The sequence below is a fragment of the Nilaparvata lugens genome, chromosome 7 (genome assembly GCF_014356525.2).
Source record: "Nilaparvata lugens isolate BPH chromosome 7, ASM1435652v1, whole genome shotgun sequence".
NCBI lineage: Eukaryota > Metazoa > Arthropoda > Insecta > Hemiptera > Delphacidae > Nilaparvata > Nilaparvata lugens.
The window spans coordinates 3,989,542-4,056,677 of NC_052510.1; the positions used below are offsets into that span (position 1 = coordinate 3,989,542).

The 67,136-nt window shown below is 33.2% G+C and overlaps 1 protein-coding gene across 2 annotated transcripts; it reads right to left on the reverse strand.

Annotated features, from left to right (window-relative positions):
* Positions 1-14,636: 14,636 nt before the first annotated feature.
* LOC111060423 (stomatin) lies at positions 14,637-48,857 on the reverse strand. 2 transcript variants are annotated; one of them, XM_039433465.1, is made up of 7 exons: positions 48,732-48,857; positions 40,740-40,834; positions 37,782-37,937; positions 34,838-34,935; positions 23,737-23,898; positions 21,514-21,679; positions 14,637-16,718 (listed from the first exon to the last, which is right to left on the reverse strand). In XM_039433465.1, exons 1-7 carry the CDS (start codon positions 48,772-48,774, stop codon positions 16,605-16,607), a joined length of 834 nt encoding a protein of 277 aa, XP_039289399.1. In that variant the 5' UTR covers positions 48,775-48,857; the 3' UTR covers positions 14,637-16,604. The 2 variants fall into 2 exon arrangements, with proteins under 2 accessions (XP_039289399.1, XP_039289398.1); XM_039433464.1 differs by lacking the exon at positions 34,838-34,935 and adding an exon at positions 32,817-32,914 and having other exon boundaries at positions 48,732-48,761.
* Positions 48,858-67,136: the final 18,279 nt, after the last annotated feature.

Sequence of the window (67,136 nt, forward strand, 5' to 3'; positions counted from 1 at the left end):
CCACATGAGCATTCTGCTTGTGCGTGGATAATGGTAGATGCGATGATGAATTATGAGATTATCAAAATGTCCATGCCTATTCGATGGGAATCGGTAGGATTCGAACCAGTGAACAGGTAGCACAAGCAGACTGAAGGGTGCAACGCCTTCTGAAGGGTGCAATTTACTTACGGTATCAGTTTTTGATAATAGTGATTTAATTTCATGACGTCATCGTCAGGAATGTTACCTAGCATTTTTAAAATTTTTTGTATTCAAAATGTCATCTATAATACAACATCCAGAGAAATTATTAAAAAAAAAAGAATTTTTTGTCCTGCGATTATCATTGTATCAACTTTTCAATTCTACACAAAGAAGATTTAAGTATAAGTATATCAACCTCAATACCATGCCATAGTGTATAGTAGTCATATTTCATCATCTAGGTCTCTTGAAAAGCTAGAAAAAGTGGATAAGGTTGAATGCAGAGCTTTGGCTCAAGTCCAGCTAGGTCCCAGGCTTGAAATAGATCTCTCATTCTAACTCAACGTAAACATCCCTACTTCACTACCCTATTACAAGCTGAGTACATCAGTACTCAGTATTCTAGTGTTAACCAGCCTATAGTGAGGTCCACGTTATAAAGACAGCGTTTGATTAGCAATTGTATTGCTATCCTTGTCTATCATTCAACAAAGCGGATAGCGCTATCTCTTTCTCGCTTTGCTCTGTTGCAAGCTCGTCTTTCAACAATGTAGAATTAATAATTGGTTAACAGAATGAAAAAATAATACAAATAAATTTAATAAATTGGTCTTTATTCAATTTCACAATAATTGCATTACAAAATAAATCAATTATAACATTTTATCGTCGGCGTTTTTCTCCATGGCAAAGTGCCGTCTGGAGGAGGTTAACAGAATATATCATCTCAATTATGAAAATTAATTATGATATTAATGAAAAATATTATTTCTTGCTTAATAAAATATAATTGATTATTTTAAACGAGAATGAACAGTTAATATTACATCAATAAACCTGTATCAGCTACCGTCTTTAGAAGGCATTGACAAGACAGAGGTTCGGCAACATTGTTCTCCTATCTTTCTCCACTGCCATCATAACGTGAACCCCACTATAGACACCAAACCCAACGAGACTTTGATGGACTGCTCAGTGGATTAGACTATGTGTATTATCAGAGACAAGAATAATATAGTATACCTACTTACCATATACTTACTTATCCTTCATCTATGGTATTATCAACCAATGAGAATGTGCTAAAAGTGGGAGGGACTTTGAACGAAATGAAGTCTTGCTCGTGGTTGGTCAAAGATTTATTATATAGTGAGGTCCATGTTAACCTCACTATATAATATTTAACTGTTGGGAGTACAAGATTTGAGATTAATATTCCAATATCGAGGACCGAGCTTCGCTCTGGAGTACAAAAGCATAAAACATTTATTACGAAAGAAAAAATTATAATAACATTCATACAGAAATGTTCCATCTAATAACAGTAAATTGAGATTAATTCCCAGAGGGATACGAAAATTCCCCTCACAAAGGCCCAGTTGCACAAAAGCCGGTTGAATTTTAATCCTGATTAACTTCACGTGAACCAAATCAGAGAAGACCATTTCAAAAAGATGGATGTACTGGAATCAATCAGGATTGAAAATAACCCGGCTTTTTTGCAACAGCCACTAAGTACCTGATTGAATGATTACAAGAGTTCAACAGCTGAGTCATAATTTTGACACAGTCCCACACACATGAACTCGCTCACTTACTTCCATCACCAACAGACGAGGAAATAATTATTATCAGATGTTTTTCCAAGGATGAATAATAATCATCCTTTTAATGACCTTCAGCGAGTTTTCTCAGGGATGAGACCTAGTGCAATCGAATCTCTTTATATCTCTTTATTATAAACCTACTTATAATAAACCTACTTATTATAAACCTACTTATAAACCTTATAATCTCTTTATTATAAAACTACTATGTTCTGAATTTAGTGAGAATCGTTAGAGCCGTTTTCGAGATCCGGTGAATACAAACATATAAACATCCAAACATCTAAACAGAAGTTGCTCGTTTAATAGTATAGGACTCGTCATTACCGATTTCATTTGTTTGTGCATTTTCTTAATAATTATTTCTTATCGACCGAGCGAATCTTATCAAATTTCCATCGGACTATTTTCGTGCGGTTGACCTCAGTAATATACTCTCAAAAACATAAAATAACAAATTTTCTCAACTCACCATAATAATTAAGCCAGCCTTCCACCCGGCAAGGGTAGACAATCTGATTTCTTCGTCCCATGGTCTCCAATCAGCTGATTTCCAAATCCTCAGGAAAACTCCAAACTTGCCGGCAGTATACAACACTTTTCACTGCATCATCACTAATTTATATTTTATGGATATCCACCACAATATCACTGTCACGAATACACTGAGAGATCACCCCAGATATATAATATTTTTTTGACAATAATTCCACCGTTAAACAGAACAAACCATCTGTTTTAGCACCACAAAACACAGGATACGGGTTTTGAATAATATGACGAAAACCCTGGGAATTCACCTGCAAGTTGGCTGACGTATGAGGTATGAAGTGATCGAAACTTGCTAATACGGTACTTCACAAAATGTGGAAAAAATTGTTAAACCACCCGAAAATAATGTGGGATTCAAATTGAACTTGTAAGTCACACGTGGATAGATGATATTTGAAGGAATTTCTAAACACACCGATTTAGATGATTTAAAATTTGAAGAAAACCTCTAGACAAATTCACGTAGAGACGTGAATGATATAAGATGTGTAAGGATTTCTAAACACACCGATTTAGATTATTTAGAATCTAAAGAAAACTTGTAGACAAGCACACGTAGAGAGACGTGAATGATGTAAAATTTGTTAGAATTTCTAAACAAACCGACGTAGATAATGTGAAATTTGTTGACACACGTACGTAGATGATGTAAAATTTGAAGGAGATTCTAAACACACCGACGTAGATAATGTGAAATTTGTTGACACACGTACGTGGATGATGTAAAATTTGAAGGAGATTCTAAACACACCGATGTAGATAATTTAAAATTTGAATGAAATTTGTGGATACACACACGTAGATGATACTGAAAAATTTGAAAGAAATTTGTTGAGACACGTACTTAGATGATGTATTATTTGAAGGAGATTCTAAACACACCGATGTAGATAATTTAGAATTTGAATGAAACTTGTGGATACTCGCACGTAGATGATACTGCAAAATTTGTAAGAAATTTGTTGAGACACGTACTTAGATGATGTAAAATTTGAAGGAGATTCTAAACACACCGATGTAGATAATTTAGAATTTGAATGAAACTTGTGGATACACGCACGTAGATGATACTGCAAAATTTGTAAGAAATTTGTTGAGACACGTACTTAGATGATGTAAAATTTGATGGGAATTCTAAACACACGGATAATTTAGAATTCTAATGAAACTTGTTGACACAGGAAAGTGTACGTAGATGATACTGCAAACTTTGTAGGAGATTCTAAACACACCGGTGTAGATAACGTGAAATTTGTAGGGAACTTGTATAGACACACGCACTCAGTTTATGTGAATGAAACTGTAAACACACCAATGCAGATAATGTAGAATGTAAACACTGTCGTCACACGTAAACAATGTCAACACTAGACCACGTGAGACGTGAATTGGAAGACCGACGATATCCCGATGCTTTCGCTAGCGGGTATCAGCACCGACTGAAGAGAGAGCAGAAGAGCGCAGTTGCTCAGTTCAGAATCGGAGAATAGAGGTTGTGAGAGGGTGGTGGGGGAAGTATATAGCGTAAGAGAGGACGCGTGGAGGGGAAATTTAGGGTGACTGGGAGTTGATGATGATGTTGGTGGTGGAGGAGTAGAAATACGAGGAGGTGGTGGTGTAGGAAGAGGAGGAAGAGAAGGAAGAGGAGGAAGAGAAGGATGATGAGGAAGAAGAGGAGGAGGAGTAAGAGGAATAGGAGGAGGAGGAGGAGGACTAGGAGGAGTTAGTGAAGAGAGAGAATGTCAAGGCACTGATTGAGGGACATACACAACTTGCGCCCAGCGGTCAAATGGGAGTGATACATGGCTCCGATACACACGTACACTGTTTACGTCGTGACGTCATCACTGCCAGTCACATTATTTGTCTCTCTCTATCACTTTCTCTGGAAGTGATAACGGTATATAAACTCTCCGATAACCTTCTGCTTTATAACGACCATTCCTTCCTATTCGACTCCAAAAGTGTTCCATTGATTTATCTCGATTTATGACGAATTTTGAAATCATGAATACATCGAATTTCCAGCTCTGACAGTATGTTGAAAAGGTTGACGACCGGGAATCCCCCGGTTTGTGAAAACCACACCAGCCCATCAACTTTTCGATAATTAGCACTTATTGATTCTTTTAGGCTGTCACCATGAGTGAGAAAATGAACAGTGTTGATATGTTTGCTACGCTGAGTAACGGAGGTTCAAAGTTATTAGTGTTTGAAGGTTTTAAGTATTCAAAAAAAAATATATCTTTATCTATCACCAACATTGTCTTTGTCATTGAAACAAAATTCAGAGATGTAAAGTCTAAACATTAGAATGAATGATTGAGACGATGTGTTTGCTAGAACCAATTAGACAGAGATTATTCTGATTCATTCAAGATGACTGTATCTTAATTAATGACATTGTTCGTACAATCATGGTTCTAGCCCAATCTTTCAATATCAATTAGAATGGAATTATAGGATAGAAATATGTATCTCATTAACTCGGCTAATATGTTGTCATAATACAGTAGTGTTTTGCTTGAAGCATCCTTAGGATACTGTAGTGAATTTGAATTTCGCTCCTTCAGTCGGGGAACGTAATGTCGGCTGCTAGTGAGAACGAATCACTTGTGATGACGTCACGGACGTTCACTTTGCTACGTTCAATCTGTGAGTGCCCAAACACATTCTGACCGCTGGGCGCAAGTTGTACATTCCCTGATTGAGAGACAGAGAAAGCTGTATGAAAGAGTACAGATACTTACTGAATTCACTGCTAGATGGCGTTAGTGCACTTCTCTTATCACCAAGGTCTATAGGAAGAAATTTGTCTATAGTGAGGTCCCCGTTATAATGGCAGTAGAGAAAGATGGGAGAACAATGTTGCCGATCCTCTGTCTTGTCAATGCCTTCTATGGAGGGTAACTGAATGAATGAATGAATTTTATTTGCCAAAAACAAAATACAAAAAAGCTTTACAGAAAATAAATATATACTACTGCACTTAACTAAAATACATACATTAACTAAAATTAGGGAACTATTGATAATAACTGGTAGTTCTGTGAACAGTAGACCTCACACAGTATTCTCATCCACAAGTACCTGATTGAAACTGTAGACTTTATGGAAATACAGCAATAGACTGGCTTCTCCACACATCTGTGTAATCACTCTTGTCAGCTGATTTATGACGAATAATTCTATAGTCTGATTTTTACTCTAATATTGACGTATGAAGGAGGCTCCATTTTCCTTTTATATCATCCTTGGAATGCAAAAACCTTGTATATACGTCGACACGCAATTAACAAAGAAACATACCTGTCAAATTTCATGAAAATCTATTACCGCGTTTCGCCGTAAATGCGCAACATATAAACATATAAACATTTAAACATCAAGAGAAATGCCAAACCGTCGACTTGAATCTTAGACCTCACTTCGCTCGGTCAAATCAAATTTTGGCTCTACTGGCAAAATATACTGATAAAAAAATGATACTGGTTTATTGATGTAATATTAACTGTTCATTCTTGTTTAAAATAATCAATTATATTTCATTGAGTAAGAAATTATATTTTTCAATGATTTCATAATTAATTTTGTTAATTAATTATTAACTCTACATTGTTAAAAGCTGATCTGGCAACAGAGCAAGGAGAGAGAGAGCTATGCGCTTTGTTGAATGATAGACAAGGATAGCAATATCATTGCTAATCAAAAACTGCCATTATAACGTGGACATCACTATAGGAAGAAATTTATCTATAGTGAGGTCCACGTCCTAATGGCAGTGGAGAAAGATAGGAGAACAATGTTGCCGAACCTCTGTCTTGTCTAGACGGAAGCTGATACAGGTTTATTGATGCGATTAACTGTTCATTCTTGTTAAAAATAATCAATTACATTTTATTAAGCGAGAAATTATATTTTTCAATGACTCCATAATGAATTTTCATAAATAAGATTAAATATTTTGCCAATTAATTATTAATTCTATATTGTTAAAAGATGATCTGGCAACAGAGCAAAGCGAGAAAGAAATAGTGCTATCCGCTTTGTTGAATGATAGACAAGGATAACAATATCATTGCTACTCAAGCACTGCCATTATAACGTGGACCTCACAATATAGACCTTGCTTATCACAATCCTGGTACAGTAGCTCTTAACAGGTCTCTAAACCTTGTTTAGTTCAAGTTGAACGCGGAATGTAAACAATTTTCTTGTTTATTGGCGATATCATTCAATTGCAAGTCATATTTTGTAGGGAATTTGGCGTTTCTATTTTGAAAGTGTTATCAGCTCTTGTAATTTCCCTACTATATTCTCGGGTAATGACGTTTTGTCTATTGTTCATACTAGTAGTTCTGTGAACAGTAGACCTCACACAGTATTCTCATCCACAAGTACCTGATTGAAACTGTAGACTTTATGCAAATACAGCAATAGACTGGCTTCTCCACACATCTGTGTAATCACTGGTCAGCTGATTTATGATGAATAATAATTCTATAGTCTGATTTTTACTCTAATATTGGCGTATGAAGGAGGCTCATTTTACTTTTCTATTATCCTTGAAATGCAAAATTTCCAAAAACCTTGTATATACGTCGACGCGCAATTAAAAAAGGAACATACCTGTCAAATTTCATGAAAATCTATTACCGCGTTTCGCCGTTAATGCGCAACATATTAACATTTAAACATTAAGAAGTGCCAAACCGTCGACTTGAATCTTAGACCTCACTTCGCTCGGTCAATTATTAGGATGGTTTCTAACAGATTTGGCAACAAAGTTTGATGTAGTTTTATCTCTTATCCACTGATTATCAGTTGAAAAATTAATACTTTCAACTGAGGAGTATAGTATGTTCCAAGGCCTATTTCTATACTTTATTTCACCATATTCCGAGTTTATCCATGACAATTTTCATTTCATTTTCAACAGTCGGCATAGGAATCACCATATAGTATATTTGTATGATTTTGATTAAATGTTCTTCCTGGAGACTCTTTAAAGAGTATAGGAAATCGTCAAGGACTATTTGTAAAAAAAATAAAAGAACACCTATAAACATATATTATATACATCACATTCCACAATGTGACATTACAATTTAACCCTCCCAATAGCCTCATTCTCCATAGAACTGTTTAAATATCACAAGTAAAATTACATATTACAATGGAAAGTATCAAGTTGAAATTCGTAAAATCTTTGTGAATTTCTGACATGGAAACAGTGGAATTTGAAGGATAATAAATAAACTATTCAGGCCAAATTCTATGAATATCAAATTCAAATTTGTAAAATATATTTGTTTGTGAATTTCTGGCATTGGAACAGTGAAATTTGAAGGATAATAAATAAACTATTCAGGCCAAATTCTATGAATATCAAATTCAAATTCGTAAAATATATTTGTTTGTGAATTTCTGGCATTGAAACAGTGAAATTTGAAGGATAATAAATATATTTGTTTGTAAATTTCTGGCATTGAAACAGTGAAATTTGAAGGATAATATATAAAATTATACAGGTCAAATTCAATGAGTATCAAATTCAAATTCGTAAAATATATTTGTTTGTGAATTTCTGGCATTGAAACAGTGAAATTTGAAGGATAATAAATAAATTATACAGGTCAAATTCAATGAGTATCAAATTCAAATTTGTGAAATATATTTGTTTGTGAATTTCTGACATTGAAACAGTGAAATTTGAAGGATAATAAATAAACTATTCAGGCCAAATTCTATGAATATCAAATTCAAATTCGTAAAATATATTTGATTTGTACTTTTCCTATCTTAATATTAGAAAGAACAATGTTTAAGATTGGAAGAACATGATGATGAATCAATAGAATGTAATTGAAAGTAAAATAGAAAGAGTGTCTTCAAAGAATAATGTACATAGTACTATTAGAACAAATAATGTAGAACGAATTTCAAAACAAAATAAGTATGATAAAGCTGCGTTTACACCAAAGTTATTAACAAAATGTTTATTTCTCCGTCCTTATAGATTCTATTAGATTGAACCAATGTACCTAGAATACATTCAGAATGTTTCTAGATACCTTGGATTCAACATAGCTTATCATACACATGATGAACATATGTGTTTGTCAAGTTCCGTTCAAATATCGTATAATACAAAGACCTTAAAGAGATATAGGCCCACAATGCCTATGCCTTCCAAATGATAGCTCTTACTTGAAATTGAAGGCCGCCATTGGGGTATTTTAGCACGAGATATTATATCTATATATATTTGTAATACAATAGATCACAAAGGCATTGGTGGCATTGGTATGTAATAATCTTATAGGTTGCCCCCTCAATGGCGGATTTCAATTCCAAGTACGACACCAGCGCTGCATGTGAGTCTATGCATCATTAAGGTCTTTGGTATAATAGAATCTAGAAGGAAGGAAAAATGAACATTTTTTTAATAACTTTGGTGTAAACGCAGCTTAAACTATATATAACTTATGTCTAGTAATGCCCAAAAAATATGAATTATATTATCTCTTTTCTGTATAGGGCTACTTGTAATATAAATAGAGAAAAATAAAAATCTCAGTACCCTTCAAAAAGGGTTCTCAGATTTTTATATTTTTCCATTTATAAATTATATTGGTGATCAAGATCAACTTTGGTGAAAAGCAAATTACATCTCAAAAATCTAAAGTTATACTATAAAAAGAACTAGAACTAGAAAGAACCATAAATTATAATAAAACTATCAAAATATTGATTGTGCAAGTTGAATAACATAAATACAATGTTATAACAGGAAAAACAATATATCTGAATCATATAATAAACCACGGTATTTAGATGAAAACGGTAGGGGTCATGAAATGAATGCGCAGTGGCCAGCCAGCTAGATTGCGTCATCGCCACCAACCGAGGTTTTCAACACCTATTGCCAATTTATGAAACTTTTTTGTTAAAAACAGATGATTGTATATAAAATGACGTCAGCTACACCGGAAATTTAGCACTAACATGCGCGTGACACCTACCGTCTTCTTCTATAAGTTATACCGTGTAATAAACTATTAAAAATTCCAAATTTGAACAAATTAACGTAAAAACTATGTTATAACAGGAAAAACAATATATCTGAATAATATAATAAACTATTAAAGATTCCAAATTTGAACAAATAATATTATGGATAGACTTTTCAACTATATATAGATATATTTCATCAACATTAGCAAGGAAAAACGACATGAAGCATCAATCCAAAATACATTATAGTAAAATTCACTCTAAACTGTCAGTATTGTTTGAATGGGAAGCAAGGATGTTATTCCTAAGGAATACTGACAGTTTGAATTGTATTTCACTACAGCCACAACAATGTTATATATATTATAACAGTTACAAAAATATTTTTTTCACAGCATTATTCACACAAAACAGTACAGTATTATAGTATTATAGTGAGGTCCATTTTATAATGGCAGTGTTTGATTAGCAATGGTGTTGCTATCCTTGTCTATCATTCAACAAAGCGGATAGCACTATCTCTTTCTCGCTTTGCTCTGTTGCCAGATCGTCTTTTAACAATGTAGAATTAATAATTAATTAACGAAATATTTCATCTTAATCATAAAATTATTGAAAAATATAATGTATTGCTTAATAAAATGTAATAGATTATTTTTAAAACAAGAATGGACCGTCAATATTACATCGATAAACCTGTATCAGCTACCGTCTTATAGAAGGCATTGACAAGACAGAGGATCGGCAACGTTGTTCTCCTATCTTTCTCCACTGCCATTATAACGTGGACCTCACTATAGATAAATTTCTTCCTATAGTGATGTTCACCTTATAATGGCAGTTTTTGATTAGCAATGATATTGCTATCCTTGTCTGTCATTCAACAAAGCGCATAGCTCTCTCTCTCTCCTTGCTCTGTTGCCAGATCGGCTTTTAACAATGTAGAATTAATAATTAATTAACGAAATATTTCATCTTAATCATGAAATTATTGAAAAATATAATGTATTGCTTAATAAAATGTAATAGATTATTTAAAACAAGAATGATCAGTTGATATTACATCAATAAACCTGTATCAGCTACCGTCTATAGAAGGCATTGAAAGACAGAGGATCGGCAACGGTTTTCTCCTATCTTTCTCCACTGCCATTATAACGTGGACCTCACTATAGATAAATTTCTTCCTATATAGTGATGTTCACCTTATAATGGCAGTTTTTGATTAGCAATGATATTGCTATCCTTGTCTGTCATTCAACAAAGCGCATAGCTCTCTCTCTCCTTGCTCTGTTGCCAGATCGGCTTTTAACAATGTAGAGTTAATAATTAATTGACAAAATATTTCATCTTAATTATGAAATTATTGAAAAATATAATTTCTTGATCGATAAAATATAATTGATTCTTATTTTAAACGAGAATGAACAGTTAATATTACATCAATAAACCAGTATCAGTTTTTTTATCAGTATTTTGCCAGTACAGCCAAAATTTTATTATTATTATTATTATTATCAATAGTTCCCTAATTTCTTATGTATGTATTTTAGTTAAGTGCAGTAGCATATATTTAGTTTTTGTAAAGCTTTGTTGTATTTTGTTTTTGGCAAATAAAATTCATTCATTCAGTTACCCTCCATAGAAGGCATTGACAAGACAAAGGATCGGTTTTCTCCTATCTTTCTCCACTGCCATTATAACGTGGACCTCACTATAGAGTAATATTTTTTCACGAAGGCTACTTTTATTTATACTTTATGTTTGTTAGTATTATTTGCATAACTTTATGATTGCCAAATCAATGAGACAAAACAACTAATTTTGCTCCCAATATTAATGTGTGCAGTATATCTATGTAAACGTGACTTAACATTACTATAATATTCTAAACTATACCTATAGTATAAAATCTATTAAATTGGTGGTCAGGAAATTTATATGATAGAATATCAACAACTGCGAAATGATTATAGACAATCGAAAATTAACAATTGTCTCTCAATTGAAAGATTTTTTTCTCAGATTGATATGAATAATGATAAAAGGTCAGTTGTATAAAAGCTAACAATTCATTGCTAGTTCTAAGTAATTTTCAAGCAAATGCTAGGATTCGAGTCAGCTTTATAATCTTATTTGTATAGCTAGAACCATAGAATAAAAAATCTTAGAAGTTTTCTTCGTATAGAAGCTTTCTCTGGTAGGTAGAACTAATGGCTAGATGCAACCACTATCATAGAAGAGACATAGCATGAGAAGATATCTCATGGTATAGGTAGTTTATGTTCCAAATTTCAAGCCGATTCCTTGTTAACTCAAACGGATTACTGTCGACTACTGTTGATTATTACTGTGTTGATCAGGTGAGAGTGAAAGAATATCACAGTATGAGATACTACCAGCGTCACATAGCTTCACCAAAACAACTACAGTACTAGGACTATCGGCTTGGGTTAACAGTAATTGTCATACATGACATCCAAACCCATTCAATTTTATTCAAATATTATTTTGTGAATTGGAAATCTGGTCGCCGATTCAATTATTAAATATAATTGATAAAGCGAGAAGATCTCCAATGTACAAAGATGAAACGTGTGTTTTATCACGTTTCGTGAAGGCAATATTATGGTTTTAGCTCCATGCTATACAAACAAGAGTGAGTTGACTTTTGGTCTGTGAATCAAGGCTGCATGTTTTTTCACATAAATAGATTTTTAATTTTTCTTTCGAGGCCCGTTAGAAAAATCTGGTGTGGCGCACTCACACAACTTTCCTTGCCGTTATGCAAATTGATCACTGACGCTAGTGTTCCCGCGCATCTCAAGTCTACTATTCAAATATTTGAGCCAGCTGGTGACAGGGCAATAACGCTGGAGACACACATGAGGTCTGCTATCTCTTCATAGTGAATGATTTAATAGAATCAACAATAATTTGCAATTGAATAATCACATTTTCTCGAATTTAAAGTTTATTTTCAATTTTAGGTGAAAATGTTACTGAACATTAATTGTAGAGATTTTCATGCTCAATCTACTCCACTTGATTTTTTTGTTTCAATTGTATCTGAAGCCTGATAATTGGGAATCTATCTGCATTGATGGGGCGGAGCTCCTGAAATTTTTACAGATATGGGACTTGTGGCAGTTGATAGAGCTTATCGATGACTATTTTAGGTATGAATTTGATCAAAATCGTTGGAGCCGTTTCCGAGAAAATCACGAAAAACCCTGTTTTTGACAACATTTTCGCCATTTTAGCCGCCATCTTGAATTGCATTTGATCGAAATTGTTCGTGTCGGATCCTTATAGTGAAAGGACCTTAAGTTCCAAATTTCAAGACATTCCGTTAAATGGGAGATGAGATATCGTGTGCACAGACGCACATACACTCATACACACACACACACACACACACACACACACACACACACACTCACACACATACAGACCAATACCCAAAAACCAGTTTTTTGGACTCAGGGGACCTTGAAACGTATAGAAATTGGGGTACCTTAATTTTTTTCGGAAAGCAATACTTTCCTTACCTATGGTAATAGGGCAAGGAAAGTAAAAATTAAAAATCTATTTATGTGAAAAACATGCAGCCTTGATTCATACACCATGGAATATCTTCTTGTGCTATCTTCTCTCTATGCCATTAGATTCTAGATTTTATTCAATCGACCCAGTGATATCATAACATGAATAATGAGATTGATATGAATATGAAAAATTGTTGACAATTTATTGTTAGAGATCCTCTAGTCACCCAAACAAATTTCATGACCACTAATTTGAATTTCTATCAATATTCACACGATTGTTTTTGAAAAACTCACAATACACTGCAGAATCAACTCTATTATAATATTTATCACTATAATGAGTACCGAAATAGAAAAATCTATCACTTATAGATAGTTTTATATCTCACTCAACTCCATGTTTGATTACCGTAATTTTTTTATTCATTAATGATTTATGAATGGATTTGATATTGAATAATGGATTATTACGTTTACTTGCAAAAGATTCAATGTATTTTTTTATTATTATTTTTTTTTTATTTATTTACAGTGCAAATGACACTAATGTAATAACATTGAAGATAAAATAATAAGATAGTCCTTGTGCTATTTTTCTTCCAAATTTATATGTTACAAAGTCCAAGATAATGTTAAATTTTCACATGTACAATTTTTATAAAATTTTAGTCCAAAATAAACATGAAAACTATAAATTTTGAATTTAGATGACTTGAATTATAAATTGATTATAAATATTCCTCTCTATTACCACTTGTAACAAATAATATTGAGTTATTCAAGAAAATTTGGAACCATTCAATATATTTACATAGTGTCATGTATTTTACCTTGAAAGCTTTTGAGAAATGCTTAAAAACTTTGGAAAAATAGTACAGGGTAGATGGGAGGTGTGCAGTAGACAATTTTTTATTTATTTATTTATTACATTCAACAGTCACAATATCAAATAAATAATTGGGAGAGAAACAACAGGATAAACCAAAAACTGTCTCTCTCCCTAATTGCGATAATATTCTTGATTTGATATTAACAATGGTAACCTACTACAATGTGAATGATATCAATGAGATTAAGCATATTACCTTCAATTTTTTAATGGTTAATTAAGTTAACTATTATCTAAGATTTCGCAGTATATAGTTGAGCGGCAGTTCATCAATAATTTAAAATAAAAGAAAGTAGACAAATTTATTTAAAAAAAAACTTTATTTATTAAGAAACCTTTTCCACACAAAAGGAAAATACTTTAAAATACCACAACATAAATTGAATGAGGAATAGAAATCATGTTTCTGAGACTATTCTAAAACTTTGCTGATTTTCACAAAAATAATTTATTCCTCAAACTTGTGAAAACATTTAAACAAAAATAATAATTTATTTTCACAATAATTGATGATTTCTCAAATTGATCAAACATTTAAACAAAAATAATAATTTATTTTCACAATAATTAGCGATTTCTCAAATTTGATAAAAACATTTAAACGAAAAAATATATATCATAAAAATTTCAATAATATAACTTATTAACATAGAAAACTAAATATGCTATCCTCGTTGATTGGGATAATACTCCCTACAAGGAACTATCCTTATTACAACTATAATGAAAATAAAAACGAAAAATGAATAATATAATCACAAAAAATTGAATCTTTGGTAAAACCAATAACAAAATAGAGTGAACCATAAAAATCAGACAATAAAAATAGATGAGTGGAATACAAAAATTTACTGCATGTTAAAACAAACTCTTTACTATTGAAACGTACAAATTGAATCTTTGGTAAAACCTCAACAAGATAGAGTGACACATAAAAATTGAACAATAAGAATAAACCATAAAAATAGATGAGTGAAATACAAAAATTTACTGCATGTTAGAACAAACTGTTCACTATTGAAACATCTAACTTCAACTGGTCTTACAAGATACAAAACAGTAAGTTTTAGAGATATTATTCTAATACAGTAAAAATATTTTCTAATAAAGAACCGCATTTCAAAAGGGCAACTTGATATGATAATCAATAAAAAATGATTAACAGTTAAAATAATAAATTCACTGTTTACTATTGAAACATAGAAATTGAATCTTTGGCAAAATAAACAATAAGATAGAGTGAACTATAACAATTGGACAATAAGAATAGACCATAAAAATAGATGAGTGAATTACAAATATTTACTGCATGCTAAAACAAACTGTTTACTGTTGAAACGTACAACTGGTCTTACAAGATACAAAACAGTTTGAGGGAGGTTATTCTAATACAGTAAAAATTTTCTTTAATAAAGTACCGTATTTCAAAAGGGCAACTTGATATGATAATTAATAAAAAATTATTAACAGTTAAAATAATACATTCACTGTTTACTATTGAAACGTACAAATTGATTCTTTGGCAAAGCAAACAATATTAGATAAAGTGAACCATAAAAATTGAACAATAAGAATAGACCATAAAAATAGACGAGTGAAATACAAATTTACTGTTGGAGCAAACTGTTTACTATTGAAAAGTACAACTGGTAAAACAGTTTGATGAAGGTTAGCCTATTCTAATACAGTAAAAATATTTTCTAATAAAGTACCGTATTTCAAAAGGGCAACTTGATATGTTAATTAATAAGAAATAATAAATTTGCTGTTTAACAGAATTCTGTAAGAACTGGGTTTCATAGCTTGTAGCAGAGGTAAATATAGTTAGGTATTAATTGTAGATATAATATTGTGGAGAATATATAAACTCTTTGAACACAAGCATTACTGAACAACAGTTTCAGATTTTCACCTAGGCTAAGGGCCTTATGCACCACTTACATTAAACTCTAACCAATTATTACAAAAAGGACATGATCGCATTTAAGAATTTCTCATCAAGTAAGATCTCACTGAAATGACGACTTGCAAACTATATATATTATACTATATGATTAAAAGTAGTCATTTCAGTCAGTAATAAAGCTTAATGAAATACAATAACTATATCAGTTTGTAATCAAGAAATTCAAAACTGGTTTCATTCCGTTGTTGTTTTGGAAACAACATGTTCCGTTCCGGGTTTAAACCAACAGCTGTTCCACCTCCGTTTAAACAGAAATGGTGCATAAGGGTTATGAGGCAACGCACACAGAAACATACATACGCACGCAGACTGACAGAGGATAAATCAAAAGTTTGTACGCAAACTGAGTAGACATAAGCCAGTTACACAAACATCAATTTTTGGACGTTCGATTATTGGCCGACCTTACCGTATATAATTTCTACTAGTAGTTTCAACATTACTTGGCAAACGAAGCTCTATTCAATGTAATGGAATTTATAAGGGCGGCAAAAAATCGTACGTCCAAAACCTATGTGTGTGTAACTGATGTAATTTCGACCTCCTCCAGGTCGAAACGATCGTCACTTTCGATCGTTGGCTAACTATGTTACATGATTTGACGTAATGATGACGTGACTGACGATGTCACTGCTAATAGTAAGTGCATTTTCCAATTCATAACTGTTTTAAAACTCAAGTTTGAAACTATTAGTAGAAAATAAAGGATATGCAACAACACAGCAACAATTATTATTGCGTTATTAGATTAGGTTAGTTTGAACATTCGGTAGAAGCGTGTAGACTGATTGTGCATTGTCAGCACTTTGGAAGCGTGTAGGCAGTTGAAGCGCTGATTATTCTTTGGTCATTCCCATGAGGAAGGGTTTGACAATGTCCAGCGGAAGTGGGAAGATTATCGTTGAGTTCTTCTCGGCTGAGATTGTGGTCAGAGTTTGCAGGTAACGCAGCTAGAATCAAACAAAAATACAGTTTAGTATTAGGAAATGAGTTGAAAAGACAGGAATGGGTAGAGTATATAAATACTAGAATACTAGAAATACTAGAAGAAGGGAAGAAGTGGGAATCAGAGACGACAATTAGGATGGTATGGAAATGTACTGAGAATGAAGGATCATTTCAAGACAAAACAATAGGCCTATGTGAATGTGAGAGTGTAAGGAAGGAGACCAGTGGGACGTCTGTTGGGAGAAGAAAGGATAGAACATGGAAATACTATGGTGAAGTCCACGTTATAATGGCAGTGTTTGATTAGCAATTGTATTGCTATCCTTGTCCATCATTCAACAAAGCTGATATAGCGCTATCTCTTTCTTGCTTTGCTCTGTTGCCAGATCGCTTTTTAACAATGTAGAAATATAATCATTTAACAAGATATATTATCTTGATTATGAAATCATTGAAAAATATAATTTCTTGCTTGATAAATTATAATCGAATATTTTAAACGAGAATAACTGTTAATATTTGGCGTGCTACCAATTTTATCCAAATAGGTTTGATAGTATTTCACCTATCACCCAAGGAAAGTCATCGGCTCCAATTTTGCTAACATCTTGATAAATCATGAACGGATTTAATGCCTATGAATAAGAAGTCCAGTTCAGAGCAAATCAAATTATAATTTTCATAAAACCTGGCCAATTTACAACAAAATTTTACTGAACAAAACCATTTGATACTTAAACAGAAGATTCTTACAAGCTAAAATACTTATCCATTCATATTGAGCTCATTTATTTGGCTACAGGCTTTCAAAATTACACAAAACATTCAACACAAATTTGGAAAATAATAAAATTATTCAGATCTCAATTAAAACATTTTAAACTTCACTTATGTAGAAAAATTTCAAGAGGACTAAAATAATTCAACTCTTGCCAGCAGCCATCTTATCTTGAGAGAAACGCCTGAAGCTTTTGGGAGAATGCCAAAACACATCATCAACTGCCAACCTCACTAATGAGGAATACAAGTTTACAAATTATATTTATTATTCTCAATAAAACTTTATTTTTAAACTGTTATGAATTTATTTAACCTTTATGTTGTTTAGAATTACTTGTTAATTTGGAAATAGAACTTTATTATTACTGTAGGTTATTCAACATTAGTGTATCTGATAAATTCCCGGTGAAATTCCGCATATTGATTACACCGATACTTACTATCAAGTTTTATTGATATTTTGAATATTGAATTGAAGATTCGATTTTTATTGAGAAAAAAATGTAATATTACATATTACATCAATGAACCGGTATCAGTTACCCTCCATAGAAGGAGATGACAAGATCCTCCTGAAGGATCATAGAAGGAGATGACAAGATGACATGATCCTCTGTCATTGACAAGACAGAGGATCGGCGACGTTGTTCTCCTATCTTTCTCCACTGCCATTATAACGTGGACCTCAATGATGGCAGAAGTAAGCATGAGAGATGTCAGTGAGATGATAGAAATGAGGCATTTACAGCGAATGAGGGATGATTGCAAAACAAAGGAGTATGTTAATGTGAGAGTGCAAGGAAGGAGAGCAGTCGGACGCCCAAGGTGGACGTTTCCTCATATGAGGATCGGATTGAGGAGATAAAACGGAGAAGAGGTAAGACTGTTCCAGAGATGAAGAGAATGGCGATAGATGAGGAAACATTTAAGAAATTGACTGAGTCTACCCCAACGCTGTTATGTAACACTGGGGGAGACAAAGTTGAAGAATTCGGAAATTTGAAAATTCTCATTTTCATACATGATTGGGGAATGGATGAACAACTAACCAAAGAATTATGAGAATCATTCAATTATTAGTAACGTAATATTATAATACCAGACGGTCAATGATTTTGATAAAACGCTTCATTCAGTCGATTATTATAGACTGACCTTGTTGAAACCCGTTTGAGGCTTGATGCTTTATGATGATTGAGGGAAACTTTGAATGATTCATGCGGTTGAAGGAGGTGATGGATCCGATTGATTGTCTAGCACTTCTTCAGTTAATATGTAAAATCAAGGCGTTCACCACCAGAATTAATACAGCTTCTCAAAACACCAACGAATCATTCTGATGAGAAGGTTTTTATCACAAGATTGAAGGACTGAAGCGACCGTCAATCGATTGACTCAATAGTTTGATCAAGCCGATTAATCGTTTAGGGCCTCCTTTGAGGCTTCCAGGGCCCTTCAATTAATTCTTTCTTTTCATTTTTAATGCAATCATGTTGGATGCAATAACTCTGTATTATTTTTGTCTCTCCTTTCAGAGAACATACTTATTTTGAATGATTCCTTGTTGGAATGAATAAGTAACTATATTATTGTATCTCTCCTTTTGGAGAACACACTTATTTTGAATGATTCCTGTTGGAATGAATAAGTAACTATATTAATGTACTAGCCGTCAGTCTCGCTTCGCTTGCCATATCCGTCTAGCTAGGCCTGGACCCCCGACTGGATCGTCCGAAAATGAGATCAGCGGGCTCGCTTCGCTAGCAAAAAACGCTGGTAAAAACACCTTTCACTATATCGGCGTATCTTTGGCGAACAAGATTCTTCCACCTCAGCTAAACCTGTGTACTGAATTTTTTTTTAATACTTCCATCAATTATTGAAGAAGGTGAGAAAACGCAGAAAAGCTAAGGAAAACCTTGAAAAACCGCTGATTTTGGGCGTATCTTTGATAAAGTCACCTTATCACAAAATTTTTACACCATAGCTAAACCTCTGTACCAAATTTGAACATTTTCTGTCTATTACTTGATAAAAGAACTGAGAAAACGCAAAAAACCGCTAATTTCGGCGTATCTCTGACGTTATTGCAAATTCCTTCTAACACAACATTATTAGACCCTAGCTGAGCTTCTGTTCTCAATTTGAACATTTTCTGTTCATTTGTTCTCAATAAGCTGAGAAAACGCTAAAAAACGCTGGAAAACGCAGATTATTGGCGTATCTTTGAAAATTTTTCCAAATCCGTTCTTAGTGCGCCAACTTAAAAGGCCAACTAAACATACCTACCAATTTGAACGTTTTTGGTCCGGTAGATTTTTAATTCTGCGAGTGAGTGAGTGAGTCAGTCAGTCAGTGAGTGAGTGCCATTTCGATTTTATATATATATATAGATCTCTCCTTTTGGAGAACACACTTATTTTGTATGAAATCAAGGCTGTTACACACCTGCAGTCGGACGCCCAAGGTGGACGTTTCCTCATATGAGGATCGGATTGAGGAGATAAAACGGAGAAGAGGTAAGACTGTTCCAGAGATGAAGAGAATGGCGATAGATGAGGAAACATTTAAGAAATTGACTGAGTCTACCCCAACGCTGTTATGTAACACTGGGGGAGACAAAGTTGAAGAATTCGGAAATTTGAAAATTCTCATTTTCATACATGATTGGGGAATGGATGAACAACTAACCAAAGAATTATGAGAATCATTCAATTATTAGTAACGTAATATTATAATACCAGACGGTCAATGATTTTGATAAAACGCTTCATTCAGTCGATTATTATAGACTGACCTTGTTGAAACCCGTTTGAGGCTTGATGCTTTATGATGATTGAGGGAAACTTTGAATGATTCATGCGGTTGAAGGAGGTGATGGATCCGATTGATTGTCTAGCATTTCTTCAGTTAATATGTAAAATCAAGGCGTTCACCACCAGAATTAATACAGCTTCTCAAAACACCAACGAATCATTCTGATGAGAAGGTTTTTATCACAAGATTGAATGACTGAAGCGACCGTCAATCGATTGACTCAATAGTTTGATCAAGCCGATTAATCGTTTAGGGCCTCCTTTGAGGCTTCCAGGGCCCTTCAATTAATTCTTTCTTTTCATTTTTAATGCTATCATGTTGGATGCAATAACTCTGTATTATTTTTGTCTCTCCTTTCAGAGAACATACTTATTTTGAATGATTCCTTGTTGGAATGAATAAGTAAATATACTAATGTACTAGTCGTCAGGCTCGCTTCGCTTGCCATATCCATCTAGCTAGGGGGCTCCGCCCCCTGGACCCCCGACTGGATCGTCCGAAAATGAGATCAGCGGGCTCGCTTCGCTAGCCAAAAACGCTGGTAAAAACACCTTTCACTATATCGGCGTATCTTTGGCGAACAAGATTCTTCCACCTCAGCTAAACCTGTGTACTGAATTTTTTTTTAATACTTCCATCAATTATTGAAGAAGGTGAGAAAACGCAGAAAAGCTAAGGAAAACCTTGAAAAACCGCTGATTTTGGGCGTATCTTTGATAAAGTCACCTTATCACAAAATTTTTACACCATAGCTAAACCTCTGTACCAAATTTGAACATTTTCTGTCTATTACTTGATAAGAGAACTGAGAAAACGCAAAAAACCGCTAATTTCGGCGTATCTCTGACGTTATTGCAAATTCCTTCTAACACAACATTATTATTCCCTTGCTGAGCTTCAGTACTAAATTTGAACATTTTCTGTTCATTTGTTCTCGATAAAGCTGAGAAAACGCTAAAAAACGCTGGAAAACGCAGATTATTGGCGTATCTTTGAAAATTTTTCCAAATCCGTTCTTAGTGCGCCAACTTAAAAGGCCAACTAAACATACCTACCAAATTTGAACGTTTTTGGTCCGGTAGGTTTTTAATTCTGCGAGTGAGTGAGTGAGTCAGTGAGTGAGTGAGTGCCATTTCGATTTTATATATTCTCCTTTTGGAGAACAAACTTATTTTGGATGAAATTAAGGCTGTTACACACCTGCAGTGCGGCGGGACTCTCGGTGATGACGTCACTGGCCTCCTTGAGCGCTCGGGATGCCTTCATCTCTCCCTCGGCCGCGATCACCTTGGCTCGAGCCTCTCGCGATGCCTCCGCCTCAGCAGCCATTGCTCGCTGCATCTGATGAGGCAGACTCACGTCCTTGCTGCAAAGCGAATTGAAAATAAATAATAAATTTACCTTCATTTGCACAGACAAGTTGGAGCACATCTAGATACACTTATAGGAACAAATATAAGGAATTTCCGATTTAAAAGATAAAAATTTAAATTTCTGTAGTAGTAGAAATTTGATTCATAAACCCTGAAGGTCCAATTCCTAAGCGACGACTCCAGCCGCGCGGATATAGCCGTGCGGAAATATATTTATTTATTTATCAGGTTAGCACAAACAATAAAATGATCGGAAAAGAAAAAACAGGCTATTGCCCAAAACTTCTTTAATTTCATAATTTAGTTTCAAATTGTCAAAATATTATACATGGGTTATGTCATAGCCACCTCTAATACAAGTCCCTGGCCTACGATATTGCAACGTCACAGCCTAGGCCTAGAATCTAATACATGATTGGTAAAAAAGATGAGTTGGTATTTTTCAAAATCTTTTTCACCAATCATGTATTAGATTCTAGGCCTACCTGTGACGTTGCAATATCGTAGACCAGGACCTTGTATTAGAGGTGGCTATGGTTATGTCCATTTCAATTTCTACACCAAATCACAATCTGAAAATATAAATTAGAATAAAATAAACAATTTTAGATTTGGATAGATTGATAATAAAACGTTCGTAAAATCATGAAACAAACTTTGAATATTCACAAAATAAAGAATAAAGACACTGAAATTTTGAGCTCGAAAATATCACGTTCTCAGCTAATATTATAGTCTATATCTCTATATGATTGGGAGTTGGACCTTGAGAAGTGTAAGATTATTTTTATATACTTGCTCTAGTTCTAATTATTTTCTTCACGACTAGGAAGTAAATTAGATTATGAAATCAATTTATAGTAATATAAATTATTAGTGATAATACAATGTGTAATAATTCAAGGTTCAATTTGTAAATATGGTGATTTTGAAAAATCCAAAGGTTTTCAATATTTAGACTGTCTTCTCAACACTGACTGAATAAAATTATCTGGAATTTTTCAGATATTCAGAAATAACCATGTTTTTAGTGTTTGTCTGGAGAGTATACTACAGTTGTAAAGGAATCTGTTTAACATAACAAAACTGAATTAGATTTTGAGATTCTACTAAATATAATTCAGTTGTGTATTGTCTTCAGATTTTCAACTGTAGTATAAGCCTAGACCTACTTTTTAAACACTCTAAGACACGATAGTTCTCTTTGTAGTTCTCAAAAGTTGCAGATGAATTGACATAGTTCAATCAAAGCTGAAAAGAATCATAATCTCAACTTTAAGCATCTTTGGTTTTGCGATGAATAAAAATTAATTGAATAATGTATAGTTTATGTTATGTCTTAAATCTATATATAAAAAATTAATGTCTGTTTGTGTGTTTGTTTGTTAGCTTGTTTGTTAACAAACAAATGGACACGAAAACTACTCGACAGAACGGCATGAAAATTTGGGAATATGTTGTGTGAATATTGGGGATGGTTTCTGACCAGAAATTCTAATAGGGGGGCTAATAATAATTATATATTAATCCATTTACAGATCTATGTTTTCGAAATTGTCGGCCGAGCGGCTAACGTAGAACGGGAAGATCATCATGATTCAAGATCATGTTGTGATAATATGATTTAGCATCTAAACTTACCAGCTGTAATAAACACGTCACTCTGTGATAAAATTGTTTACTGGTATTAAAACGGTAGTTTTAAGCACATAGGAAGTCCGTATTGAGATGTAGATGAAAATACTGATTGTCAGATAAATTTCATGATTCACCAAATAAAGTTAAGTGTGACATGAGATACATTGACTTTTTGGCGGTACGAAGTTCGCCGGGTAAGCTAGTATGAAATAAAATACGTTCTCTATAGCAAGCATCTTGTATTAAACTCAATTATAAACTAAACTGTTGAAAACAAAAATTGTATGAACATGAATGATCATAATTATGTGAATAATCATCATAATTCATCATCTGGTAAATGGCATACAATAAACATCTTAGGATTTCTCAAAAAAGTAAAATAAATTGAATGATTCGCAATTTAGCTTACATTTCAACCCTCTCCACCTTGACACCCCATGGATCCGTAGCCTCGTCCAGGGAAGTCTGCATATTGTGTGAGATGGCTTCTCTCTCTGACAGAATCTCAGACAGGTTGCGTGTTCCCAGCACATTACGGAGGGTCGTCGCCGCCAGTAATCTCGTAGAATGACTGCAATTGCATCAATAATTATCATCAATCAATCATCAATAATTATTATTAATGACTGTAATTATAACAACTAAATAGAATCTTGTTTATTAATGAGTTATTTATTTATTAGAATTTAAATCATTGTGGTTACATTCAACTGTCTTGAATGTGATTATTTAATAGAATAGAGTATATGGTAATAGAATATAATACAGAGTGATCAAGAAGTCCCTCCGCAGCCGCAGTGAACTATAGCCTATACTAAAAAAACACTCCATCACTCAAAAACAAGTATTTATAACAATAGCAAGGTGTTAATCTACTAAACTTACGTGTACATTCATTACAGTAGAGGGGGAAAGAAGTGGGAGTATCTTTTCGAACGGGTTTCTAAACAGAACACAATCTTCAGCTAAAACAGAACGCTGGTACTGCGGAGACACTTTTTGATTGCCCGGTATAATAGAATAGAATTGAATATATAAAAACACTTCACTTGAATGGGCTACTTTTATAAATTAATAAAACAATATTGAAACTTGAAGTACCCTTTATTATTTAAAATATTACAACGTCTAGTTTCGATTATAGGTCATTTTCAACTTGAAATGACCTATGGTCGAAACTAGTCAAGTTGTAATATTTTAAATAATAAAGGGTACTTCAAGTTTCAATATTGTTTTATTGATTTAATATATTTACATAAAAAGAAAATACAATCATAAAAAATGTCATAGTAAATTAATTCTTATTTCAGTCACAAACACGATATTTGGAAAGAGAAACAGGCAATTGCCCAAAACTTCTTCAATTCCTTGATTTTGGCACATAAATAGTCCAAAGTGAGGTTAAGTTTAAAATTTCTGTTTTCACCAAAGATTAACACTCAGAGAATACGTATTCGAGATATGACTGATGAATTTTGAATTTCAAAGGGTTGATAAGAGCCGGAAATAACACTAAACAATCCGAAAGTTTCAATAATATTGAAATAAACTTGAAAATTTTGAGCAGAAAAATTAAAACTACTAGGCCTATCACTACAATCAGATGAAGATCATTATTTTTAATATATTATCTTAGAATTAACTTTCTCGTTTAATATTTATTTTCTTCGAAATAAAAGTTCTCTATGCTCGGCTGAAGCAGGGTTGATAGCTTTCACATAATATTTTTTAGTCTATATTATAATTATATGATAATTTCAACACAATGTAGCAATGTGAATAAATACATAACATTCATTGGGTTGATTGTTCAACTTTCAGGGAACTCTTGTTTCTTCTTTATTTATGGAAATAGATGAGGGATCACATTTATTCAAATTCCAACTAATAGATAGCATTGAATTTGAATTTAGAATCGTGATTTATTCTTTATTAAGTATTTATCAAAATTATAAGAATAAGTTATAATTTAATCACTGTGATTCAATCATATTTTTTTATCAATATGATATCTATTAGAACTGAAATTACTGTGATTGCATTTGACTATCTTCTTTAGAACAGAATGTTTTATAATTTCAACACAGAATGGCAATAAATTGCGATGGGTTAAAATTACTACCTATATTTATTGGTATTAATGGGTCCGTCAAACCGGCTAACTTGAGACAGTTTTACCCCTTCCCTCCAATTCCAACATACCAGCTGTCTGTGCAATTCATTCCGAGTTCTGGCATTGTGGATTTGTTGGGAACACATCATTGAAAATATTTAATAACGTTTTGAACATCTAATTAACAGCTAAGATACTTTTTTAACAGTCATAACAATCTACTATTACTAACCTAGAAATTGAGCCTTTAATAACTTCTATTGTGAACACTCAATCATTTTATCAATTATTCAATTATTTTACAGTTAAAGTATTTTTATTATGAATATGGAAAATATTATCCAAAATCTAATGTCACAAGTTAGCCTTCACTTTCGACTCAATTGTCTTATTTCAGGCAAATTGTATTGGTGTCCCCAATACCATATTTTGTATTTTTTCAGAACTGGTTAGAATAATAATGAAATTGAATGTATATATTTGAAGTATTATTAAAGACCTAAGTTTTGAGCACAAGAGAAATAAACTATTAAAATAATAATAGAACTGAATTTCAAGTCAAAGTTGAAAACTGTCCCAAGTTAGCCGGTTTGACGGTTCTTCTTGTCTGTAAAGTTAGCTTGGGTTGAGTATAGAAAAATGTGACACTATATTGTATATACTTTAGATCTTCACATTGAATCAAATAAATATGTTTCATTTAATATTTTATTTATGGTATTGTTCAGTAACATAGAGAAGAATAGTTAGTTTTAACTATGTTATTATTCATTGAATAGCCTAATAACCTTCATAATTCGTATATGGTAGTATTTTTTGTAGATTCTCTTATAGTACTACATATTATTTTACAGTATTATACGAGTATAACAAATTAAGGAATGTATTGAATGATTGCTTTGCTCATCTATATAAAACTACAAGATTTAACCTGACTATGTGTAACCTTATCTAAATGTGGGAGAGGAATAGCACATGGTTACCTTATTTTTTCTCTCTCCCTATTATTCCGATGATGTACTTATTGTATGAATAAATAAATATGGAACATAATGAAATATAATATCTTCAACCAAATAAAATTTAACTAACTTAACTTGACTTATATAAAAATCATGCATTATTTTCAAACTCATGTAAGTACTAAATAATTTTCATGCACAAATAGGATACTAATCAGTAAAAAAGCAATATTTATAAAATATTAATTTATGTAAATCTTCAAGCAAAAAGGGTAACAAGCTCCAAGCTATCTACTAATGTTTCAAGAAAAATATTTGGACAATTGGGGACTTGGAAATGTATCAAGGCTAACAAAGGATTCAGATTTTTATGCATTTTCAAAAGAATTTCAAATAATCGGCAACCCTAACAGACTAACTGAATTTTCGTTAAGTTTTACAGTTCTTAACTCCAGTTGTTGTTCAGTTTTCCTGGGCTTTGTTTTGTTTTACCGGTATTCAGTTCAGTTTTACTCAAATTTGATTCTTAGTTTGTTAAATAATTAAATGAAAAGTCAATTGGAAAATGGAGGATACAAGAACGGAGATTGTAATTTTTTTCTATTAAATTAGTAAGTTAATACATTATTCTCATCTTATTTTTCTTGTGATAGTTTGTCGATTGAGAAAATCTAATCGAATTAATCTCCGTTCTTGTATCATTCATTTTTTTTCAATTGACTTTTCGTTTAATTATTTAACGAATTATGTATCAAATTCCAGTATTATTATTATGTTTCTTAATAATACTAAAATTTGATTCTCATTATTATGTTCTTAAATAATACTGAAATTTGATTCTCATTATTATGTTTTTCAATAATACTGAAATTTGATTCTTAATTCTTTAAATAATTAAATTAAAAGTCAATTGAAAAATGGAGGATACAAGAACGGAGATTAACTTCATTGGATTTCTTCAATTGACAAACTATCACAAGAAAAATAAGATGAGAATAATGTATTACCATAGAGAAACAATAGCTCAAGTAGATATCCCATGGTATAGGGCGTTTATGTCGCAACTTTTACTGTTATCTCAAGCCGATAGTCCACGTATTTGTTTCCCAAAAAGCTGTGTGACGCTGGTAGTCTCTCATATTGTGGCGCTCATACACTCTCACCCGGCCAAAACAGTAAAAATCCACAATAACCGATAGTAATTGACTTTAATGAGATAACAGTGAAAGTTGGGACATAAACACCCTATACCATGGGATATCTACTTACGCTATTGTTTCTCTATAGTAATACTAATTGAATAAATAATGAAGAATTTGACGAATTAGTTCTATGAGGCGTGTATGAAGACGCAAAAAGATAAAGAAGATGAAGGGAGAGAGAGCAGAGTGAAAAGAGAAAGCAAAAAGAGAAAAATAGAAGATGAAAGGTGTATAAGACAAAGACTTGAGAAAATGTGAATTGAGAAAAGAATGAGTAAACGCTGTGCAAATATAAGTATAGAGAAATGGAATTGAGCATCAAATTAAAGACAAAATTTAAAAAGGAGCCTTCAATTACAACAAATTTTAGTAATCAGGAAATAGTGGAGTTTCATCAAATTCAAAAGAAATCAAGTAGCCTAAATTAGATAGGAGTACAGTATGACAAGATTAGATTAGAAAATAATACTTGGAAAAGAAGAGCAGTGTAAGAAAAAGTAGAAGAATTTTGGAAAGTTTACAATTATTGAAATTGAAAAGTTAAAAAATTGAAATCGAAAAGTTTACAATTAAAATTGAAAAGTTAAAAAATTGAAATTGAAATTCAAAAGAAACCAAGCAGCCTAAAGTAGATACGAGTACAGTCTGACAAGATAAGATTAGAAAATAATCCCTACTTGGAGAAGGAGAGCAGTATAGAAAAAAGTAGAAGAAATTGAAAAGTTTACAATTGAAATTGAAAAAATAAAAAATTGAAATTGAAATATTGATAATTGAAATTGAAAATTTTTTGAAGAAATTAAAAAGTAGAAGAAATTGAAAGTGATCTTTGTTTGGTTATCAGCAGAAATAGACTACAAAGAAGGTGAAAAATGTAACTAATTCTAAAAATCCAGAATTTCATTGTAGAAAATAAGAATAAAGGCGGATCCCACATATCAGTATCAGATACGGTGACCGGCACAGTGAAAATATTGTAACTCCCATGAGTTTTAATGGTACTATTCACAGTTAGCCTAGACAACCGAGTATGAATAGTCCCATTTGAATGTATGGGGATGATATTCTAATTGTACCGGATACACTTTTTATTACGTCTTTGTAACCCGTGCTTTGCCCTATAGTGAAGTTCAAGTTATAATGGCAGTGGAGAAAGATAGGAGAAAAACGTTGCCGATCCTCTGTCTTGTCAAAGCCTTCTATAGACGGTAGATGATACAGGTATAGAGAAACAATAGTGTAAGTAGATATCCCATGGTATAGGGAATTTATGTCGCAGCTTTTACTGTTATCTCAAGCCGATTACTGTCGATTATTGTCAATTTTTATTGTTTTGTTGGGGTGATAGTGTATGAACGGCAAAATTGGGAGACTACCAGCATCACACCAGCATAGGAAAGAACTACGTGAACTATTGGCTTGAGATAACAGTAAAAGTTGCTACATAAACGCTCTATATCATGGGATATCTACTTATGCTATCGTTTCTCTATGATACAGGTTTATTGATGTAATATTAACTGTTCATTCTCGTTTAAAAAATCAATTATATTTTATTAAGCAAGAAATTATATTTTTCAATAATTTCATAATAAAGATTAGATATTTTGTTAATTAATTATTAATTCTATATAGTTGAAAGATGATCTAGCAACAGAGCAAAGCGAGAAAGAGATAGCGCTATCCGTTTTGTTGAATGATAGACAAGGATAGCAATATCATTGCCAATCAAACACTGCCATTATAACGTGGACCTCACTACAGGGAAAGTTTTGTGTTGTAAATTACAATCTCTTTATGTCCAGGAAACATAAAAATATATAATAAATTATTTATTATTTTGCCAAAATTATTTATTTATTTATTTCTACATTGATAGATACGGTACAATATGATTCTCAACTGTGAATGATTGGGGAAGGAACAACAGGCTTTGTACCCAAAACTGTTCCTCTCCCAAATTTAGATAGAAATTGTCCAAAAATAGGTTATGTGTTATGTGATAGGTTAGGTTATTACTTGCATATTCCTCATCAGAGTTGAAAATTCTCAACAAAAAATTATAATTGGTCTCAAACCCTCAACCTTTGATTCATGAGCCGCGCGTGCTACCAAATTCGCCATAAATTCACTTGGAGAAAGCTCTGTTTGATTAAGCTCTTATTGTTGCATAAAATTTGAATCACAAATTGCATGAATTTGTTCTGATTATTAAATTGAAATTGATTGATTAATATCAATGAGAATACGCCTATAATCCTCGAGGAATAATCCTCGTTTAGTTCAGAACCGTTAAGAAAAATTGCATGATAATCAGACCATTAGTTCATATTATGTGATAATGCGTCGATCATTTATTCATATCCCATACATGTAGGCCTATACAGGGTGCGGCAGCAAAACTTCCTTTCTTAAACTGAACGCCATTCAGTCAGCTGATATCGTAGTAGAGCAAATTTGGTCTCGGTAGAGAGGTCAGATCAAAGACCTATTTTTAATATAGAACAGAAATTATCTATTTTGCTTCTGAAATTCTCTTTTCATTACAGTAGATGTATTATTTTTCACTGATAATAGAAACCTTAGATATTGTATAATTTGGAAATGAATTGTTTTATTGATTTCAATAAGCATTTCAATTCACTTCAATAAGAAATCATGTTATCACATACAGTGGTGTAATACAACAGTTCACTAGTATTATAATTCTTTGTTATTATATCAGGCTATAAATACCTTTTTCCATTGCATATATTTCCACCAATAGATTCATTGATGGAAATACCATGTAGTACATGGAAATGTAACTCATGGGAGAATGTATTAAATCTTTCTACATACGAGTTTTCGTAAGTTCAAATATATATATTCGATGATATTCCATGATAAGGTATAGTTATATACTATTCAGAACTTACCAATTTTCAACCTTTGTTTTTCTTATTGGTCTCACTGTTTCCAAATCAATGTAGGAATTTGCCACACTGCGTAAAATAAATATAATTTCAAACTTTGTTCATTATTCAATCAATCAAATAGTTATTTATTTATCATTGCATTTATACAATATAAAAAGTGTGAAAATAAATATAAAATAATTTGCAATAATCTGTTCAGAAAGTCTTATATTTAATAAATACATTAATTGTATTTTATTCAAATATAAGGTATAAATTTGAACTGAAATGTTTAGAATTATCAGTGTATTGAGGTTTCAGCTGGATATGTTTATACTTTCACACTATTGCTGCTTATAGTCGAAATATGATTTCTAGTGAAAATCATTTACAAGCTTCAAGAATGAAGACTAAAATGTTGGCCCCTGTGAGAATTCAAGGAGCTCCAGGCTACTAAAGATTTCTTCGTGAACACACTGAAGACTAGACAGACAGTCATTCATCAGACAATAGACAGGCATTTCAACAATCAATTGGTTACGGTCAACTGCAGACTTGTGTGGAGGGTTGATGGCTTTGTATTTTCACTCCCAAACGCTCTCTCTCATAGCGCTCTCACTTCTCACTCAGAAAACTTTACTGTTTTTAGCCCTACACTGTTTTTAGGTCTACACTGGTTCGTGCCATAGACTAAAAATTTTACTCCCTTCCGGGCCTTAAAGAGATATAGACCCACAATGCCCATGCCTTCCCAATGATAGCTTTTACTTGAAATTGAAGGCCGCCATTGAGGTATTCTAGCACGAGATATTATATATTATCATAGAGAAACAATAGCGTAAGTAGATATCCCATGGTATAGGGCGTTTATGTCGCAACTTTTACTGTTATCCCAAGCCGATTACTGTCGATTATTGTTTATTTTTACTGTTTTGACCGGGTAAAAGTGTATGAACGGCACAATATGAGATACTACCAGCATCATAAAGCTTCACGGGAAAGAATTACGTGGGCTATCGGCTTGAGATAACAGTAAAAGTTGCGACATAAACGCCCTATGCCATGGGATATCTACTTATGCTATTTTTTCTCTATGATATTATTTATTTGTAATACTATAGATCACAAAGGCATTGGTGGCATTGGTATGTAATAATCTTATGGGTTGCCCCCTCAATGGCGGATTTCAATTCCAAGTACGACACTAACGCTGCATATGAGTCTATGCATCTTTAAGGTCTTTGGGTCAGATCATAAAGTTTTCTTCCCGACATGTTCATTCGCCATCATGCATTGGAACAATGAGAAACGTGCATTTGCCGTTGAGACGTATTTTTCGAGCGAAATGTTCTGTGATCACAACCCAGCATGCATTTCGAAGTCGATTTAATTTAGCCCATTTTTCTACTGTCCCGGACCGGAAAACAATCGTTACGTGGGTCAGTACGGTCTGACAAACTGCAAGTGCAACAAGACGAAGAACTGAAGTCCCTCGGCCCATTAAGTCACCTGAGAACATTGAGGCAGCAAGAGTTTCAATGTTGCGATCACCACAGCGTTCTGCGCGCAAACATGCGTCTGCTCTTGGACTTTCCGATTGTTATGTGAGACAAATTCTTCATGATGATCTTCATTTCCATCCATACAAGATGGCAACTGTGCAGGAACTTTCTGAACGGGCGTGACTTTAATTGAGGGAACAGTTTCTAGGACGCCTCATCTCAATTAGGAGCGATTTGGAGTGGCCAGCCCGATCTCTTGATTTGAACCCTTGTGATTTTTTTCTATAGGGGTTAATGATATCCCTTGTTTATTTGAACCGTCCAAGATTTGAAAACCAATATCATGAAAGAAATTGCTAACATAACAACTGCAATGCTGGCAGGAGTCATGGCAAACGCCAAAATTCGGTTTACTCAGTGTATGGAGAATGGGGGATGTCATCTGCCTGATTTGATATTTAAAAGTAATTGAAACAAAACTTTATATATGTGTCTACATTTAAAAAAATGAATACAAATTTTCTGATCCATACAAAGAGTGTTATTTACTTTAAAAAAGGAAGTTTTGCTACCGCACTCTGTATAAGCCAATTCCTTCCTTTATAATAATAGTAGATGATGCCCACATGAGTTTTTAGTTTGTGCGTGGTTGAAGGCAAACTATATACACTGATAGGCCTACTGATATGTGGTAGTCCGCTTTATCACCAACTCAATAACTGTAATAATTCTATGGAATTTGACTAATAATTTAGATGATAGTTTCTCTATAATTAAGATGAATAATTTGAGTATTTGAGAATGATACGCTACCCATAGTTGCTGACATTGACGATGGCCGCCATTGGTCTATTGACCTTGTAATAGATTACAGCATCCACACACACAGTGACAGAATCCCTTGTCAGCACCTGACACACACACGCACATACACAGTCACTCAAAACGTGCAAATCGACAAAATAAACTATGAATAATTGTTGAAATAAAAATGAGGAACAGAATTGATCACTACAAAAATCATGTGTATTTTGAGACTATGTGACTGATGTTTTATGAATTCCACAGTTGATGATATAAGATATGAAAGATAGATCTGATGAGGTGCTTGAATTTGCTTCAGTTGAAAGAAAAATGGCAGATGAGTCTATCATGAGGAGACTGAAAAAAACTTTACCAAAGATTATCAATAATTACTCTTCTGGGATGACGAGATAAGATATGACTGGAGGAAATTTTTCTTGATAAAAATTGAATTAAGATGAATATATCAGTGATTTGAGCTCCGAAGAATAATAATATAATGTAGCCTATAAATAATAGTTAAAATAAACATTGGAAACATAATTGTTCACTACAAACGTCATGTGTATTGTGATTGTTTGACTGATGTTTTATGAATTCCACAGTGTTCGATAAATGTTTGGAAATGTTTCTTGTTAAAAATGGAATTCGGTGATTTGGAATATATCAGTGATTTGAGCTCCGTAAAAACCATATTGAGACTTTTCAATTTAGAGAATTTCTGATGATTGGTTTGTTTTGTATGTAACAAACAATAAATTATTGTTTTTTGATGAAAATGGAATTCGGTGATTTGGAATATATCAGTGATTTGAGCTCCGTGAAAAGATATTGAGACTTTCAATTTAGAGAATTTCTGATGATTGGTTTGTTTTGTATGTAACAAACAATAAATTATTGTTTTTTGATGAAAATGGAATTCGGTGATTTGGAATATATCAGTGATTTGAGCTCCGTGAAAAGATATTGAGACTTTCAATTTAAAAAAAAATCTATTGATTGATTTGTTTTGCATTTTTTTCATTGCGGAAATGAGTTTGAATTTCAATTTAAAACGGTATTTATGAAGTGAAAAACTGGAAAACAATGGTTTTCATTTGGAGAAAGATGAAGACAACCCTATTATTGGATATATTGAGAAAAAATCAATCAGTATGTATCGATAAATATTATCATCATGAAAAATGATTTAATATAAAAGAAAAATGCAATAGATATTTTTTAAACATATCGTGATGATACTGTAAATTATGGAATTTGTTCAGCGTGTATTAAAAGTTATCAAGTTTTCACTTAAAAGTGTTTTTATTCAACGTTTAAAAGTGGAAAAGGATTGATTTACAACACAGGAATAATAAAGCCTATCTCAACAATCTTAATTTGATATAAAATGGGACTTTCAACATTTCAAAGCTATTTCACTGTTGTACATTTGACAGGGAAATGATATTCCGAAATTGAATTTCAGCACTAACAATGGTAGCCTATGATGGTCCTGAAATCTCAACAATATTAATTTGATATGAAGTGGGACTTCTAACATTTTAGAGCCATTTCACTGTTGTCCATTTGACAGGGAAATGATATTCCAAAATTAAATTTCAGCACTAACAATGATAGCCTATGATGGTCCTGGGATGAAAATAGATCAATGGATGAGTAAAAAAAAATAGATAATCTGGAACAACCATCTGATATGAATGATTGCAATGATATCTAGTACACAATAAAATCTACAAAATCAATTCTATACATGAGATGCATATACATTGCTTCTTGATATTCAAGTGTTTCGCAATCAAAATTAAAACCACAAATTTCAACTCATCTGAAATCAAAATTAAAACCACAAATTTCAACTCCTCTAAAATCAAAACCAAAAATTTTTTATGTATAATCAAAACCAAATAAATTTAAATTTTCTTCACTATATTCAAAACCAAAACCACAATTTTGTTCTCTAACAGCAAAAGCGGGTGAGGAATGGATGGTGCAGGATAATTTTTTTTCTAAATTTTCTTTTTTGATACCTGAAGTCTTCGACATTGTTAGTTGCCATTGTGGGGCTGCTAACTCTGTAGAATACAACTGCGTCTACATGAACAGTCACTGAGTCTCTAGTCAAAACCTAGAACAGTTTTACTAGCTTATGACTATCAAATTCTATTAAAGAATAAACAGTCTTATTTGGATAGAGAATATCTTATGAAGTATTTACTTGATAATAATAATTATTAAACTAATATCCCAATTAAATGCTGTAAATCACCCCGAATACTTCTGCTAATACTCTTCTGCAAATATTGACAACAGAGTAAACAGCTAGATGGAAATTCGATGAGTGCTACTACCCAAGAATTATTTGTCATTCCCAGACTGACAAATAATTTTTGTATAGTAGCGCTCTTCGAATTTCCATCTATAGTGAGGTCTACGATATAATGGCAGTGTTTGATTGGCAATAATATTGCCATCCTTTTCTATCATTCAACAAAGCGGATAGTGCTATCTCTTTCTCGCTTTGCTCTGTTGCCAGATCGTCTTTTAACAATGCAGAATTAATAATAAATTAACAAATTATTCATTTAACATTTACAATCAACTTAAGGACAAAGAAACAGACTACAGTCCAAAACTTCTTTTCATCCCAATTTCATAAAATAAATTGTCCAAATAAAGGTTATGTGCGACTTTCCAATTCTTCACTAATTTCCACATTGAAACAAAACACAAACACTTGAAACAATTAATTATATTTCATCTTAATTATGGAAATTCATTATGAAATTATTGAAAATATAATTGATTATTTTAAACGAGAATGAACAGTTAATATTACATCAATAAACCTGTATCAGCTACCGTCTATAGAATGCATTGACATGACAAGGCTGAGGATCGGCAACGTTGTTCTCCTATCTTTCTCCACTGCTATTATAACGTGGATCACTATAGCTGTTCACCCTAAAGTATTCGGGGTGATTTACAGCATTTAATTGGTATTTTATTTTAATAGTAATTATTCATTAATTATTAGCATTTGAACAAATACAATTTCCAATTTATTTCCATCTGAAGTATTTATTTATTCATCAATACAATTGAAAATCAAAATCTTATCAAGGATATTACTGGGCGAGAGTATGCCTAGTCTAAAACTGCTCTACACCCTAATTTTGATAACGTTAAAAAGTCTTAAATAGAAGTATTTAAAGTGAAGAATAATAAGGTTATTATACACAAAAATATTAATTTTGATATAAAGTGAGACTTTTAACATTTCTAAGTAACAGATGGAAATAAATTGGAAGTTGTATTTGTTCAAATGCTGATTAATGAATAAACAGCTTTAATTGGGATTTTCGTTTAATAATAATTATTAATTATTTCTATGTAATTTGTTCATTTTACAGGGGAATGATATTACAAAATTAAATTTCAGCACTATAGTAAATAGTAGACTTTCCAAAAAATGGGTTATTTTTTCACTCCCAAGCAAGAAATTTTATGTTCAAATTTTAGAAAGCATAAATTTAAAATGTAAAAGTAGCCATAACACTTCTGTTAACTGAAAATTTCTTCTATATAACTTCTAAAAGTGACTTAAATTGGTTCAGTAATAACTGAATTTCAATTGGTTTACTAAAAAAGCATTCTTCCAATGAACTCTAGTAGAATTATCTGGAAATTATTACAGTATAAAGACAGCCTGATTGATACAACCCAACTTCTTAGTGTGCCGTGCACTATTTACAATTCAGGCCTTTTCACAAGTTATAATGGTAAATTTAATACGCAATAGACTAGAGCCATTATTGTAAGTGAGTTAGAGAAATAAATTATTTTCTCTCTCCATTATGAACGGCCATGACTTCGAGTTTCCCAGGATAGATATTTAAAAATTGTGGGTCCGAGTCATCGAGGAATGTAGATTATGGAATTATCTCTAAAACTTAACCTTCCTGTCGCGACATAGAGTGCGATAAGGAGTAAAACAGCAAGTTTTACAAATATAACAAACTAATGATTTTGCAGTTACTATTTGGTCCTAAGGCTCTAGAAGCCACGCGACGATTGGTCAAATTGATTCCCTTCGCCCAATGGGAGACCTGTTTCTAGATTCAGTAGTGGGGCGATTCCCCAGCCGAGAGACCAGATTACGTTTCGGAGGACACTTTGCTAGGAGCACTACAAGAGTGAAGATGTAGTCATTATGTGTCGCCTTTTTTGAGCAAGTTTATATCATTAGTTAATGTAGGAGCTAGTTTTATTTTTATTAAAGTTTAAATTTTCTAGTAGTGCCATGTCCTGAAAAGTTTAATTGTGTTTCTTCATCATGTACGAATAATTGTTTCTTCAAATAACCGCTAAGGTACGTGAAATAAGGTTGAAATATAATTTAGGGAATTTAATTAATTGAAACTTCCATCAGAGTATTGTATCAACGAAGCCTGTTATTGTTCAAGTTAATAATTTTCATTGAGAATAGTCCTTTGTTTTTATTAGTAATGGAAGATAATTATAATTTTTACTAAATAAGTATAGAAAGTTTTCAGTTGTCACATTTGAGTTATTGTTTCTAAAGATATATTATGGTAAAGAATTGTTGAAAGTCAGTAAGATAGTCTTTAAATTGGAATGCTATTTTGAATATTATGTTGACTTTAAGACATTTTATAATTTTATATTTTTCAGACTCTGTTTCTCATGGCATTAAGGCTTTCGAATGATTTAGTAAATTTTCATGATAGAAATCTTAATAGATGAAGAAGAAAGTTTTCCTTTTCCATGGAATTAATATTAAGTCTTCGGGGTGATTTACAGCATTTAATTGAGATTCTCGTTTAATAATAATATTACAAATCGCATTTTTTGATCCTGTCCAAGTGTAAAATATATTTTAAAATACAATATAAATATCAAAAATATATATTTTGTAATCTGTAATGTTTATGATTAAGGTATATTTTTTACCTCTTGTGGGGGGACGTCAAATGACACAGTTCTCAGATCCACCTTACAGTAGGAATCAATACAGGGAAGTATGAAGAATATACCGGGGCCTCTGGCCCCGCCCGTTCTCACACGACCCAATCTGAAGATAACTGCTCTCTCGTACTCTTGAACAATCTGAAAATGGACAAATTTCGAACGTTAATAGATTGAAAGATACAAAATAAATTGACAGAAATTGTATACTATGTTGTCAAATTTGTAATACTTTTATTATAAAACACTTATTGACATGGGCTACTTTTAAATTAATAAAACAAAATAAATCTTATAGCACCCTTTATTTAAAAAAACTTTAAAATAGTTTGTTGAACAACTAGTTTGAATAAATAAAATTTAAAATTTTAAAATATAAATTTAAATTTAATAACTTTTACCAAATAAATTAGTCATATGAATTTAAGCATATGTTCGTTTTAAATCAATTAGTAAACAGTTATTGAATTTTATTTTATTTTATAACCTGAAGATGGTGTAAACCGAAACTAGTTGTTCAACTATTTTAAAGTCTTTTTTTAAATAAAAGGTGCTATAAGATTTATTCTGTTTTATTACTTTTATTATGTATTTCCAAGCTGTTGTAAATTTTTGATTTTGCCAATAAAACATTTGAAACATTTCAAACTTACAGAGTACAATAACATATTTGATTTTTAAAAAATGCAAATCTTCAAGATTTGGTTAAAATTCGGGCGGTGGATAGAGGTTGACCTAACAAGTGTTGTGCTATAATATGAGACTTTTCACTACAATACAGGGTGAGTTATTCACTGAAACAAAATCTCACCTCCACTCTCAGATCAGAAAAATAACTCATCTTCAAATACTTATAACTTAAGAAAAATTACTCATCTTCAAATGCTTATAATTTAAGAATAGGAGTGAATTTCGCCAATGTGATGACATATATTATTGTTCCTCACGTCAAGATCTATCATTCCTGAGAGTTTGTACGATTTTTATTTTTGAGCATTTTTGCAAAAATTCATGGATTTTAGGAAAAATGCAAATTTCCCAGATTTGGTTGATATTGGGGCTATGAATAGAGGTTGACCTAACAAGTGACTTGCTATAATATGAGACGTTTCGCTACAATACAAGATGAGTTAATCACTGAAACATAAAATCTTACCTCCACTCTCAGATCAGAAAAATCACTCATCCTCAAATGCTTATAAATTGAGAATAGGAGTGAATTTTGCCAATATGATGACATATTATAGTTCCTCTCGTCAAATACTATAGGCCTAATTCCTGAGAGTTTGAGCGATTTTAATTTTTGAGCATTTTTGGAAAAATCCGTGATAAATTCATGGATTTCTTGAATGATGATAGATTTAACAGATACATGCTACAGATGAGTGACAGAAATTGAATACATTGAACAAAAACATGTTTTGGATGTATTAATGGGAGAATATCTCTGATTTTTCACACTTCTTGAAGATAAGCAAATAAACGAATTAATTTGATCAAACTATCTTCTTAAAATATACCCCTAGTTGACATTGTCTCTTATTTTCAAAAAAATATATCTTTGTTAAAGTTAAGAAAAATATTGAATTTTTATACTGAAAAATACTTATCAAGAGTTTTGTTTCAACTTAAGTATTGTTTACATCAAGCTGTTTTAAATCTCAATTCCCCAAAATTGGGACAAAGTCACCCCGGTTTACCAGTATGTATTCAGGGCTTCTTAATTACTTATTTAGAAAGGGTACTATGATGTTATTTAAAAATTATAAATAAAACTAATAAAATTGACAAAAATTGAATACATTGAATACATCTTATTTGGGTTCTTCTGATCATTAAATTAATATCCAAGAAACTGCTATTGCAAACCAATTTGCAAATTCATAAACTTCAAACTTACAGATAGAAATTCTATCACGCCACAGCATAAATAGATTTTGAAAACATTTTCCAACAATTTCATAAGCTACCTGAGGGAAATATGATGAAAATTGAATATCGATTGAACCTAAAAAATATAAATTAACTCATTCACATTCTACCTGATAATTTGATCTTCCTATATAGCAACGCAAATTAGATGCCTTCTAGACTCTCGTGGGAGAAATAAGTATGAAAGAATCGAATGTATATTGAGATTCCGGAAGAGATCAGAAGATATTGAATCTGAAGAAAATGTATTTATTTATTTATGAATACATGGAAGCAAACATGATTTCTCCCAAAATTTGCTTCCATAACACAATAATTCATTATACATATTAATTTATGATTGGGGAATAGCCTATCAATATTGATTGGATACGAATCGATATCAATTTTATGCTTGCAAAATATATCTTTAAAAATTAGCTATTAAATCACATTAAATACTTTATAAAAGCGATGGTAAGCTCAACTGTAGATTTTCTCTCTTCTTCCAATATTGTATTTACGACTCTAAATAGATTCAAAGAATAAATCAACCTAAAATTAAAAAATGGTAATAGATCTGGAAGCCATTTAAAAATGTTCCTCTTTTTTCAATATTGTATCGAAGACTCTCAATAGATTCGAAGAGTGAATCAACTTATCAGTAAAATATAGTAATGTATTTGAGATTGAGAGTAAGTTACATTTTAAATCACCCAGCAAATGCCGCTACCTATTGGCAGAGTTTAGAACCACATAGGCCTACATTACAATACAGTCGACCAATCAGGAGAAAGTGGGCGGAGTTTAGAATATTACCCAACATTTGCTGCCGTCTACTGGCTGAATTGTGAGTTAGATTACAAACTGTTGCCCAATCAGAAGAGAGAGTTTAGAGTGAATTAGTAACTCAACAAGTACCGCTACCTTTTGACAGATTTTCAAGATGTGTTTTGTTTTCCCATGCTGTCGATTATTCAGGAGAGAAAATATTTTATAAATGATTCATAACAAACTATATAATTTACAAACCTTGAAAGACATGAAGACTGATATTGGAAATGTGACAATGAAGAGAATTATACTGCCGACGGTCGCTATGATTTCAATGCAACTCATTTCTGAATCTGAAAAAATAGAAGAATGTATTAAAATTGGATAAAATGGTATCACTTTTCAATCAGAGTAAGAATCAGTATCAAATAAAATGTATTGTGGAATAGATTCTGCTTAATTTTCAGTAGATACGAGTATAACACCATAACACTATTCTGGGTTGCACTAATTGGAACCATAGTTTAAGTTTAATATTAGTTAATTATTATTAGCGTATGGCTTTGAATGGTAGATTAGACCCAAGGGTAGTTGCACCTCGCCGTATATAGTCCAAAGTTCCCTAATGGGAAACCGGACACTAAGGTTATAGTCAGCACTATACTTCAAGGGCCGGTTTCCGAGCTCGGGATTTAGCTAAGTTCTAGACTTTAAACAGCTGGAGTCAGAAAATTAGCTTTCCAAAACGGGGCGTAGTCGCAGCTTTTATAACAGTAGTCTCAGTTTTTATTTTCTCATTTCTATAATTGGAAACGTTTTTCCTTGACGAAATTAAACATTTCCAAATAATTCAAAATAGCTGAAACTTTACACTATTTTCTCTTCATCTTATTTTGTGTTTAATTTTCCAGTTTTTTGAAATTTAATTCAAACGTGACATTGACTACAACTATGCCCCGTTTTGGAAAGCTAATTTTCTGACTCCAGCTGTTTAAAGTCTAGAACTAGTGAATGAAGTTTGTAAATAGTAATTATTACACGCAATAAGCAACTGATTACTTATACCCCAACACATATAATATATAGTGGGGTGTATATTTATTCATTGAAATTATCATTTATTCATTGTTGAAACACCGCTGATTTATGTAGTTATATTACAATACTATATTATCAATATTCTAATGTTGCATTCAATCTTCATTGTAATTAATAAGTTTTCATAATATGTGAGATTTGTTGCATAATTGGCTGTTGTACTGTAATTTATTGTAGATTCGTGTATGAACCAGAATGTATTGTAACTTACTTGAATAAATTTGAAATTTGAACTTAGCCAAATCTCGAGCTCGGAAACCGGCCTTAAATTTACACTTGTCACTTCGAAATAAAGTTATTTTTGATGATAAAAAGTCCAAACATAATACAAAACCGAGACAAAACACAGAATTACTAAGCCAAATTGAGAAAATATTAGATAAAAATATGAGTTAATATTGAGTAATGACACTAATTAAGTTAAAGATTAATTAAAGCCTGAGTTTTCATTGACACAGATTAAACTGATGGCATGAAATTCAAGTTTTGTAAGATTAAAACTATTCAAGTAAAAGAGACAGCATGAAGGAGTTTTATTTTATTGGAGAGTAGGCTAGAATGCAGTATTTATTCCTCAAATATATAACAACAAATCAAGTTCCTTATTATTTATTTATTTATTTATTTTATTTATTCTCAAAAAGGACATAATGTAGCAGGAGTATAAAATCACTGACCATGGCCCATATGAATAAAACCAGAGCAAGTGCTTATGAGCAAGAGCATGGAGCATAAGGTTTTGCTCATGAGCAAAAGGTAGAAGCAAAAGCATTTACTCATTTTTATATGAATAAGCTTTACCTTATACTCTTATTTTATGCTCCTGAACTCTGGAGCAAATGCTCACGTATTTAAAAGATTTTTCATCAGCTGATTCGCTTTTGTAGCCTTACTTTGTTTTTATAGCTCACGGAGCTATAGAGGGCACCGCTTGTGTTTGCGTCATCTGCTCTGTTTTCTATTTATGAATTGAGTTTTAGGTTAGTTGAGTTTAGAATTTTGAAATTATAGCGTGAAAAAATGCCATCTCTATAATAATCTTTAGCATATTCTTACAATATCAATAGTCTTCTTATAATTGTCTACACTCTTATTTTCTTAAATGCCTATTTCCTATTGTGTGATGGCTATCTTTATATCAGGTAGCTTTTGTATTTATTCTTTTGTAGAAATAATGGTGATATATAATATCATGGTTGAATTTAAAAAGAGTTTTATAGTTCTCAACTATTGGTTGTGATCGTATCTGCTATAGTTTCTTCTTCCTCATAAGAATTAGTCGAGCCATTTTACTATGAGCAATAGGTGATAAGCTGCTCTAGACTTGACTCACCTTTTTTAAAGCATTTGCTTCAAACGTTGAGCGAATGCTCTATTTTATTCATACAATTTTGAGTACAAGCTTTTACTTTTGAGAAAATGCTCAAACTATTTTTTTGATGAGCATGAGCAAAAGGTTTTGCTCACATTTATTCATAGAAAATGAAGCAAATGCTCCATATTTTAGAAGTATAAGCAAATGCTCAACTTTATTCACATGGCCCATTATGATGTAGACTAGAGACCTAGAGTGAGGTTCACGTTTCAAAGTCGGAGTAAATGATAGGAAGGCATTGTTGTCTCGTTTCTTTTTCCACTGCCTTCTATGATAGATAGCTGTGATTCAAGTCACCCTGGTATATCTGATCTGATATTAATTGATTGATTCTTGTTCATAATGATTTATTCTATCTCAAAAATATTATATTTTCCATTAGAATGTATATTTCTCATGTCTTCTTAAAATGTATGTAATCAGGGCTACTTATTTTTATTTATAAAATATTTTTCATGATTTGATAAAAGAGATTAAATTTCTGGTAATTCGTCATAATCTCTTTATAGTCACAAACGATATGGAAACGGAGCGGAGTTGGAAAAGGGACAGAGCTTTCTCTGCTTTGCCAAAAGACAGTGAAGGATAGCTAACCAATGTTAATAAGGTGCAGACTTCAAAACGTAAACCTACTATAGACAAGGTATTGTATTCAAGATGGAAACAAATTGGATTATCGGATAGGATGTCGGAACGGAAACTGGGATGATAGGGTGTGAGAAAGAGAGTACGAGACGGGGAGAAGAACAATGGAAGAGAAGGAGGAGAAGGAGAAGAAGAGAAGAGAAGAGGTAAAAGGTGATAGAGTGCGAGAAAGAGAGTACGAGACGGGGAGAGGAACAATGAAAGAGAAGGAGGAGAAGGAGAAGAAGAAAAGAAGAGGTAAAAGGTGATGGGATGATAGAGTGCGAGAAAGAGAGTACGAGACGGGGAGAGGAACAATGGAAGAGAAGGAGGAGAAGGAGAAGAAGAGAAGAGGAGAGGTAAAAGGTGAGGATGAATTGAAAGGGGAATAAGAGAGGTAGAAGAAACAGGGAGAATAGGAAGTGAGAGGATAAGAGAAGGAAGGTGAAGCCAGAGAAGAGGAGAAAAATAGGGTGAGGAAAGAGAGGAAGAATAGGGAAACGAAAAAAAGAGAGAGAGAAAGGGAGAGAGAAACAGAAGGACAGAGGAAGAGAAGGTGAGGATAGAGGAGGAGAAATAGCAACTAGAGAAGAGGAGAGAAATAGGGTGAAGGAAGAGAGAAAGAATAGGGGAAGGAAAAAAGAGAGAGATAGAGGGAGTGGGTGGGAAAGAGAAGACACAGGAAGAGTATGTGAGGACAGAGTAGGTTAAAAATAGGTGGAGCAGAGGAAATTGAACTCATTTTCTTGTATGTTAAAAGGTAGGATACTTTCGTCTCCAGATGCAAAACAGAGCCAAGTCAATATGGACGGATTTACATCTTTGATGGGCTTTTGTTTTCCATAATACTGCAGACTTAAAAGAATGATATGAAGTTCTGTATTATACGAGGAACAAAATACTGAGCATGTACTAGCAAATACTTATTTTATTTAACAATCATGATCATAAAAATGATTGGAAATGAAAGAACAGTTTTATCAGCCCTTACTATTCCATTCTCGAATTTTGAAAAGATACTGGCCCATATGAATAAAGTTGAGCATTTGCTCATGCTTCTAAAATATGGAGCATTTGCTTCATTTTCTATGAATAAACTTGAGCAAAACCTTTTGCTCATGCTCATCAAAAAAATAGTTTGAGCATTTGCTCAAAAGTAAAAGCTTTTGCTAAAAATTGTATGAATAAACTAGAGCATTTGCTCAACTTTTGAAGCAAATGCTTCAAAAAAGGCGAGTCTAGTCTAGAGAAGCTTATCACGTTTTGCTCATAGTAAAATGGCTCAACTAATTCATATGAGGAAGAGGAAACTATACCAGATACTATCACAACCAATAGTGTAGAACTATAAAACTCTTTTTAGATTCAACCATGATATATATCATCATTATTCCTACAAAAGAATAAAAACAAAAGCTACCTGTTATAAAGATAGCCATCACAAAATAGAAAATAGGCATTTAAGAATATGAGAGTGTAGACGATTATAAGAAGGCTATTGATATTATAAGAATATGCTGAAGATTATTATAGAGATGACATTTTTTCACGCTATTATTTCAAAATTCTAAACTCAACTAACCTAAAACTGTATTCATAAAAAATAGAAAACAGAGCAGACGACGCAAACACAAGCGGTGCCCCCTGTTTGCATATTTAGCGCTTCCGTGAGCTACAAATACAAATTAAGGCTACAAAAGCGAATCAGCTGATGAAAAATCTTTAAAATACGTGAGCATTTGCTCCAGAGTTCAGGAGCATAAGGTAAAGCTTATTCATATAAAAATGAGCAAATGCTTTTGCTTCTACCTTTTGCTCATGAGCAAAACCTTATGCTCAATGCTTTTGCTCATGAGCATTTGCTCTGGTTTTATTCATATGGGCCAATATTATGCGGATATTTATTTGCATAAATACATACATGGAGACAACAGGGTTCCATCTATATATCTCCACTATAATATAGTGATATACCGGCTGTTTCAAAAATAATTACCCAATTTTAAACAATTATATTTATTTTGAAAAATGGTGCAGACAAACCAATTTTACATAAAATTACACACAGAAGTATCAAGTTTATGATGATTTATTATAAGTGTTCTATGTGCCCTCCGAACGACATCTAGACGGTAGCCAAATTCATCCCAGACTGTTTGCAAGTTCTCTTCTCGGACTGTAGCTACTGCATCAGTGTTATCCTGGTTTCTAGCTTACCAAGTGCTAAGGGAGGAACAACGTAATAGATCCTGTTTATTTTCCTCCCTTAGCACTTGATATCGAGATTCTAAAAACCAGGATAACTGATGCAGTAGCTACAGTCCGAGAAGACAGACATCTTGCGAACAGTCTGGGATGAATTTGGCTACCGTCTAGATGTCGTCCGAGCCTCAAAAGCAGGGCACATAGAACACTTATAATAAATCATCATAAACTTGATACTTCTGTGAGTAATTTGATGTAAAATTGGTTTGTGTGCATCATTTTTTTAAATAAATATAATTGTTTAAAATTGGGTCATTCTTTTTGGGTTTTCCGGTATTATATTCAAATAGAATCAGTGTTTCAGTTTCTCATCCTGTTCTGGTGTTAAAATAGGATGAAAATATTAGGACTGAATAATAGTGATTAATCAATAAGTTCAACAATATCTTGAATATAATCTATATTACAGAAGATGAGCCTGATAACATAATCTATCATATCAAACTCCGGCCCTCGGGGCCGGTTTCCGAGCTCGGATTTAGCTAAATTCTAGACTTTAAACAGCTGGAGTCCGAAAATTGGCTCTCCGATACGGGGCGCAGTCGCAGTAAAAGGACTAACGATATTTAAATTTAAATTCGAGGAACTAGAAAATTGAACACAAAATAAACTAAAAAGAAAATAATAGTATAAAGTTTCAGCCATTTTGAATTATTCAGAAATGTTTCATTTCCTCGAGGAAAAACGTTTTCAATATTATAGAAATGAGAAAATAAAGAGAATCATAAAAACTTCGCTAAGCCCGTTTCACATCTAGGAAAGTCAATTTTCTGACTCCAGCTGTTTAAAGTCCAGAACTTAGCTGAATACCGAGCTCGGAAACCGGCCCCAAGTGTATCCTAGATACACTTTATACAAGAGTTCTAATATACAAAAGAAAACACTGATATACAAAAATTCAATTTGATTTCTCATCAATATTTCATATAAACCTAATATCAACATTTATATCACTGTCTTCAATTTTCAGGCATAGCAATAGCAATATTTAAAGAACAAGATTAAGCTTAGTGCAGAAAGTGTGGATAAAGATTACACTCACGCAAACACTTGAGGGGAAAAAAATGTGATTATTTGTGCTAAAGTTGAATATTCAATATAATCGAAGAAACAATCTTGTCAAAGACACAAAAACATTCAAACTGGTGCAAAAAAAGTGTAAAATATCGTCGTGATCTTCAGAAAAATGCATCAGACAATACAAACCAACCTGTAGTGGGGGAAATGTTCACAGCATTTGATTCAATTACCCTCAAAGTTGGATTCGCATGCACTAGTGGAAATATATTTCCCACAAGTTCTGATAGGTTATTGGAATTTATCCCGGCCGAGCTAGTATGAATAATCCCATTAAAGCTTATGAGAATTATATGTCCACTGTCGTGTACGAATTTTGCTTTACAGTATAGATTTCTAGAAAAATAAGTGATTCAAGATAGTCTTTAAATCAGGATGACTTGTAAACTTTTACTCCTAAAAACACAACAAAAACTGTACAGTATGAGGAACACTAAGTTCCGGTTGCACAACAGCCGGTTAAATTTAACCGTGATCAATTCCACGAGAACCAATCAGAGAAGCCGACTTTTCAAAAACGCCTTCTTTGATTGATCTCGTGGAATTAAATTTAACCGGCTGTTGTGCAACCGGGCCTATGAAGTTTGTAAACTGTACACTGTGAATACAAAAAGTACACATTTTCCTGTAACAACGATTTTTTATACAAATTTTATACACAATATTTAAAAACGCAACTCGAAACAGTGTAGGTGACAAAATATATCAACAAATTTCCAACAAGTGATTCCAAAATTTGAGACAAAACACATCAGAAAATCTCTAACAAGTGACTCCAAAATTTGAGACAACTTACGGTAAGCAAAAGTTTTTGATAGTGGATTAAGAACTGATACAGTACTGTGGAAGCTCGATAGAGTACACCCCGTTATAGTAGATTTTTCCTGCAGTCCTTTGAAATGTCCATATAGCTTTCAACCGTGACTTACCAATACCTCCGTAAACGGAGGTAGTGGACGTACACCCCGATTTAGTACAGAACTCCTAACAGTACATTTTTTTGAGCAGTCCTTTGAGACCGCTCAAAAAGCGGTCTTAGCGTTGAGCGGCACTATATAGTGGTTCCACTGTATTACAAATATTCAATTCAATTATGAATGCATTACATGCCAAATAATAGACATGATTGCAAATTTGGAAGTTGTCGATAGTGAATTGAATTGAAAACTTGATACTTAAACTGATATTACAAATAACAAGAACTATCAACCATAATTTATTTATGTAGAAAACTGATACAACCAATTAATTCATCCTGATACAAACTGGTATCACAAAAGACGAAAGCTTAAGCTTCACAACCATAGTCTATACATGTGAACTGGAAACTTGATACAAATACTTTTAAAGTGATTCCAAATTACAACCTAGAATAGTGAAAGCTCTTTTTAGTGAATTGAAAACTTTCTTCAGATTGGCAACAAAAACTTCACAAACATAATCTACACATGTGAATTGAAAACTTGATAGGAAACCCTCAAAGTGATTCCAAAATTTGAGACAACATAAAGTGGAAGCTCTTTATAGTGAATTGAAAAGTAGTAGTTATATACTAATTGGCAACAAACACTTCACAACCATGATCTATACATATGACTTTAAGACTTTTCATACAAAAAAAAGAATTCGAAAAACAAAATTTCCACAAATTAATCATAAACAGAACAAAAACTGGTGATTTTCTAAAACAACTCGCAAAAACGAAATCTCCACAGGTGCTACAAAACAAAAATTGGTGTTTCTTCAAACAACTCCACACCCACAATCAATAATCGATTGTTTGCTATTGATAATTGATAATAATAAATTACCGAAACGACCCGTCCCACGTCTCTCCCCCGCATTGGTTGCCATAAGTCGGTGAAAACTGCGCCTGCGCAGTCCGTCTCCACTGCTGACCCCAGATCCCAATTCCGTGTCGGGCAGAACAGCTGATCCAACCCCTCTTCCACCACCACCCGACCCCCTCAAATCCTCCACCGAAAGGGAGAAAGATTCAGGCATGGTTGTGGAGGCGGTTGACCCCCTGGGTGAAGGCCCCACGCGTCTGTAGTTCGAACCTATTTTTTGGGCTGGTTTTCAGTGTTGTTTCCCAAATTTGAACCTATTTCCTACGCCGGTTTGCAGGGTTGTTTTTCAAATTCAATTAATATTTTCAATGAAAATAACTTGGTTTCAAACTATTTCAACTGTCGAAGATTGTTTAATCACTTTTACTGTTGAAAATTGATTAACATTTCTGATGAGAATAACTTGGTTTCATAGGCGACTGTAGTTCGAACTTATTTTCCTATTTTCTGCGCCGGTTTTCAGGGTTGTTTTCCAATGTCAATTGATATTTTCAATGAAAATAACTTGGTTTCAAACTATTTCAACTGTCGAAGATTGTTCAATCACTTTCACTGTTGAAAATTGATTAATATTTCTAATGAGAGTAACTTTTTTTCATAGGCGCCTGTAGTTGAATTTATTTTCCTATTTCCTACGCTGGTTTTCAGGGTTGTTTTCCAATGTCAATTGATATTTTCAAAGAAAATAACTTGGTTTCAAACTATTTCAACTGTCGAAGATTGTTAATTCACTTTTACTGTTGAAAATTGATTGATATTTCTGATGAAAATATCTTGGTGTTATACTATTTCAACTGTCGAAAACTGTTCATTCACTTCTACTGTTGGGAATCGATCAATTTTTCTAATGAGAATAACTTAATAACTTGGTTTCCTAGGATTTCAACTGTCGTAGATTGTTCACGTTTACTTTTGAAAAAACTTCTGCGTCTGAAAATATTGAACAAATAACTAAATAGCAGGAGGAAATTCGTTGAACTTTAAAGTCAATTGAGTTGAGTCATTGTTGACTCAAAGTTGACAAAAGTTTCTCACAGAAACAAAAGATGAAGTATTGACAATTCAAAAGTTTATTACACTAGAAAGTTTGTTCACAACTATTATTTCTTTTCAAGTCAAAGTCTAGAATTGAATCGTTGTTGACACAGAGTCAAAGATAAAATAGTATAAACAATTCAAAAGCTACAATCACACGAGAAATTTCATTGTGAAACACAACCTATTTTTTGAATCAATAGAATTGATTCACTGTTGACTCTACACAGAGTCAAAGATAAAAAGTTGAAGTTCACTTTCACAATAAAGAAGTAAAAAATACAGATAACTGAAGAAATTTTTCATCACTAATCATGAATCCAATATTTCAAATATTCAATCGTGTGAATACGAGGATATCCTTCTCAACTAAAACTCTGGAAAATATATCTGCTTAATTCAATTTCATCTACTGTAATTTCACATCACTAATCATGAAGAAGCAAATATTTCAAACATTTATTTTGTTAGAACACGAGGATATCCTTCTCTACTAAAACTCTGGAAAATATATCTGCTTAATTCAATTCCATTTATTGTAATTTCTCATTTCTAATCATGAAGAAGCAAATATTTCAAACATTTATTTCGTTAGAATACGAGGATATCCTTCTCTACTGAAACTCTGGAAAATATATCTGCTTAATTCAATTTCATCTACTGTAATACCATTCGCAAAATGATGAATCGTTTCTATATTTGTATCGTAAATAAATGAATGTGGAAGTCGCCGCTTCAAAACATAGAGAATACAGAGTGTTAATTGTGAAGTCTTTGTGTCTTTCTAAACGTGACTTAAACTCGGTTCAACTATAATTGATTAATTAGAAACGAAGTCAGAAAACTGAGTTGCAATGAAGATACTGTGTCTTTCTAAACGTGATTTAAACTCGGTTCAACTCTTGACTAAGTAGAAACGAAGTCTGAAAACTGAGTTGTAGTGAAGATGCTTGGAATTCTGATCACGGGAGTTCAATTGTTTTCTTGAAGTCACCAACTTGTGAATTGTTTTTTCAACAACAATACTCTGCAATTTAGAAGAGAAATAGTTAAAGAGTTGAAATCATTTTTAATCGTGTTGACAAGAATGTAGAAAATGATGTGAGGAGAACATGAATATAGTGATGTTCACGTTATAATTGCAGTGTTTGATTAGCAATGGTATTGCTATCCTTGTCTATCACTCAACAAAGTGGATCTCTTTCTCGCTTTGCTCTGTTCAATCAATCAATCAATCAATCATCTTTATTCAAATATACATAAAAAATGTACAAGAATGCGTCAATTAAAAAAAATATTTTCTTGAAGATATAGCATGTCAGTCATAACAAATACATAAAAATTTACAATACTACTTATCTAATAGCCTTCAAGGATGGTTTTCCAGAAACTCATCCACCGAATAATAGGCTTTTTCTATTAAGAATTTATGAAGGTTAGCTTTGAATTTTCTCAATCCACAGTTAGTTGATAATAGTTTCAAAAAGCTTGGAAGTCTATTATAAAATTTGCACCCTGCATAGCTAGGCTTCCTCTCAAATAATTTCCTCCTATGAGGCTGAGTTACAAAGTTTTCTCTCCCTCTAGTGTTATATGAATGTGTATCGGCTCTAATTCGGAAATTCGTTCTATTTTGGACAGAATGCACAATCAGCCTGAAAATGTAAATAGAGGGTACTGTTAGTAGGAATAGTGATCGGAATGTTTCTCTACAAGGGTGGTTGTATCCGAGCCCCGCCATATACCTTATCGCTTTCTTTTGTTGTACAAATACTCTTTGAATATTTTCCTTTGAAGTACCACCCCAAAGCTCTATACCGTACACAACATAACAATAAAATGTAGCAAAGTACGCTACTTTAACGGTGTTGTGTGGAACATACTTCACCAGATTTCTGATAAGTAAGAGACTTTTACTTATTTTCCTGATCATACTATCAACATGTAAAGTCCATGTCAGCCTTTCATCAAAATTTACCCCTAGCATATTAACAGTTACCAGACCATTTAATTGTTGCCAGATCGTCATTCAACTATGTAGTATTGATAATTAATTAACAAAATATTTCATCTTGATTATGAAAATTCATTATGATATTATTTGGAAATATAATTTCTTGCTAGATGAAATGGAATTGATTATTTTAAACGAGAATGAACAGTTAATATTACATCAATAAACCTGTATCAGCTACCGTCTATAGAAGGCATTGAGAAGATAGAGTATTTTTCTCCTATCTTTCTTCACTGCCATTATACCGTGGACCTCACTATAATAGTGAATAGGCTGAATACTATGGATAGTATATGCTATCCATAAATAATTATGTAAAGGATGTCATATTAATTATGATTAATAATTATGCTCACAATCCTCAGTTATACGTGATCATATTATAAAATGAGTGTGTTCACACTCACGAGTCTAGAATTTGAATGATAAACGAACACAATTTTCAATAGTTATTTGTGCAACTAGTGCGCAAAGTGACAGTTTGCTGCACCGAAAGAAACGTTTACGCCCGAGCCGTAGGCGAGGTCGGAATGGCTACTTGAGTGCAACAGAGGAACTTTGCTCACGTATTTCACATTAAACTTTTCTTACAGTTACCATTGAATATGAGAATTGGTTGATTAAATGATTAAGGGTAAAATGATGGCTGAAATCCATCAAATTTTTGTGAGTGTGATGCTGTTATTAATAACAGCCTTAATTCATTTAAAAATAATAATCCAATTGAAGTTGAAAATTCTCAGCCGAAGTTCTCATTTTTATTCATTCAAGAATCAGAAAAAATACAGATAGAACAAAAAATTCGCATCCAAAATGCATGCCAACAGCTGATTGGGATGGCTGCAAGATGGCTGAACCGACAAGCGCGCGACCTAGAGGGAAGAATCGTACCTAAGTTTGTTTCATCCAGCTACTGAAACAGGATTCAGAAATTTAGTGCCAGTTGCACAAAAGCCGGTTAAATTTTAACCGTGATTAATTCCACAAGAACCTATCAGAGAAGGCTTTATTGAAAAGGCGGCTTCTATGATTGGTTCTCGTGAAATTAATCACAGTTAAAATTTAACCGGCTTTTGTGCAACCGGCCCTTAGACTTTTGCTCAAATTACCGAGAAAAATGCTCAAAGTAAACTGAAAAATATTTATAAAAATAATATAGACAACAGAGAATATTATAATTGTAGTATTGTTATGTTTTTTATTATTTTTATTTATATGAATATCGAACGGTAATCATTTAACCTAAAAATTCGAATTTTATAATGTATATTTGCTACTTTTCTCATTTCTTGCAGTTGAAATAATAATTATCAATAGAAAAGAACTGTTATTTATTATCAAATGATGAGAATTCGTAAATGATGATTTGATGATTCGTTTAATTATGATTTAGATGAACATTATTCTTGTTTTGGATTTCTAGATTTGGATTTTATCATAAATGTAGGGTAGCCATTGTAATGATTCTTATCTAAATCTAACTGCAGTCATTGTTACCAACTTAATATTTTTGTTTTCGTGCACTAATCCTCCATATAACCCACCAACTATTTTGTGTTGCCATGTTGCAAATCTGGAGTGCAGAAAAATTTTTTTCCTACATATACCTTGAAAAGTGACCATTTGTGCACTGATTGCAGGCTGCAAAGAATCACTTTTCCGCACTAGTGCGCAAAGTGAGTACTTTGCGTACTCCAGATTTGCAGCATGACAACGCAAAATACTTAGTAGGTTATATGGAGCACCAGTGCAGCAAAATCAAAATAAAGTTGGTAACAGTGACTGCTGTGGCTGCTATAGTGAGCAGAGGTGCAACGAAGCACAACGCGCTAATTATTAAGTAGATATTATAACGAGGACAGCAACAGCACAGTGCCACCACAGCTCACACCACACAGCCGCCTCGCCATTCAAACACTACTAAGTTATTTGATGGATTTCAGGCAATTTTACCCATAATTACCCACTTTTCATATTCAATGGTAACTGTAGGAAAAATTTAATGTGAAATACGTGCGCAAAGTTCGTTTGCTGCACTCAAGAAACCATTCCGCCCTCGCCTACGGCTCGGGCGTAAACGTTTCTTTCGATGCAGCAAACTGTCACTTTGCGCACTAGTTGCACAAATAACTATTCCCGCACTAGAGTGGAAAAGTGAATCTTTGGGTATTGTAATCAGTACAGGAACAGCAACTTTCCGAGGTAGCTTTAGGAAAAAAAATTTAATCTTTCAATAAAAAAATCATATTTTTTTTTATTAGTCTGTTTTTTTTCTTTTCCGATCGTTTTATTACTTGTGCTAACCTAATAAATAATAATAATAATATTGTTTTCTGATTGCTTTTCGATTAAACTCCATTAATTCCGTCGATTAACTCGATTACTTCTAAATACCGTACGTATTTTTCACATTCCATATAATTAAAATCATGCTTCTCATTGACCACGCACAAGCCTGGATCTCAGATGGGGCATCAACCTCAGTGAAATGCTATCAAGTTATGTGCGAAGTAGGGAAAGTTGCATTGAGTTTCATGACCTCAAAAACAGTAAAGATGAACAACAACGTCTCTTTACTCTGGGCCACAAGTAAAACTCTAGGGCCCGGTTGCACAACAGCCGGTTAAATTTAACTGTGATTAATTTCACGAGAACCGTTCAGAGAAGGCGTTTTTGAATAGACGGCTACTCTGATTGGTTCTCGTGAAATTAATCACGGTTGAAATTTAACAGGCTGTTGTGCAACCGGCATCTCATTGTTGGGGCTTGAAGTATTTTAGTTTCAATAATTTTCCTCCAATATGAATTTCCTGATCATCGTTACTGCAAAAATAGCTTAGAAACTCTTCAATAGACTTCGAGTTCATAGCATGACTCAGACCTGCTTACGTTAACGCTGCCAATATACGCTGTTTACTAAAAAACACTAAAGAAAGAAAACGACGCTAGCCATAAACATAAACTGAGAAGGATTGATTAGATTACTTTGGATCGGAGGCAAAGAGCTTTGGAAGAGACAGAGAGTGATAGAGAGAGAGATTGAGAGAGAGAGAGAGAGTGAGTGTGTAGCCTATATGATTGAGATAGAGAGTGAGTGAGAGAGTGTGAGTGTGTATTTGATTAAGAGAGAGTGAGTGTGAGGGAGAGTAGGTGTGAGAGATGGTGGGAGAATGAGAGAGAGTGAGTGTGTATGTGATTGAGAGAGAAAGTGATACAGAGAGAAAGTGTGAGTGTGTATTTGATTGAGAGAGAGGGAGTGAAAGGAAGAGTAGGTGGGAGAGAGAGAGTGAGAGTGTATGTGATTGAGAGAGAGAGAGTGAGAAAGAGAGAGAGAGAGAGAAAGAGACATTGATTGATTGAGTACTTTATGTAGATTACAATATATACTGGCTTATACACTTATATACAATAGCTTACAATACAGCAAAATTATAGATGAATTTAAAAATATAGGCTACGAAAATAATAATTGAACTGTATATGATATGAAAAAGCAATTTGTAATATAATAACTATAGATAATAATTAAATTGTTATGCATCTACATAAATTGGCGGAGCTTTGGACATATCAATGTCCATTCTTTGGAAAGAATATTAAAAATATCCTCCCCACTAACTGTCTACCAAAACGTTAATTTCATTATTTAAACTAAGGATTTATTTATTAATGGAAATATTGTAAAAGTTTTAATTAATATAAATATTAAGAGAAAAAAACAGAAAATTTATAGAGTAAAATAGTTATATAGGTAGATTAAATAATTATAATTATATAGGGAGAGAGAGAGAGGGAGTGAGAGATTGAGGGTGAAAGAGAGTGTGAGAGATAGAGTGAGGAATGTGAGTGCGTCTTGGAGAGTGAGAGAGATTGATTGATTTGCTGCCTTTATTTAAAACCTTGGAAGACAGAGTGAGAGAGAGAGAGAGCAACAGCGAGAGAGAGAGTGAGAGAGAGAGTGAGAGAGAAAGAGTGAGAGAGAGAGAGAGAGAAAGAGTGAGAGAGAGAGAGAAAGAGTGAGAGAGAGAGTGTGAGTGAGTAGGGAAAAGAGAGAGTGTGGGAGACAGTTTTGTTTACACACACACCACTCACTCACAATTCAGAGGGAAGTTATCAACAAAGCCCAAGGCCACCTACAGTATTAAAATTCAACAGCTCACCACATTCCTATGTTGAAATTCAATTTGAATTTGCTTGAATACCAAGCATTGATGTTTATATATGAGGAATGCTAACAGTCTAAAGCAAATCTTACTATAACTGATAAGCCAGCAAGTCATAAAAAAATCTACAACCGCAACGAAAATTGAGTCAGAAATTTGTAGTTGATATTGGATTTATTGAGTAAAGTCCACGTTATGATGGCAATGGAGAAAGATAGGAGAACAGCGTTGACAATTCTCTGCCTTGCCACTGCCTTTTATAGAGGATAGCTGATACCGGTAACCTATATCTGATGTAATATTTACTGTTCATTATTGTTTACAGTAATCAATTCTACATAATCCGTCAAGAAAATGTACTTTTCTACGGGGGCGCGACAGTCGAGACCGACGACATTCGAGACCGACGACATTCGAGACCTACTTCCGTAGAGGACTGTTTTACAGTCTCGTTTGACATCGACCCCTTTTCAACGATTTGATAGATGTTCATAATTGATAAAAACTGTCCATTCTTGTTAAAAATAATGGATTATATTTTATTCGTCAAGAAAGTATATTTTTCAATCGAGATTAGAAATTTTTGTAATTTATCATGATTTCTTCATAGCCACAAACCATCTGGCAACGTTTCGGAACTAGAAAGAGGATAGCACATCTGCTTTATCGAATGATGGATAGAGAAAGCTGGAGGGTGTAGAGTTGGAGACAATTCAACCAATCACAAGCTAACCAATGAGGAAGCAGCAATTATTTCGTCGTCATATCGTCAGCCAATAGCATTCGAGTAACGGAAAACTCAGCCAATCACAAGTTGACCAATGAACAAGCAGCTATTTTGTTGTATTGGCTCTACTATAGTGAGGTGCACGTTATAATAGCAGAGGAGAAACATGGGAAAACAGCGATGCCGATTTTCTGTCTTGTCACTACCTTTTATAGAGGATAGCTGATACCGTAATAAATATGAGGTAATATTAACTGTTCATTCTTGTTTAAAATAATAAACTATATTTAAGATGTAAATAAAAAATATTTTTCAATGATGAAGTAATAAATATTCATAATTATTAAGATTGAATAATTTTTTACTCAATTATATTTCTACATTGTTGAAAGATCATCTGGCAACATTGAGGGGGTGGAAAAGGATAGCGTTATCTGCTTTGTCGAATGATAGAAAAGGATAACCAATATAATTGTTAATCAAATACTGCTATTATAACGTGGACCTAACAATACTGGAGACGAAATTATGTCTTCGGTAGTTTAATGAAAAGAATGGAGTGGGGCAGGTGAAGTCAGAAAAGAAAATATGTGAGTGAGATGTGTAATAGAATAATTGGAGGAGAAGGGAAAAATGAGAGAGATAGTGAGATTCAAATAATGCTTGATAAAGGGAGAAAGAAGAAGAATGGAAAAGTAGTTGAAGGTAGTGATAGTGATAGAAAACCAGTTTTCTTCAAAAATGAATCATTGAAGCTTTTAGATATTTTTTTTCATTCATTTATTGATAAAATAGTACATCATCAAAATGATAGGAAGAGAAAAATAAGGTAACCTTGTGCTATTCCTCTCCCAAATTTGGTAGAGAGTTAGTGGGGTTTGGGAGAGTAGTTTTTAATATTCTTTCCGAAGAATGGACATTGATATGTCCAAAGCTCCGCCAATTCATGTAGATGCATAACAATATAATTATTATCTATAGTTATTATATTACAAATTACTTTTTCATATCATATACAGTTCAATAATTATTTTCTTAGTCTATATTATGTAAATTCATCTATAATGTTGCTGTATTGTAAGCTATTGTATATAAGTGTATAAGCCAGTATATATTGTAATCTACATAAATAAAGTACTCAATCAATCAATCAAATTTAGACAGGGTTACACCTTAGACCATCTATATCTGGTCGAAGGGTTACATATAGTCCGATATGGCTTCAGTGTAGTTATTTTCAAGTTCTTTAATACAGCTGGAAAACAGCCACAAAATTATGAGATGAATGAGCGAATCATGCTATCTGAACAGCAATAATTTATGAATGTATCATTGAAAATAAACTAAAAAATAATGAGATGAACGACTCATTGCTTGAAGAGCAATAATTCATGATTTTTTTATTGATAACAATGAATCATCGTTATTGATATCTATATTTTCGTATATTTGGTAATAAAGAATGATTAAATTCAATTCTGAATCTATTTTTCAAAGACAATACTGTAATGAATCATCAGATAAGATTGTATGAGTGCACTGAACGAGCAATGATAAACGATTGATGAGTCAGAAAATAATGAGATACATTCCCTTTGATTCTACAAAGCAATACTTCGTCAACTCTAAACAGAGTTTTCTGTTGAGCTCATGAGAATGAAGCTTATCTTCAAAATTCTTCGTGAATTAGTTAGACGGGAATGATAAGTGGACTGTTTAGGGCCGGCTTCCGAGCTCGGGATTCAGCTAAGTTCTATACTAAACAGCAAGAGTCAGAAAATTGGCTTTCCGAAACAGGGAGTAGTCGCAGTTTTTATGACAATCTTTATTTTCTCATTTCTATCATTGGAAACGTTCTTCCTCGACGAAATGAAACATTCCTAAATAATTCAAAATTGCTGAAATTTTAAACTATTTTCTCTTCATTCTATTTTGTGTTCAATTTTCTAGTTTTTAGAAATTTAATTTAAACGTGGTCTGCGACTATGCCCCGTTTGGAAAGCCAATTTTCTGACTCCAGCTGATTAAAGTCAAGAACTTAGCTAAATCTCGAGCTCGGAAGCCGGCCCTCAATGTGTGTTGTTTACTATTGAGAAAGCCTTTTGAGGCTGCTCTCTCTATTGCTAAGACCTACGAAGACAATGAAATTATATTGAAAATAAGATGAAATTAGAAAAATAGTAATCGGTTATTGATAAAATCCTTTCAAGTTAAAAGTTCCCAAATTCAGAGGCTTGCATGATCTAATTTTATTTATTTATCCAATGCATGACTGGATGATTATTAAATGCAATTGTAAAAAACTAAAACAGTTGATAAAAAAGTAGATTCTTACGGCTTCCATTGGTGAAGGTCCCACCTCTTCCGAATGTCTACACTAATTTCTCTTTATTTTATTTTGTATTCAATTTTCTAGTTTTTCGAAATTTAATTCAAAGGTGACCATACAATGACTACGACTACGCAACGTTTGACTCCAGCTGTTTAAAGTCTAGAACTTAGCCAAATCCCGAGCTCGGAAACCGGCCAATGTTACATAAATTTGGAAGAGAAATAGTACAAAATATCCATGGTTTTTCTCCCCCGATGTGTGATTTTAGTAAAAGAAGAATAAATTAAATAAAATTAAATAAATGAAAGAAGAAATTTGAAGATCTCAAGACTGAAACTTCCAAGCTTCAATTCTCAGGAGATTCAGACAGTGTAATTAATTGACCTTCCCCCAAAGACTAATCAATGTTTCTTTCATGACGAACAACAAAAACATAATAATAATGAAAAGCAGAACTGAGAGTTAATTCCTTCTTTCCCCTTCCTTTCTTCTTCTGAGCTGGAGGAAATTATGATTCCCTCTTTTCACAGACTTCCTCTGATGAGATATCCTCTTTCCCTTCTCGTCATTTGAATTGTTTTCCAAACATTTCACCTTTCTGGGGTTGGGGTGAGTTGTTCCCTACAGAGGGAGTTCCCCTTGGATAAATTGGAGGCTTCTATAGTGAGATTCCCGTTTAATTTTAAAGTCTGTGGTAAGAATAGTTAAGAATAGAGGTCCACGTTATAATGGCAGTTTTTGATTAACATCAGTGTTGCTTTCCTTGTCTATCATTCGACAAAGCATATAGCGCTATCCTTATCTAGCTACATAACGTTGTCAGATCGTTTTTTCTCCTAGAATAATAGTAACTATAGTGAGGTCCACGTTATAATGGCAGTTTTTGATCAACACGGTGTTGCTAACCTTGTCTATCATTCCAGAATGCAGATAGAGCTATCCCTTTCTAACTCCGTAACGTTGCCAGATCGTTTTTCCCCTTGGATAGATTGGAAGCTTCTATAGTGAGATTCCCGTTTAATTTTCAAGTCCGTGGGAAGAATAGGTGCTATAGTGAGGTCCACGTTATAATGGCAGTATTTTATCAACATCGGTGTTGCTATCCTTGTCTATCATTCGAGAAAGCAGATAGCGCTATCCTTATCTAGCTCCGTAATGTTGTCAGATCGTTTTTTCTCCTAGAATAATAGTTACTAAAGTGAGGTTCACGTTATAATGGCAGTATTTTATCGACATCGGTGTTGCTATCCTTGTATATCATTCGATAAAGCCGATAGCGCTATCCTTCATCTGTGCTTATACAGAGTGACACAGAATAACGGGAACTTTTAAAACCGCCATAAAATATTAGTGGGAAGGGCAAAATGATTTTATTCAAACTAATTTAAAGTTCAAGACTTGCCATTTGAGAATAATCAATCAATCAATATTATAGCAGTATAATATTGATAACATCTATCACTTTTTGACAATTACTTCTGGCTTCCTCCTGAACGAATACACTCTTGAAATCTGTGTTGACGATTCCTCATTGATCGCTGCAACATGTGCGTTTCCTGGTCACATGATCTGTCCACCTGCGATTTCCTGTTTGTGGAGCTATCTCGAATTAAACGTTTTCATAACCTGACCAATAACTGTGGTTGAATCATAACAGACAATTCAAAATGAAATTAACAATATCCCAGCTGAAATGTTGCAGCAATCGTTCAGGAATCTCAACACAGATTTCAAGAGTGTATTCGTTCAGGAGGAAGCTATCTTGAAGAAAGAATTGTCAAAAAGTGATAGATGTTATTAATAATTCTCAAATGACAAGTCTTAAACTTTACATTAGTTTGAATAAAATCATTTTTGTCCTTCCCACTAATGTTTTATGGCGTTTTCAAATGTTCCCGTTATTCTGGGTCACCGGTACTATAATACGTAGTTTCCAATAAACTGGGCAATTGAAAAGTGAGAACTGAGAAGAAATTTGAAGATCTCAAGACTGAAAATTACAAGTTTCAATTCTCGGGAGATTCAGACAGTGTAATTAATTGACCTTCCCCCAAAGACTAATCAATGTTTCTTTCATGACGAACAACAAAAACATGAATAATAATGAAAAGCAGAACTGAGAGTTAATTTCTCCTTTCTTCTTCTGAACTGGAGGAAATTATGATTCCCTCTTCTTCCAGACTTTCTCTGATGAGATTTCCTCTTTCCCTTCTCGTCATTTGAATTGTTTTCCAAACATTTCACCTTTTTGGGTTGGGGTGAGTTGTTTCCTATAGAGGGAGTTCCCCTTGGATAAATTGGAGGCTTCTATAGTGAGATTCCCGTTTAATTTTCAAGTCCGTGGGAAGAATAGGTGCTATAGTGAGGTCCACGTTATAATGGCAGTATTTTATCAACATCGGTGTTGCTATCCTTGTATATCATTCGAGAAAGCAGATAGTGCTATCCCTTTCTAACTCCGTAATGTTGCCAGATCGTTTTTTCCCCTTGGACAAATTTGGAGAGCTCTAAAATGAGATTCCCGTTTAATTTTAAAGTCCGTGGGAAGAATAGTTACTATGGAGAGGTTCACGTTATAATGGCAGAATTTTATCAACATCCATGTTGCTTTCCTTGTCTATCATTCGAGAAAGCAGATAGCACTATCCTTATCTATAGTGAGGTCCACGTTTTAATGGCAGTGTTTGATTAGAAATGGTATTGCTATCCTTGTCTATCATTCAACGCAGCTGATAGCGCTATCTCTTTCTCGCTTTGCTCTGTTGCCAGGTCGTCTTTCAACAATGTAGAATTGATATAAGATTATAGATTTTCATTGTTTATCAGAGATTGACAATGGTGTAATAACCGAAACCGGTCTTTCTGAGTATCAATAAATGTGTGGTTTTTTGACAATTTCTTAGTCTTTTTCATTCGTTATAAGATTAGCTGTGCTTTTAGAATTGAGTTTGTTTTTCGGTAATTCTTCAAAATGATATTTTCAATATGTGAATATTTCATATTTTAATGTGAAATATTTCTTCTATGTTTAGTTTTGAAGCATCTCAATTTGAAAATCTACTTTGTGAAAATACTTGAGGACTGAAAATTTTGTGAATTGAATGTCTACAAGACTTAGCCTATTTCGGACTATGTGTTATCTAAATTTTGGAGAGGAATAGCACAAGGTTACCTTACTTTTCCTCTCCCTATCATTTTGATAATGTACTTATTGTATAAATGAATAAAGGATAATAGATTAACAAAATATTTCATCTTAACTTACTATGAAAATTCATTATGAACTTATTCAAAAATATAACGTATTGGTTAATAAAATATAAATTATTATTTGAAACGAGAATGAACAGTTAATATTACATCAATAAATCTGTATCAGCTACCGTCTGTAGAAGGCATTGACAAGACAGAGGATCATCAACGTTTTTCCCTATCTTTCTCCACTATCATTATAACGTGGGCCTCACTATATCCTTGTATATCATTCGAGAAATCAGATAGCGCTATCCTTATCTAGCTCCGTAACGTTGCCAGATCGTTTTTTAACAATTTAAAAATATAATTTTGATTGTAAATAAGAGTAGGCTACCCTTTCAAATTATTTTGTCACGAGATGTTTCAGCTACTAATGCCTTTTCCAAGTCAAAAATAATTAATTTTCAAAAATAATTTAAAAGGGTACTCATATTTATATTTTTATTTATTTTAAAAGTAGCCCTAAAGAAAAAAAATAATTTTATTGTTTCTGAGAATGATTCTCACATGAATTTTGCATTTCTCTTGTAGCCTATTCTTGCATGAATTGGTCATGTTTCTTGCATGAAAACTTGTGCATGATATCAGACTGCAGGTGGGCTATTCATCATCATAATTGAATCTGTATTAAATTATTAAAGTTTTAATTGTTTTCGTATAATATGAACGTTTTCTTTCCAAAGTAAAAAGTGTAAATTTAAAGTATTGTGCTGACTATAACCTTAGTGTCCGGTTTCCCATTAGGGAACTTTGGACTATATACGGCGAGGTGGAACTACCCTTGGGTCTCCCCACCATTCAAAGCCATACGCTAATAATAATAATAACGTTTTTATTCCGACAGTTGAAGACCAGGTAAACTGATAAATCGGCCAAGGTCACAGAAATCCCCTATAAACCCTCAAATAGAAGCTTATTCGTCAATAATTAAGCACCACGAGATATGATGGACAGGAATAGATCTTATCAGAATGAAAACCGCTGAATTTTTTATGAATAAGTTCCGTGTTATGTACTCCAGGGTCGATAGGCTACTCTTTTGTAATTGCTTTTCCTTATGACTGTACTGTAACATTCTAGACGCATTCAAGCTTGACTATTTATGTACTAGCCGTCAGGCTCGCTTCGCTCGCCATATCCGTCTAGCCAGGGGGCTCCGCCCCTTGGACCCCCGGCAGGATCGTCCAAAAATGGGATCAGCGGGCTCGCTTCGCTCGCCTGCATTTTCATTTGAGCTTCCATCAGAAAGTCAAAGTACTGAGAAAACGCAGAAAAGCTGAGAAAAATGTTGGAAAAACGCTGATTTTGGGCGTATATTTGATGAAATATTAAAGTCACCTCATCACCAAATTTTTAGACCCTAGATAAACCTCTGTACCAAATTTGAACATTTTCTGTCTATTACTTGATGAAAGAACTGAGAAAACGCAAAAAACCGCTAATTTTTGGCGTATCTTTGTCGTTATTTCAAATTCCTTCAAACACAACATTATTACACCCCAGCTGAGCAAGTAGTAGGTAGCCCGTGCTCCGCAAGGGTCTAATTACAATCTTGACAAGTTGAAAACTTGACCTACTGAAATCTAGGAGAATTAAAAATAGGACTATAACCATCCTCTTCTGTAAATTAGGAATCATTAAAAAATTTCAAGTTAATCAGTCCAGTAGTTCAGACGTGACGATGTGTCATTCGTGAATTTATACACGAACTCGTACGTGTATAAGCCAATTTTTTTCTTCTTCTTCTTCTTCTCCTTCTTCTTCTTCTTCTCCTGTCTTCTATCTCTTCTCCTCTCTTCTCCTTCTTCTGTCTTCTTCTTCTTCTTCTTCTTCTTTTTCTTCTTCTTCTTCTTCTTCTTCTTCTTCTTCTTCTTCTTCTTCTCCTCCTCCTTCTGTTTCACCTTCTCCTGCTCCTTCTTCAATTTTCTCCACACACCTTCTCTCATCTCTTATTTCCAATTCAATTCTGCTGCTATGCCACCCTAGGGACTAAAGAGGTATTACCACCTAGTTACTAAAGCCATGAATAAATACGCCAAAAGGGAATTAACGACCTCTACTGTAGATTAACGGAAACTCTCACACACTTTCTCTCTCTCTCTCTCTCTCTCTCTCTCTTTCACAATCTCTCCCTCTCTCTCTCTCTAAAGGCACTGTCACGTGATTGTAAAACTTTGGAGCCTATCTATTTTAATTTTTCTAATTGAATTATTGCAAGGCTTGATAACCAGATAATTTGAAAATTGACTGAATAATTTATTTATATAAAATTACTTAAACCTAATTGGAATCATTCGGGTACCTCGACACGAAAATTCGCTGTGAGAATCGAAGTACAAACTGTTTGAAAATCGAAATTGGATAAGTTACCGAGATAATTGAAAATATACGAATAGTCTACAATTTTTCCTTGATATCTATGCAATATTTTGAGAGCCTCCAACACAAAAATTCACTGTTTGAATTTGAGACAACATCCAAAATAATACGACCCTACCATGATTCACTGTGATGACAGTATCTCCCCTCGATAATTTAAATGGTAGCCCACTCTATGCAACAACTACTTAACAAGGACTTAAGGGCCCCATACACTAGTAAACTTGGATCGGCGAACATGGTTCTTGCGAACCAAGTTCCACAGTGTATGTGGAAAATTGGCGAACCGCGAACCAAATTCGTGACGAAATTGGTCTTTAATCTGGATTGAAAACTTTGTTCGGTTCGTCCGCCAGGGCGATTTATTCTATCTATAAATATTCAATATATTTTGTTCCCACAGCAGCTGAAAACTTTGAAACGCTCATCTCTAGACCCCGAAAGACACTGAAGTAACGAACGGTTGTTCGCTCTCCCCACTACAGTGTGTGGGACAAATCCTTCACAAACTTGGTTCCCCGAACCAAGTTCGCCGATCCAAGTTCACTAGTGTATGGGGCCCTCTAGAATAGAATAAAATTTTATTGATGAATGTTACCAGGCGATCGCCTAATGTAACATTCAGGATTGTATGTTGCAGATACTCGGTCTAGACGGAGAAATACCAGCTGTTCGTTGTCATCTGAGGTTGTGTAACTTATGAGATGTGTATCATCTGAAGTTGTGTATCACCACAAATTGTGTATCTTTTAAAGATGTATATTTTGAATGGGAGTGTGATACAATAGAGAAAAGGTAGCATAAGAATATATCGCATGGTATAGGGCGTTTATCTTCCAAAATCCACTGTTAAGGCCGGTTGCAGACGAACCACTATCGCACGTGGGATGTGGGACCGACATACCACAGACCAATACGACTAACGCAGAGAGACTTTCACACTACATTCGAGAAAACGCGCATTAGTGCAACAGTTTTCAGATGATTGTATCATACTCGGGTGTTTTTATCAGATGTTTCTATCATACAGGTGTTTTCAAAGTCACAGCGACTGCGATTGTGGTACAGAAGCTAGGGAAAGCGTGGTGCTGAAACCTGTGAGTGGTACGACAATCGCAAGGAAAATAATCGCTGCCACAGCGCACAACACCATATGGAAGTATCAGTCCACTGCCATGCCTGCCAATGCATTCCATATGCGCTGCGTTTGTGGTAGCCTACCACAGAAGGAAAATAATCGCTCCCACATCCCACATGTAATAGTGGTTCGTCTGCAACCGGCCTACTCAAGCCGATAGTCCCAGCAGTTATTTTTCGTGAAGCTGGTAGTCTCTCATACTGTCCCGTTCTTACGCTCTCACTCCGACAAAACAGTAATAATAGACAGAAGTCGAAAGTAATCGATTTTAGTTAAGAAAAAATGATATATATAGAAATAGAAGAAGAAGATGTAGATAGAAAAAGTAGATAGAAGATAAAACCATTGAATATACTATTTATATCTATGACCACTCTCAAGCCGATAGTCATAGTAGTTCTTTTTCGTGAATCTATGTGATGCTGGTAGTCTCTCATACTGTGCCGTTCTTACACTCTCACCCGGCCAGAACTGGTCAACTACTCAACATTCAACCATTATGGACGTATAATACTATGTTTTACTGGAGTAAAACTCCTGAAAGAACTCCCCTGAACACTCCCATTACACTAAACCAAAGCATGCTCCTCATTGTTCAATCAACTTCAACTCTCATTCAACGTTTTACTTAAAAATTAACGTTCATTCAACTTTCAACTTTAAAACGGTAGCCTACTCAACTTTCAACTATTACGGACGCAATGCTATTTTATACTGAAGCACAAATCCTTAAATAACTGCTATGAATACTTCTACCTCCGAAAACTTACCTACCTCAGAAAACGGAAGAACTCATTCATTGAACACTCATTCAATTCTAACGTTCATTCAACTTTCAACTTACAAACGGTACTCAACTTACAAATATTACGGATGCAATACTGTTTTAATGAAGCACAAGCCTCCTAAAAGAACTCATCTGAACACCCCTATTACACACGTCAGAACACTGAAGAACTCTGAACACTCCTATAATACTCCTTAAGGCTTTAAGGCTTAATAAACTTTCTACTGGTGATATTTAAAAAAAATCGATTTGTTTATCATCAAACTATCAAAATGAAAAGTTTTCTCGGGAAAACGTTTTTTTTCAGTCATTACTTTTTGAGATATGAATGCCTAAAGTTTAAATTTTTTGGGACAGGACATTCCAAATTCGGTAATAGATAAATCCATGAGATTTAGAGGATAAATTCTTCATGGTATTGTTGATTGAAGAAAAGAGAATTTTCAAAAAAATATCAATTTTTGAAAAAGTTATTCAATCTACCAAAAATAACTCAACTGAAAGTTTTTTTTGTCATTTTTAGGAAATTGAATATA

What these genes read in the sequence shown, in the direction of transcription:
- LOC111060423 (XM_039433465.1), bottom strand. Translation starts at nt 48,774, where the DNA reads ATGGCAACCAATGCGGGGGAGAGACGTGGGACGGGTCGTTTCG. An exon ending in TTGACGTCCCCCCACAAGAG is followed by an intron (nt 34,936 to 37,781) that starts GTAAAAAATATA and finishes AAACTGTTCTAG; the next exon opens with GTTTTGACTAGAGACTCAGT. An exon ending in AAGGTGGAGAGGGTTGAAAT is followed by an intron (nt 21,680 to 23,736) that starts GTAAGCTAAATT and finishes TTCGCTTTGCAG; the next exon opens with CAAGGACGTGAGTCTGCCTC.